We start from the raw sequence: 72,089 nt of genomic DNA, 5'->3' as shown, positions 1-72,089 counted from the left end.
CAAAAATAATTATCTTTGTCATCTATCAATGATACATTGAGGATATACTTCCTTTTAATAACCATCAACCTAATCAAAAATTAATTATCTTTTTCATGTGTGAGTGGAATATTTAGGGTATAGTCCCTTTTAAGCAATGTGCCAATCAATAGTCAATGCCCCATTCATTATCTTTTGGGGAAGCCAGTACGTATATGTGCCTTTTAAAAAATGGAGTGGCAACATGTGAGTTTATTAAATCTATAAAATGTAATACATTCATGCTAATTAAAATTTAAACTAGCCTAATATTCCATATTTGTAGTGAACTTGGTTGTACAATATCTAAAACATAATCATAATGTGGTGGAAGAATTGATTTTTTTTCCTCCAATTGAGATAATTCAATAGTTTTCTATTGAGAAATGGAGAGTAGTACACGATCATATCTATTAACTTAGTCCATGGATTCAAAATCATCTAATTCATGTTTGTTACATGGGCCACATAATAAAGAAAATTTTCTTGTCCATATTTCAATTATTGTATTGTTTAAGGTTCAAATAAACTCAAATCAATGAGTGTCACATATTATTTTACATTCATATGTATGTGATAAATGTACATCATTTGCTTCCTAGAAATATATCTATACATGTACCTTTTTTGTAAATACTTATTCCCTTCTTGTTCCTTCTATTATTACTGAAGAACACCATTCAACAATAAAAATTGCATTTCAAATCAGTAATTTATTGTAAATCATATTTATTTTTTGCATAATACAGTTTTGATGAACGCACCAAGTTTTGATGGAAGCATAATATTTGTTACAATTACTTTAGCCAATTCCACTATTCTATGTTGTTACAATTACTTTAGCCCAATTCTTAACTTCAATTAGAAATCAATTTAATCTTCTAGTAATCAATAGAAATTGTAGATAGAATAGTAAATGCAATGAACAATAAGAGACAATAAGAAGCAATGACAAGAGACACAAGAATTGATCAAAGACCAGGGAAAAACCCCATAGGGGGAAAACCATTTCAATTTTTTTTCTTATTAGATTGTCATCAAATCTTCAGTGGAGGGAGTACAATAATCTAATTCATCATTGAGTCAAAGTCAATCCTTTGACTATCCAACAAATTTAACCAACCAATACCAAATAATGAGCCAATAGCCAAATCTATTCCAAGTCAAAATTGGTCAAAGTCAAAGTATGCAAATATATCCAGGTGAACATCAATGAAATGTGCCCTAACCAGTCCAAGTCAACGGTCAAACCAATTCTCTAAGATCTCAGTAAATAGTCAACAAAGATCTTCAGTACTAGCCAAAAAGATGCTAAAATAATCCCAATCCAAGTGGTCAAACCTAGTTAATGGAGAGAGAGTCTATGTAGTCAAAGCCTATAGTCAATCATGTGGTCAGCGCAGGTGAAAGTGCCCAAAATGCCTTGGTTCTTCTGCCAAACAATGTGTCCTAGCAAAACTAAATTTCTCCCAAAATATCGAAGTCAAAACATGCCCAAAATATCAAGGTCAATGTTGGTCAAAGTCTCTAAAATAGAAAGTCAATGTAGAAATTTCAAAGTTGCCTCAAAGATCCTCGCACGTATGAAGTCAACTTGCAATCTTTAGAGCTATATGAAACAATGATAAAAGGAGAGAGAAGATATGTTGAGTTGATGTGATGCCAAATTAGGTGTTCCTTAACTTGTATTTATATTCGTTGGAGGGGTGCCAATTTTGCTTCTAAGTTGACTTGGACAATTGTGCCATTATGTGTTTTTGCATCAAAAATATAATTTTCCTTAACCAAATTGAGTGCTTCTACGCACAATTTTGGGTTTCTTTGAATGAGGAATTTTATCCAATGAAGGGAATTTATCCTTGAGCTTCCAAATTAACACTCCCTATCAGCTAGGCAGAAACTTCCGACTATAAAATATGTTTCATCATCATCAAGTCAAATGAAGTCTCTGCTCATATGTGTTAGAAAATCAGAAAGGAAGAAATATTTTCTTATGTTGATAATTACTTGTGATATAATTATGTTCTTATTAACTTTTTTTTGTTCTTCCTTTATATTATTCTCATCAAGAAATTGTCAAAATAAAAACATGAATATCATGGACAATGAAAATAGGCACTCAGTTAGGGCTAAAACCCCTATATAGAGGAAAACCCAGTAAAAAACTTTTCCTTTTGTAGATTCAAAATAAGATAAACCAAGACCTTAGACCCAAAGACCTTCCTCCTCCTCCAAGTCAACCATGAAACTATTCTTCAAATCTTCAAAGATCAATTGCAACAATATTGCATCAACACTACTTCAATATTTCATAAATATTGCATCAAGGAAAGATTTTTGACCCTACCACAAAATTTTTTTAGACCTACTTGCACTTCTGAAATTTTCGGCTTGCTTGCACTTTTTGGTCTACTTGCACTTTTTGGCCTACCTACATTTTTCTGTTTGCCTACACTTCTCGTTTTGCCTGCACTTCTCGGTCAACCTGCACCTCTTGGTATTCCTGCACTTCTCAACTTTCCTACATTTTTAGGTTTGCCTGCACTTCTTGACTTGCCCACACTTCTTGGTCAACCTGCACTTCTCGTTCCATTGCACCTAATGCATGTCCCATCTAAGAAAGATTCTTGACAATATGTCCATTCCTCTAGCCTTTTACACAAAATTCTATGAATAAAGTTTCTAGATGATGTTGAAGTTCAGTTATAAACCTATTTAAGCTAGCAATTATGTAAAATTAAGTCAAAATTTCAATTGTTTTGAGAGAGATTGAATTGGTGATTGATAACTATTTCGAGGATTTTCGACGTGAGCCTATAATATGAATGAATGATATCACAAGCAAATTAATTGTCTTTGTCACTTTGTGCATTCAATTTAAATTGTGGGCTTGTAGCATCAAATAGATCAATGTATATAATCTATCATGGATCTAGAATGGAAATCTAGGAAAATATTTCATTGTTTCTTCAAAATCAAAACCTTCATGAAGATATTTTGAACCATTAATTGTAGAAGACAAGTTTGAATTTCAAATCAATTCTTGTAACAAATTACAATTCAATTATTTCAATCGCATGCTTGTATTGTTGCTCCTCTTAAATCAATTATATCATAGACAAGAGACAAATCAAACATAAATCTTAATAATTATCTAAAGGTGTGCATCCATAAGAATCTCTCAATCTACCTCAAATCACGAATTCCAAAATACAATCACATGGAATTAACACAATGCTATAGATAATCATTATGTCCTTGAAGGGAATTGAGCTGCAAACCTTATAGTCACTAGCTATAAAATAAAAAGGTAGGTTTGAATGCTCTCTTAGTTTTACTCTCTATTTAATCAATATTGCCTCTATGAATACTATACATATAATAATTTTATGGTGTTGGTATAATTATTGAGCCTATGAAAATGGATTAATTGTTGATTGTCAAAGTTTGTTGAGAGGATGTATGCTAAAATTGGTAGCAAGGTCATAATGTTGAACTGAAGTTGAGTACAATCATACTACACTTACAAATTTGGAATTTTTTTTTATTGAGAAATATTCCCTGCACCATTCATATAAAAAACAATAAAATCACCTTATATAAGAAGGATATTGGATGATTTTGAAGGTTATTGTTGGATTTGTGCAAGTTTCTAAGTGTATTGAAAAAGGATAATTTGTTATAGATATTCCCCTATCACTATTGATATTTATTTATAAATATTAAAGCTTCTAGATTTCAGACAAAGCATAAAGCAAAAATACCATGATGACAATTTTGGTATTGGAGGGTGAGTAAATTCTCTTGAAAAGGATATACATTTGTATGTTGAACAAGTAGCAGTAATACATATAGATGAATTGGTGGCAAGGAGAAGCCCTCTAGCTATTGAAGTTTGAATAGTGAAAAGTGAGGAGCAGATATAGACTTAGAGAAAAGGTCCATGGAGAATAAGGACTACGAGATACCAAGAGGCTCAATTTAGAGGGAAACCTAGGTGAAGTATTTAGCAAGATAACAAAGACTCACTAAGGAAGAGGAGGAACATTAGGTCATAACATGGAACTAAAGTAAGAGAAAAATGTGAGCACATTGAAGCTCAAAGAAGATGGACAATGAAATGAAGGGCTTAATAAAGGAAAAATGCCAAAGAAAGATGGAAGTAGACGTCAAGAGTAATGACTTGGGCATAGAGGAAGAGATAGTTGATTTAAAGGAGAAGTTGAGTATTATGATGGAGTTGCTACAAAAATAAGAAGAAGAAGAAGAAGAAATAGAGTTATAGTTGGAGGTTAAAAAAGAAAAGTTAAATGGCTTTTAGTGCTATTGATTACATGGAGATTGAGATATAGATTAAATGTCTAGATAAAATTAGAAAAGAGACTTGAATGTGGGAAAAGGTATGGAAAGTATTCCTTAAATCATCTTTGAACATAAGAAAGTACCACCATTTGATGAATAATAGGTGGATAAAAGTCTAATGGAAAATTTAGTTCAACATAAAGGAGAGATGCCAACTATAGAGGTATTAAAAGAGATAAATGAGTCTCAAGTTTTTCAAACTAATTGATAGTATAAGTGTGCGTTTGCAAGTTTTAGAGAATATGAAGATGAACAAGTACAAGGAGTTGAAAAAGAGTAGGAAACATAATTTTCTTATGAATACAAAGGTAAGGAAAACGAATCTTACATATCTCAAATATCATGGAAGAGGTCATATTAAAGGAAATTTCAAGACTGTAGAAGTCGTAACATAAGGCAATAAGAACGGTAGCCTTTTAGCAATTCCAATGGTTGTAAAAAGCAATTTGCAAGATGAAATGAATTATATTTTAGATCAAATAAGTACCTTATTTGTGAAAGTATCTTCAACAAATAAGGGTTCAAATTTTGGAGTAGAAAATTCAAATAAGGCCATGAAATGTAAGCAATGGTATGATCCTCGTAAACAAGACAACAAAGAGAATTAGTATAAAACTCATTGGAGATGATGGAAATTTCACTTATGAAAATTTAAGTGAAAGAATGAAATAAGAAGCCAATAACAAGTTACAAGCTATACATGGAAGGAAAGTTACAGAGAAAGACAAAGAAAATGTGAAGTTCTCGAAATTAAGGTATCATATAACAAGGTTTCCACAAGATGATGATATGGTGATACTTCCAAAGGATATATTTCATCTTGAAGGATTTTTGAAAGTCCATAAGAGAGAATATTTGTTCAAGAATGAAGAAAATTTGAAATGCACAAATGGACCTTTAGAATGGACTATGTAGCAATGTTTTTTCTTTTTTAGTATATTATGACAATGGTGACTATATAAGTATATGAAGTGTAAGTCTCCTTTATGACCAAATTTTTGCGATGATGTAGTACATTATTGGCCTTAGGAAAACCATCTTTTTTTGTTTTAATTATATTTGATCATGTTTGGCCCAATAAACATGTTTCTTAAGGCATTTTGTTAAAAAAAAATTAACTTTCAAAAATTTGTGAAATAAATGCATTATAATATGAATTTAGAGGAAATAGCATATCTCATAAATCATCAACCGTTTTGATACTTATAGGAAATCTAGGAAAATTCTGAGATATAGGTCTTGAAGATCAAGATCCCATGATGGAAGAATACCCATCCATTTGCCTAAAATTGATTCTAGAGTGCTCGTTAAATGTGTGGTCAGTGTGCTCACTTCAACCAAGAAAACACAACATGATTTAGGATTTTTTGCCTAGATCTGAGTTGTAAATAAGGTTGATTTGATCTAAATTTGTCCTTAAAATAATCCACAACCGACAAAAAGAAAGTTTTTTGTAGTTTGTTATGTTTTTTCTTACAAAAGCAAGCAACCAATATTTGAAAAACATTGATTTTAGAGTTTGTGATTAGAATACTAGGATAAACATTTTTGCAGATCAAACTTCAATGTTTTGAAGATTTCTTTTACTTAATATATGTTGTTGTTATGAGTTTCAACTTCTAGTAGATAAACTAGTATGCTTGTTGAGGTGTGGAGGCCCCCCACAAACCACAACCTATGCATTGCTTTCCATCGGTTGTACATTCATTTGGTATATGTTGGTATGACTTGTGTATTTATGTTCTTTTATGTTGTTTCATGTATATACTCTTTCTCTTGTATATTTTTTAATTTATTTTTCATATTAGTTGTAAGAATTCACTAGTACATTCATTTCCATATTGTTGTTCATAATTTGTTTATATGGTTTTTTACATTCGATAATTTAAATTATGTTTTATGAGATTTCTTTATAATATAATCATTGTTACTTGGGAGAATTATCTAATTGAAAATGTTGAGCAAAGCACCGGGAATTTCACCCACCACTCTTCTCGATGGAAAAGGCTCCAACCCTTTTGAAAATTTTTCACCTAGCATTATATTACTTAGCAGCATAGTTCATTTGCTTTTAGTCATTTATTATTTTCTTAAAGTAGATGAATAATTTGGGTACATACTAGTTAAGAAGATAAGTAGAAGATTATGAGTAACCACCCGTTTTCATTCCCACAAATTGAGAAGGCAATGATGCATTCTCTGTTGAAGAATGTAGCTATGGTTTGTCTTCATAATACTTAATGTATTTATAGTACTATGTAAAAATATGAAAGAAAATTAAATTTTAAATTAGAAGAAAGAAAAATTAAAAGAAAAGAAATCAACAAAACCACCTAAAATTAATATCCTTGAAAATAGTTCATACTCATGTAAATAACATATTTACCATTAGTTATATCCCACCATAATTTAAGCAAGTATTTGTATAAAATACGAAATAGGAACAAGATGTAAATAGATATACTTACCAGGAATTATTTCCCACCATTATTTACGTGATCTTCAACACTTCAACAAATATGAGTAAAAATGTAACTGTGTAGACTTACTAGAATTTAACTTACAAATAGGCGTGATTTAATTTAAGAGACGTGTATTGGGTATAAAAAGCACTTGAACTTTTTCATTTTACATACACACATCGCTCACATATCTCTCTCTCCCACATTGTGGTATCTACTTTTTTTTCATGGTTATTAGTTGAATTTTAGAAGTGGGATTGCTTGATGAAGATAAAATAACTATACTATATATTCACAAGTAATTACGATAGTTTAGATATACATGGTAACAAATATTTGGTAAAGGGAAAAACACAGAGACTACTCCTTGAAAAATCCTACCTTGAGATCACTTTGAAGAAACCCTAGATCTATATTCAAGTTACATCCATTGCCTCTACTATGAAATCAGAGAACAAGTTAGAGGGGGGCACTAATTTTAGGGCTTGGAAGACAAGAATTGACTTAATTCTTGCAAAAGAAGATCTTTTGGAAATTGTACAAGGCAAAGTGACTGAACCTACAAATGAAGTTGGAAAGAAGAAGTACAAGAAATATGACATCACCACCATGAGAATTATTGTGGACTCCATCAAGGACCATATTATTCCATACATCTCAAAGCTTGACACTTCAAAGAAGATGTATGATTCCCTAAATAAGTTATATATTGTCAACAATATTAGCCAAGTCATGAGCTTGATAAATGAGCTTCATGATATAAGAATGACAAATAATGATACAATGTATTCATAATTTGTGAGGGTTTATTAACTAAGAGATAAAATACAAGCTATTGATCAAATTGTCTCTGATAAAGAACTTGTGACTTAAACACTTAATGGACTACAATGTTCATGGGATTTATTTGTAATAGGTATAAGTAGCATAAATAAAGCTCCAAATCTGGAAGAATTATGGGAAACTTGTGCTCAAGAAGAATCAAGACTTCTATCTACAGAAAGAAATCCAAAAGAAGAATAAGATTCTCAAGCCTACATAGCTCATTTCATTAAAGTTGGAGGAAGAAAGAAGTTCGATTTTCAGAAGAAGAAAAATGGTTTGGATAGTAGACCTAGTCCTTAAAGGAAGAAAGATATGTCTCAATTTCAATTGTTTTGTTGCAACAAATTTGGTCACTTGTGAGGCTCCATCCTAGGGTCCTCTAACAACACTAAATTTCTCTAATTTTAAATACAATAAAATGGGAAATAACTTATTTCTAACTAAACATTTAATTGATAATAATTTACCATTAAAATTTATAACCCACAATTAAATAAGTAAGCATTTCATTTCAAGCACTTACATGAGTAATTTATAAACAGAGGAATACCTATTCCAATAGCTTAGTTGAGATGCCCCTGAGCTCCTGACCCTACTGGGATGCTCCTCTTGACTACCGACTGGATTTACCTCCCAGCCAACTAGGAAGTATTTCCTAGCCCAAGAAACCTCCATAGGTTCCCTAGCCCTTCGAGCCCAAGTCCAACCAGATGTAGTGTGTCCAAGTTAAACAATACTTTCCTTCTCTCCCTTCTCTTTTCTCCACCTTCCTCTCAAAACAAATCCTCCAAAACCACAACCAAACCAAAACCAAAACCAAGACCAAGGATCCCCCCCTTCCTCTCATCATCCTTCCCCTTTTATGCCTCCTTCTCTTCTCCACCTCAACCACCTGTCATTAATGTCATAACTACCCCCTCATCCTTACATTTGACTTTTCTTACCATATATTCTCCCAAGTAAATTTGAGAGGACATTTTGGGGATGAGATATGAATATATAATTTGGTAATTAATTGGAGAGGACCATATCTTCTCCCAAGTAAATTTGAGAGGACATTTTGGGGATGAGAGATGAATATATAATTTGGTAATTAATTGGAGAGGACCATATCTTCTCCCAAGTAAATTTGAAAGGACATTTTGGGGATGAGATATGAATATATAATTTGGTAATTAATTGGAAAGGACCATATCTTCTCCCAAGTAAATTTGAGAGGACATTTTGGGGATGAGATATGAATATATAATTTGGTAATTAATTGGAGATGACCATATCTTCTCCCAAGTAAATTTGAGAGGACATTTTGGGGATATGGATATTTAAATTGGAATAAATGGAAGGAGACTTTATCCTATCAAAATTTATTTTGAGGAGGTAAGTTAGGAATTGAATAATAATAAAATTTATATCAGTAATAAATTTACAATTTCACCAATGTAGGTATGTACCAATATTTCTTCATAATTATAAGTCAATATTTTTATGTAATTTAAACATTAGTAAAATTTGCATGATAAGATTAAGTAGGGCACATACACTCCTCCTTCATAAAACTTCGCCCTGATGTTAGAGTGACAAAAATACAAGGCGTTTGAAGCAGTTTGACAATAAGGCATAACAAAATAGAGAGAGTTATTTGATAAGTCAGATAATGACATCACGTCCCATCAAGAGTCTCCAACTGATCTATATCCTCCTATCCTTCCTGGCCTACTTCCATTCCCACCCTATCCATCCTCTGTTGCTACATACTGTGGCATCGGCTATACCAATCTAACCACTAATAAAACCAATATGGCGGAAGCGTCGACTATATCAACCTAACTTCCCCAACAAGAAACTGGAAATCGTCATCACATGTATAAGGGAGCATGTCCACCACTTCCCTCGCACGATTTCAGGTTTGGAGGTTACACGGTGGGAAATACCTTAAACCCTCCTTACAACTAGGGTCAACACACTACAGCGTTGGTTGGATACTTGTCATCGAATAATCTAGTCAGGTAGTCTTATCACCTGTCATTCACATTTTACCCATGTCATAAGAGTGCATATACAGTAGATACAAAATGTAATAGATCAATGTACATTATACCTTTCCTCATGAGATGTCTCAACCTTCCCCCAATGGAAGAGTAGATCTTGGCTATCATATAGTTCTTTCCAATCTACGAGTTAGCTCTCATTATGCATTTATATAACAGAAATATATATATAGATAAGTGATCTTAAACATCATGTTATTAAGTCTAGTATCCACGTGTCAATATTGCAGTTCATACTGGAAATAAATCATAATTTCACTAAGTCATTCATTAAATAAATCATATCCACTTGAGCCATACATGAAACAACAATAATTATGATAAGCCATGCACTAGATAATTCATTGCCAAGTAAGTCATACATTAGGTCATACATCAAACATTTCCATCATCAATATAATATATCTAATGATTTATATAAGTAGTTTCACATGTCCAACTAAATGCATCAAAATTACATAGCGTTCATAAATAAATAACATGGAACTGTAAAATAGAGCCTCGACATAGGTAGCTATCTAAGTCAAAATGGGCATCACAGATGCTCGAAAAGTGAGGGGTAGTCACAACGTATAGTCTCTGCATCCTCCTAGGTAGCAGATCCTAGGCTATACTTGTCCCACTGGACCTTAACTTGGTCCACCATGTGACATCTGAGTTGTCAAACCCTACGGTCCAATATGCGTAATGGTTCAACCACTACAGTTCCCATGTCTGAGACCTGCAATTCCCTCCAATCCAGTTTGTGAGATTCATAAGAAACATAATGTCGTAAAATAGATACATGAAAGAGTTTTATGCAAATGGGGTGGCAGTACAAGACGATAGGCAACTGGTCCAATATTCTCCTTGATCCTAAAAGGTCCTACGAACCGAGGTGAAAACTTCGTCCCTTTCCCAAACCAAATGGTTCTTTTGTTAGGTCAGATACGAATAAAAAATTGGTCTCCTACTTCATAACTACGATCAATCCTATGTGAATCAGCATAACTCTTCTATCTATCTTGTGCTTCCTTTAACCTTTGTAGAATTTGTTTTACTCGTTCTTCCATTTCTTGAACTAATTTTGGCCCAACTATTACTCAGTCCTCCAAATTTTCCCAACTCAACAATGTCCTACATGGCCTTCCATATAGACCTTGATAAGGAGGCATCCAGATTGAACTATGGTAACTATTATTATAGGCCAACTCTACCAATGGTAAGTACCTTTCCCACTGAGTCTAATTATCCATGACGTACATTGGAAGCATGTCCTCCATAACTTGATTTACTCTTTTAGTTTTCCCATCTGTTTATGGATGATATGCAGTGCTCAGATTCAATTGAGTCCCTAGTGCTGACTGCAAACTTGTCCAAAACCTAGATGTAAATTGAGAGTCTCTATCCGAAATGATCTTTGTGGGTAACCCATGTAGTCGGATAACTTCACTTATAAAAACTCGTGCCACATTAGTAACATAGTAAGTGTTTCTTATTGGAATGAAATGGGCACTTTTGGTCAATTTATCAACTATAAAAAATATAGCATTGTGCCTCTGTGATGTGAGTGGAAAACCCCTAACAAAATCCATAGAAATTACCTCCCATTTACACATAGGGATTTCATGGGTTGTAGGAGTCCTGCTGGATGGCGATGATCAACCTTCACTCATTGACATTCAAGACATTTGGTGACAAACTGGACTATGTCGTGGTTCATGCCTGCCCAAAAGAAGAGTTTCTTCGTGTTTGCACACCTCTTCTTCACTCTAGGATGTGCACAATAGAGTGCTCTATGTGACTCTTCGAGGATGGTCCTCCTTATACCTCCTTCCTTACGTATGTACATTCTCCCTTGAAATCTCAATAGTCCATCTGGTTCAGGGACATATCCCTCAAACTTTGGTTCTATCTTCTTCCCACTCTGGAGTGCTGAGATAACCTTTAGATACCAACTATATTCAAAGAGTTTCTCCAACACACATTCCCTCAAATTTACCTTTAAGGCCACTAGGGAGAAGGTTCATGGCCTCCTACTTAGTGCATCGGCAACCACATTCTCATTTCCCTTAATGTATGAGATCTTAAAGTCATACTCACTCATGAATTCACTCCACCACCTTTGTCTAGAATTCAAATCCTTTGAATGAAGAGGTGCTTTGGCTTGATGATATGTTCTTAACTCAAATCTTCACCCAATGAGGTAGTGTCTCCACAGTTTCAAAGCTAACATCACTGCTGCTAACTCTAAGTCATGGGTAGCATAAAACTCTTCATGTTTCCTCAATTTTCTAGATGCGTAAGCTATTACTCTGCCTTCTTGCATCAATACGGCTCCCAATCCTTGCTTCAAAGAATCGGTGTAGACATTGAAGTCTTTCTCCATGTCTGGGACTCGAAGGATCAATGCACTAGTTAGTAGCCTCTTTAGTTTTGTGAATGCAGTGTCACATTCATTTGCCCATTCATACTTGACCCCCTTTTGCTATAATGTGGTGATGGGTTTTGCAATCCTTGAAAACCCTTCCACAAACTTGTGATAATACCCTATTAGCCACATAAAAAAACGCACCTCATGAGCATTTTTCAGTACTGGCCAATCCTTTATGGCCTTTACCTTTTCCGAGTCAACTGAAATCCCTTCTCTTGAAATGATGTGTCCAAGGTAATGAAATTTCTTCTGAAAGAAGGAACATTTTGACAATTTTCCATACAATTGATTTTCCCTTAAGCAAGTCAATACAACTCTTAGGTGCTTTTCATGGTCCTTTTAATTCTTGGAATACACAAGAATGTCATCCAAAAACACTTGCACAAATTGGTCCAAATACTTCTTGAAGACACCATTCATGAGGCTAATGAATACTGTTGGTGCATTGGTCAAACCACACTTGGTGCACCCCAAGGTGAAATACTAGATCTGATAAATCCCAAGTCTAAGAGCTCTTTTAACTACATCTGCAACTCACAAAGTTCTAGAGTTGTCATCCTGTAGGGTGTCTTAGATATTGGTTCTGCACTAGGTTTTAGGTTGATTATGAAATCAATCTCCCTTACAGGAGGTAATCCAGGGAATTCCTCAGGAAAAATATCCTTGAATTTTGACAAAATTGGGTGTTGATCTAGGGAGGGTCCTTTCTGGTCACTTATAGCCTCGACCATAAATAGCTTGCAACCTTGTCAGAGACAATGTTTTACCTTCATCATAGATATGAATCATAGCGACACCCCTCTCTTGATTCCAAAAATCTCAATTGGCCTACCTTAATCATCTAAACAAATCACCTTTTTCTTGAAACAATCTACTAAAGCTCGAAAAGCTTCTAGCCAGTCCATTCCAATAATTACATAATATGTCCCCAATGTTGTGACGTATGCCTTCAACTTAGTCATACACACCCCAAGGTTTAGCTGACATTGGTTAACACTAGGTCCTACTGCTTGTTTTATCCCAAAATCCATCTCAAATTGCTTAAAGTCATCGTGCTCATAAGTTGTCAACCCACATTTTTATAATGCAACTAGTGAATTGAAACAATCTGTAGCACCTAAATCAAACAAACTTTTAACTTTTACTTTGTTTATCATACCTGAGGTTTCTACCACGACAGACTGGTGTTCAACTTGTTGGTTATCAACTACTGCATAGATTCGATGGTGGCTACTTGCTCCTCCCATTGGTGCTTTTCCTTCTCTACGGTTATTACCAGTTTGTAACTCAGGATAGTCACATTGGTAATGAGTTCCCCGCATCCCCAACAAGTGATGCATGGTAGACCTTGAACCGAATGTTGTGGATTTCTTTGGAAAGAGTTCCTTCCCTTGGGACCCCTGCCCGTACTTGTTGCTCCTTGCGTTTGACCTTGATTCGCACGCACCCTTGAAGCTACACTAGTAACCATTGAAATCCCCACTGTCAGTGCTCTAGGTACAACCCTATTTCCATATGGCGTTGGCCTCAAACTTCCTCCCTTAGCGAAGGTATGAGGGGCCTTCCCCATAAACCTTGGTTGTTGTGGAAAAATAGTTTTGTTTCCCCCTTTTAATTCTAAGTGTTCTTCAACATAACTAGCATGTTCCACATCTTCTACAACTGAGGATGGTTTCCACATCCACACCATTTCCCTAATATTAGGGTTCAATCCATAAATGAAACGATTCGCTTGGCGTTGGTCCATACCCATGTAGGAGACATACTTGACCAATTCCATGAATCTAATATTATATTCTTCTACCATACGATTTCCCTGTACCAAGGCATGGAAGGCTCCTACCTGTTGTTCTTCATAATATGCTGGTAGGTACTTTTTCCTGAATCTCTCCTCAAATAACTCCCAAGTAACTGTGTACGGAGTGAGGTGTAGTTGATGCTCTAAGTTACCCCACCAATTCAGAGTACTATCTTTGAGTTGGAATATTGTTATTTTAGCTTTTGAATTGGAATTATAATCCCTTAGTGTGAAGCACCTTCTCATTCCTTCTAACCAGGCTTCTGCACGTTCGTTGGCACGACCTCTAGCAAACTCTGGGAGCTTAATATTTTGGAGCTCCCTAGTAATGTCCTCGCTTGGAGGTCCTCTATCAGAGTCTCTTGATCCCTCGAGATTTCCTAACCCTGATGGAGGGTGCCCAACTTCCACTTCAATTACTTGGCACCCTTACTTCAATTGTTTGGTGCCCTTTTAAGGTCTCATTAATTTCTTCTAAGGAATGCGAGATGAGAGTCAACTCCGATGAAGGTAATGGGTTATTTGTAGGAGGTCCTTGTGATAACTCTCCTTGACCTTGATTTATTCGCGTCCTCACCATTTGAATTGTTCAATATCTGTATGATACGTAAGAATTATTAGCACAACTTAGGGCCTGATCAATTCTTACTTGGCTCACACATGTTTTGCATAATGACAGGTGCAAGTTTTCCTTTTGTTATGCTTGTAAACGACTATGTCTAATATTGAGAAGATAGTTGTGGGTCTACTAAATCCTCCCCCATTGCTATCTAAGCAAGTGCTACCATGCACTACTAGTCACCCTCAAATATCTTTAGATATCCCTAAACAATCATCCTAAATCCATCTTATATATTTTGTGCATTCACATTAACTTACCATTTTTAATCATATTATTATAACTAGGTGCCCTTTTGAAATTCCGTCAACAACATTAGATTAGTTTTCAAAGTGGATGCCTAGCTGTCTCAATCAACTCAATATTGACATTATTGTTAGATGTATACTATCCAATTGATGTATATAGAATGGCTAGTGCTACATGCTTTAAGATAATAATATTGTATATTGTAAGTGATTCTAACATACCAATCTATTGTTGTTCACATTTGACAATTTTAATGTATTAAAATCTACTAAGAGAAAAGAGAAATATGTTTTGTGCAATGAAATGGACTCCATATTATATGCGTATATTTTAGAGTATGAATGAGACAAATTACCAAATTCCTCTAGATACAAAGAGGAAAACATTAGCATCCCAAAATCAAACTCCATTACCATGTCAATGACATTGCATTCTGTACTGCTTATCCTCAACTCTAACTAATTGAAACTAATAAAATGTATAATTTATAATGAACCTAACGCTTGGAGGAAGCCATGGGCGTATTTCATGAACGAGGACTCCTATTGGATCCAAATGCATATGACAAGGTTCTAAAGAGATGCATTTTATTGAATAATTTATCAAGCAATGATGTGTACATACTCTAATATCTTTTGTATTCAAGTCTGTAACTGACAACCCATATTCTTAACTATTACGCCTAGAAAAGCTAAAATCAAAATAATTTTGAGTTTAAATATTATAGATTATAAATTATAAAAACTTAGACATATATATTTTTATGAATTATATATTAAAATAATTATATAAATGAAATCCCTTATCCCAAAATAAAAAAGTTTCTAACACCAATTTAACACATCCCTCACATTGTAATGGTTATATGGATGATATCCCTTGTCCCAAATTTAAGGGGTCTCACATGGCTTTAGCAGACCTCTCATTTTGTATAATAATTATGCCTTTCCTTTATTAAAAATCACAATTTCTATTTCTTTTTTAAAAAGCTGACACTTTTTAAATGTTAACTTTTCTTTTACAAAAATTACAAAAATATTAATATGTGCAAAATTGGGATTTTTTTTTTAAGAATAAAACTAGATATATAGTGTATGTGTCATTATGGTAAAATGTGTCTACCCATTCAATTTGAAAAAGAAAACACGGGAAAAGACAGAATGGGAATCCGTCTTTGGAAGCAACACTACGCAATGGGTATTTTAATAATGATGGTTGTTGGGTTTGTTAACATATTGAGATGGTTCCAGGAAGTCGACCTCATTTGCTTGAGGGTATGGGTATTGAATGGTAGAGGTCCCTGGAGACTATAAATTGCCAAAAATCAGATGGGAACGGTTCGTCTACTTTCAGGATTTGACTAATCTTTTCGATTTTTTTCTACTATTCGTTTGAATCCATGGGAACTCGATTGCTAATTTCAGTTGGAAGGCCCTGTTGCAGATTCAGAATGAAGTTTCCCGAATGATGTGCCAATTTTTTTTTCTTGATCGGTTCTAGCCTATTATATTATATACCAGCTGCATTGAAAAAGATAACTTGGCCGTGGAGACCTGACAAAAGTAGCTCCATTTCTCAGCTCTGATCTGGGGATTCGGTTGAATTCAGTGTATAAGAAAAGATGAAGCGAGTTTTTGGAGTCAAGAAGGACAAGGATCCTCCTCCATCCGTTCAAGATGCTACTGAAAGGATCAATAAAAGAGGTGACACAATTGATGAAAAGGTTAAGAAACTTGACATTGAGCTTGCTAGATATAAAGAATAGATAAAGAAGACTAGGCCAGGTCCTGCTCAAGAGGCTATCAAAGCTTGGGCTATGAGGATACCCAAGAAAAAGAGGATGTATGAGGGACAGAGGGAAATGATTTACAATCAAACATTCAATCTTGATCAGGTTTCCTTTGCCACAAAGGGCATCAAGGATGCTCTGAATATGATGGCAGCCTTGAAATCTTCCAACAAGGAACTGAAAGGATCACTTAAGACAATGAAGATTGAAGACATTGATAATATTCCATATTATCCTTCCAGACATTCCAGGAGGCACGGATGCATTTGAGCTTGCTGCAAATTTTGCTATGGTGTCAAACTGGAGCTTACACCCATCAATGTAACCCCACTTCGCTGTGCTACAAAATATTTGGAAATGACAGAAGACTTTGACGAGGGCAATCTGATACTGAAAACTGAGGGGTTCCTCAACCATGTGGTGCTTAGAAGTTGGAAGGATTTTGTCCAGACTCTACAAAGCTGTGAGTGTTTAATGCCACTGGCCGAAGAACTTAATATGGTGAAGAAATGTGTTGATTCAATTGCTATGAAGGCTTGCATGGATTCCAGTCTCTTTGGTTGGCCAATGACTGAGGGAATGGGGATGCAAGGGATGCAGAATACTAGAGGAGGTGTTATTTGGAATGGAATTAATGCAAGACAAGACAAAGAGGGGCACTATTAGATTGGTGGTACGAAGATGTTGCTGAGCTGAGCTTACCCTTCTACAAAAGAGTAATATCCGCAATGGAAGCTAAAGGAATTAGGCAAGAGAGAAGGCATCTATACTCAATGAAACTGAGCAGAGTGATGCAAAAGGTTCTGAAGTTATTGGTAACAGTGACCTGAAAGACAAGGACAAAACTCCTAGCAAGGTATTAGTTCCAATCTCAGTCACAAAAAATAGTAGGTTAAAGAGACATACAAAAACACAGATGGCAACCAAGAACTGGGAGCTGGTGGTGCACAAAGTGATATGACGGATAGTGAGATTAGAGTAGACCCTTATCATGATGTTATTGCATCTGATGTTTTGAAGTAGGATGCTACATCTGAAGATCACCAACCCTTAGATACAAACTATGATACAGATTTTCTCCCAAAGGGGCATGGTCACAAGTCGTAGGGAATTTTAAGTATGGAGGATCATAGTGAATCAAAGTCCATCTTCGAGCTAAAAGAGGTCCTCTCATGGATACAAAGGAAGGGATCGAAAGTATAAAGGTGAAAGATATTTCAAAAGATGGTTCTTTTGTTAGGTCCCTATAATACTAGTGGTTACCCCATTACTATTGTAGTTGTATCCCTTATTAATATTGTTGTGCCCCTATTGCCCCCATATTTTTATTACTGTGCCCGATAGAATCCCTCTATTGTTATTTTTGTGCCTTTATATTATTATTGTTAGGTCAGCTGGGTATATTGTGACTCCTTAGACTCCTATATATAGAAAAGAGATTTTGTCATTTGAACCATCAAAGAATCATTCATTTTTGTAATGTAAATGAGGTTGCCCCCTCGAAGAGGTTGAATTATAAGGCATTGATCTATCTTTTCTATCTTTTTGTGAGCTGGTTTCATAACATTTGGTATCAGAGCTTTGTATTCTAGTGTTTCGCTGCTCCAAATAGGTCATCGTGGCATTTTCGCTATAAATTTTTTTATGCGATGTTTCAGAAGCAAAAAAAACCCATTTGAGAGGAAATCGCACTAAACCTTGGGTCCGAATTGTAGAGCTTTTCGCACTATATTTGCGGAGATATGATCTGAGGAAGTTGGTCTTTTTGCAGACTCCTGAATTACATTCCAAACAGGTGACCTGGGGAAAATCGTCATAACTTTCTCTCTGAGCATCAGATTGAAGTTTCGTAAGAAGTTACAGAAAGAGGACAGACTGTAGTTTCTTGTATATATTTTTTCAGAGCTAAAGATTGAAATAGGGACACGTGGCATGTCGTACAAATTCGCTCTACTGAACTAGTCCATAATCAGGTCATTGTGGGAGATTTGGCATAACACTTCCTTGGAGAATCCAATTTGGATTAGATTGGTGGCATTGGAAGGAGGACACAAAGGGTTACTTCAGGTCGCAATTTCAGAATTAGATGATCCAAAATTACAGAGATACATCAGAGGCAATATCGAGCTCCTACAAAGTGAAAAAAGGTGTGTAGATTTTTTTAAATTTTTGCTTAAGCTTGGTTTGAAAAATTATTTTGAAGGAATTCAAAGGGCATAGTAAAGAATTATTATCGGTAAATGATGCCCCAAGGAAAGAAAATGAAAACACATAGTAAGCAACCTGAAATCTCTAGCATGACTCATGAAGAAGAGGAAGAAATGCTACATGATATATCAAATTTACAAGACCAAGTGCAACAAATGTCACTCTCACAAAAGCTAATAGAAGCTAAGATAAATGGCGTGGAATCTAAGATAAAGGGCATGGAAGCTAAGATGAATGGCATGGAAGCTAAGATGGATGATTTGAAGATAGATTTGAAGATAGATTTGAAGAGAGACATGGCAGATTTGAAGACAGATTTGATAAATTTTCTACAAGAAATACTTACTAATGTTGAAAGGGTAGTAAAGGAAACTCATGATGCAAACAAAAGAAATGTTAATCATGATTTCATAGACTCTAATGTTGGATTGAAGACCCACCAAATTCCAAAAATCGATATGAGGAAGTTTGATGGCAAGGATCCTGCAACATGGATATTACAGATGGAGCAATTTTTCGATCTCAATAATGTGCAAAACACACAAAAGGTACGTATTGCAACTTTATATTTGGAACCAAATCAGTTTGTATGGTATCAATGGCTTTTCTCTCGTAAAAAAATTATCACTTGGGCAATTTTTACGGAAGAATTGACATCACATTATGAGGATACAAAAAGCAACACTTTTTTTAGCCAATTGATAAGTCTCAAACAAAAGGGTTCAATAATGGAGCACATTGAGGAGTTCCAAAAATTGAACATAAGGGTAAAAAATATTCCAGAGGAGCATAGGATTGATGAGTTCATAGGGACTTTAAAGGATAATATCCAATATGATGTTTGCCTTTAATAACCTGATTCATTAGAGAAGACATTCAGGTTAGCAAGAAAAATGGAAAGCAAAATTATGGCAACCAGGAAGCATACCACTCACAATTATAAAGATGGAAGTGTTATTGCCCCTAGACTTCCACAACCTATAAGGTTGACACCACAACAATTGGAAGAAGAAAGAGCAAAAGGGCTTTGTTACAGTTGTGATAGAAAATACATTAAAGGTCATAAGTGTGCTGAGAAGAAATTATTCTACATAGATTGTGAAGAGGAAGAAGAAAAGGAGCAAGAAAGGTCAAAAGAAGAGGATATACTCCAGAAACAAAGCCTAGATAAAGAAGAAATGAATCCTACCATATCTTGTAATGCATTGGCGGGAATTACCACTCCTCAAACCATCAGGATAGAAGGACAAATCAAGAAGAAAAAGGTAATAGTGTTGATTGATTTAGGAAGTACCCACAATTTTATTCATTGTAAGGTAGCAAAAGAATTGAATTGCTTCCTATATCCAGCACCAGAGTGTCAAGTGATGGTTCCAAATTTAGGAACAATAAATTGCTCTGGAAAGTGCCATAATATCAAGCTATCCATGGGAGAATATGTATTGACTAGCCCAATGCTTTCGATTCCAATGGGAGGTGCTGATGTTGTACTAGGAGTCCAATGGCTACAATCCTTGGGTACAATAGCTTTTAATTTTCAAGAACTTTTCATGAAATTTTCTACAGAAGGAAAGGAAGTTGAATTGAGGGGTATTGCAGGGAAACTGGGAAAGATAATCAGCTCTAACAGTATGACAAAGCTTCTAAAAAAGGAACAAAGAGGTGTAATTGCACAATTATGTTTGCTAGATGTTTCCACATTGAAATCATCTATTTCTCCAGATCTCCAAAAAGTCTTGGACAATCATTCCAAGGTGTTTGAGACTCCCAAAGGTCTCCCACCTATTCGTGATCATGATCATACTATTCATTTGATTCCAGGAAGTGTTTCTCCAAACATCAGGCCATACAGATATCCCTATGCCCAAAAGAGTCAAATTGAACGTATGGTTGCAGAAATGCTAGAGGCTGGTATAATTCAACCTAGTCAAAGTTCTTTCTCTGCTCCAGTAGTATTGGTGCACAAGAAGGATGGATCATGATCATGTGTCCAGATTATAGGGAGCTCAACAAGCTCACTATTAAAGATAAGTTTCCCATTCCTGTCATTGATGAATTACTGGATGAATTGCATGGATCAATTTACTTCACCAAGTTGGATCTTCGTTCAGGATATCATCAAATCAGAATGAAGACTGAAGACATTCCAAAAATAACATTTAGAACTCATGAGGGTCATTATGAATTTTTGGTCATGCCTTTTGGCCTTACCAATGCACCTTCTGCATTTCAAGGTTTGATGAATTCCATTTTCAAACCCTTCCTTAGAAAATTTGTGTTAGTATTTTTTGATGATATACTAATCTACGACAAGTCTTGGAAGGATCATGTTGAACATGTTGACAGGGTGCTACAACTATTGGAGGAGAAACAATTATATGCAAAAAGATCCAAATGTTTCTTTGGAGTACAAGAGGTGGAATATATAGGTCATATTGTATCTCATGAAGGAGTTAAGGTAGACCCTATCAAAATTAAAGCCATTAAGGAATGGAAAATCCCCACATCCATAAAGCATCTGTGAGGATTTCTCCGGTTGATAGGGTATTATCGCAAGTTTGTTAAGAATTATGGGAGAATAGTAGCACCTCTAACAAAATTATTGAAGAAAGATGCATTTTCATGGACTCCAGAAGCAACAAAGGCCTTCGAACATCTTAAAGAGGCAATGTGCCAAGCACCGGTCTTAGCTACACCGGACTTTACAAAAACCTTTATTGTGGAATGTGATGCTTCAGGAAATGGAATTGGTGTTGTTTTAATGCAAGATGAAAGACCCATTGCTTTTGAAAGTCGTCCAATCAAGGGAAAGTTTTTACACAAAGCCATTTATGAGAAGGAAATGTTGGAAATACTACATGCACTTAAGAAATGGCGACCTACCTAATGGGAAGACACTTCAAGGTAAAAACAGATCATGATAGCCTTAAATGGTTTTTAGAACAAAGATTATCCTTTTAAGAGCAACAAAAGTGGGTCACAAAGATGTTGGGTTATGACTTTGAAATCATCTACAAAAAATGGAAGAAAAATGTGGTGGAAAATGCACTCTCAAGAAAGGATGAGGATGTGGAAGCATTGTTGTGCGCCATTTCTATTATCCAACTAGATTGGATAAACGAATCAAGGGAGGAATGGAAGAATGATGAAGAAGTGTGGGAACTTATTCAAAAGTTACAACAAGATTCCAATACATATGATACATTTAGCTGGAAAAATGATTCATTATGGTACAAAGATCGCTTATACCTCTGTAAGAATTCCCAACTCAAACAAAATATTCTTATGGAATTGCACACTTCTCCATTAGGAGGGCACTCAGGATTTTTAAAAACTTACCACAGGGTTAAGAAGGAATTTTTTTTGGATGGCCTTAAATCGGATATTCAAAAGTTTGTGGCAAAATGTTTGGTTTGCAAACAAAATAAAGTTGAAACAATTAAGACCCCGGATCTATTACAACCTTTATCCATTCCAAGCCAATGTTGGGAGGAGGTTTCAATGGATTTTATCACAGGTTTACCCAAGTGTGAGGGAAAGAGTGTCATCATGGTGGTAGTTGACAGACTTACCAAGTATGCACACTTTTGTGCATTATCACATCCATTTAAAGCCAGTACAGTTTCTACTGCATGTATGGAAACAATTCAAAAGCTACATGGAAACCCAAAGATTATTGTAAGTGACAGAGATCCCATTTTCACTGGAAATTTTTGGACAGAATTATTTTCTTGTCTCGGAACTCAGTTAGCTCATAGCTCATCTTATCATCCTCAATCTGATGGGAAAACTTAGATAGTAAACAAATGTTTGGAAGGATATCTTCGTTGCTTTGTATCTGATAAACAGACATAATGGGTCAAATGGTTGCCTCTGGCTGAATGGTGGTATAACACTTCCTTCCATACAACAACAGTAATGACCCCATTTATGGCACTTTATGGATATCAGCCACCATCCATCACATCATATTTATGAGAAAATTATAAGGTTCAAGTAGTGGAACATCACATCGAGCATCAACAACAAGTCCTCCAAGTCTTAAAGGATAACCTCATGTTGGCGCAGAATAGAATGAAACAACACGCAGATCAACATCGCAGCGAAAGAAGTTTTGATGTAGGTTATTGGGTATTCCTACGGCTACAACCATATAAATAAATGTCCCTCAAGCAAGCTAAGAAGGATAATAAATTATCACCAAAGTATTATGGTCCGTACAAGGTGTTGCAAAAGATTGGTACTATGGCATACAAATTGGAGCTTCCTGCAGCTTCTCGAGTGCACCTAGTTTTCCATGTTTCATGTTTAAAGAAGGTTATAGGCGACAAGCTCCTAGTTCAAACAATATTTCCAGAACTTGACGAGGAAGGAAATATTATATTGGAACCGGAAGCAGTCACAGAAACAAGAACTCAACAACTACAAAATCGATCAATTTCGGAGTATCTCATCAAGTGGAAGAACTTATCCACTGAAGATTCCACATGGGAGGATGAGAATTTTATACAGAAGCATCCAGAACTACTCAAGCATTGAGGACAACACTTTTTTGAAGGAGAGGGGCATGTTAGGTCTTTATAATACTAGTGATTACCCCATTACTATTGTAGTTGTATCCCTTATTAATATTGTTGTGCCCCTATTGTCCCCATATTGTTATTACTGTGCCCCATAGAATCCCTCTATTGTTATTTTTGTGGCTTTATATTATTGTTGTTAGGTCGGCTGGGTTATGTTGTGACTCCTTAGACTCCTATATATAGAAAGGAGGTTTTGTGATTTGAATCATCAAAGGATCATTCATTTGTGTAATGTAAAGGAGGTTGTCCGCTCGAAGAGGCTGAATTCTAAGGCGTTGATCTATCTTTTCTATCTTTTTGTGACCTGGTTTCATAACATCTTTGGTTCTCAACTTTATTGAAGCAATTCATGTCGCTGAACAAAGACAAGCTGATTTTTGAGTACAAACAAAAATTGAAGGAAAAATATGAGAAGGAGATTAAGGATGTGAGGGCAAGGGAGCATTGTAGGGGCAGTAATGTACTATGCCAAGAAATTCATTCATGGGTTAACACGATGACAAGGGATAGCAAAACCCCTGCCCTCAAAGTCCCCTCCTTGCGAGGTTGATCAGAGGGAAATTTTGGAACAATAGAGAGCCTCCTTCCTGACTATAGGGCTGGTAATACAATGAAATTTCTCATTGAATTACTATGGACATCGAATATACTGAATGCTTCCAATTCATGCAAGAGAAGTCTTGAGAGGAGAATTAGGTTACAACTTGAACAAGCGACTTGTTATGCTCCTATACCATAGGTGTCATATTTCATGATTGACTGGATGGGCTATGAATATGTTCATACCTTTACTTATTGCAAAGGTTTTCCATATTGTCAAAAAATATAAAAAAAAATTAAAAAATGTAAAGAGGGTATACCCTAAAAGAAAAATCAAAGGGTGAAAAGAATAAGATGGTCAAAAAGGTAAAATAAAATGAACCCAACCAAAAGAAAGACCAAGGAAAGTGTGCAAGTCTAAATGCCACTACTTTTACTCTTATGCAATAAAAAATTGTGTGCAGCTTGTAACTTAATGCCACAATTGATGAACAGTCAAACAACTTAAGCTTGACTAGTTCATATTTTCAATTTTATGTTTTAGAGATAGAGAATAAAATCTGACCAAACTATTTAATCTTGGCAGATAAGTAGATAGGTAGAGTAAATAAAAGGAGCTCAACAGTTTAATCTGAGCCCTTGGATGTAATAAGGTTATATTTAGATAGATATCTACATGTAAAAGAAAATAAAGTGTGATAAAGGTTTGTCAGTTTAAGTGCACCCAAATAAAGAAGAAAAAATGTTAGGTTAAAGTAGGTAGGGTAGGTAGATGATATTGCAGAATTACATGTGATGGATAATGACTCTAAATGTGCTAATTTTTGCTTTCATCACAAGTGCAAGGCAGACATTACACTGAAAGAATTTCAAGTAAGGCAAGGTCAAATAATTAACTCCCCTTCTCATTTTCCCTAATTATTCACTAATTCCCCTTAAGTACTAAGGCATTTGAAAATTAGAGGGGCTCAGAGCATTTCTCTGACTTCTGGAGGGACCAAACCCTCGGCCCAATAATTTAAAAGCCTAAGTACTTAAAACCATCATTCATTCTCTCTCATAAGTCTTTTCCTAAGTAAAATCCTATTTTACTTAGGAAAAATGCACAACATCACATAAAAACCCCTTTTTCCACTTAAGCCTAAGTTAAATACATAATCTTAATGTTTTACTTGGTGCTTTTCATTACATTTTCATATTAACTATTAACCTATTTTAATCTATAAACTCCCGCACAATATTACCCCTTCCCGTATTATTTAAATATATATAAAAATTCCCCAAATTTTATATATTCCACCCCTTTGGTTAATTATAACCATAAATACGTTTAAATATGATTAACTAGTTAACTTGTAACTAGTTAACAACTTAACACCCTCGCTGCATTAATTGGGATTAATTAACCCTCATGGTTAATTAACAACCCTCCCCAACCAATCATATCACCCCCGATACAATTAAACAATTTTTAATTGGGTCGAGCCCGCTTGCATTAAACCCCGCCACATCGCGCCTCCCGTCAGCCATCCGATCGTGCCTCCATCATCCAACAACCATTAACAATATCACGCACCACTTTGTGACTGCGCGTTAGAGCGCGATCACAAAGTGGTTTTCGCACAACGCCCCGCCACGTGTCGCAAAACCTGTGGAATCGCTGGCTCCTGGCTACATATCGCCCGCTCCCAAAAGTGGTGCGATACCATACCGCTTACCGCCCTCCACATACGTCAAAAAATCCTTTCTCGCTTACGTCATCTTCCCGAATAACAAAAAATGCCCGCTAACCTTGACTTTGTTAATAAAACAAATGAATGTCATTTTCATTGTTTTTAACCATATACCAGTGTTCCCATGCAAAGGACGTCGAGGTCAACTGTCGAAGATTTCCAACCGCCACCTTGCTAAGAATCTTGCAGCCGACGCAGCCCAGAACCTATTAAACTACTGCCTACACCTGTTTTTGCACTGTTCACTTCCCAAATACAGGTATTTATCCAATTTCCACCAAAACCCTGCAAGTTTTAATTTTACACTGTAAATTCCACAAAGAAAGCCCAAATTCATTGCAAATTCAGTCGTTGTTTTCATTATATGAGTTCCCAGACCCTCTGTTTTCCCGTTGTTATTGAAAATCACTATTTTCCATCTGAATACACAAGAACCAGACATGGAAACCCCTGTGGCTCTGACTGTTGCACCCATGAATGCCCCTCATAAAGATTTAGACTATCTGCCTCTTGCAGATAAAGACTTTCAGATAAAAGACTTGTCCACTGATAAAAATCACCTTAATGTCTTTTGCCAAGCCAGAGACAACTACCTAAAAGGCTCAAACATCCTGGGACTGTGGGAATCCAACCTTCCTAGGTATTTTCTACCTTTAGTCCATGTCTTCCCTGATATAATCCACCAATGCCAAGCCAATAATGACCCTAACCGCAGAGCTGTTATGTCCCCAAGTCAAACAGTCCTCTTCTCCATAACAGCTGCATCCATTAATGAAATGTTGCAATTTTCCCCTAGTCAAGCTCTCACTCCCCTTTCTATAGGATATTTACTTGAGAAATCCACTCAATTGTCTCAGTCAGAACTGAAATGCATCTGTCAAACTTTCATGTCACTAAAGCATCAGCCTGATGGCCCACCTCCTTATCTACAAGCTTTCTTCATAGACATGGGAGAACGTATTGTTGATATGATATCTTTAATCATGAGATTCAACACTAGTGAGTATGTTGATGACATAACCTTAGTATTGTTGTCAATTTTTACTCCTGGGCAGCCCACTGTTGTCAAGTATGATTATGCCTCCTATATTGTCAATAAGATTCATGACCAATTTCCGAGACTGGACAATGAAGGAGTCTTCAAATACACCACTTTCATCTATCATCTTATGTTGTATTATCAGTCAAAGAACTTCCCTTTCCCTGTCAGGAAACTTGACACTAAAGGCAATCCAAGGTCTGTTATCTTTTGGAGTCCCATCTTCCATGCATCCTTTGAATCCCCTTACTCATACAATGAGTTCATTGATCAATTTGTTCATCCAGCAACCACCTTATTGACAGGGATTTCCCCTCCTAGGATCAGTGGTGACATCAAGAGAATCCTACAGCTCTCCAAGCAATACAAAATAGGTGATTGGTATCTATACAAGGACCATACAGAAATTAGGATATATGGATGTGAGCTCTGCCCTTTCAAGTTACCAAAATACATTCCAATGAGACTGTTTGCATTGGAATATTTCAGACAAATGATACATACAGACATGCTTAATTTTTACAAAGCCACAAAGAAAGCTCAACTCAAAATCAAAAATCAGTTAGTCCCTTTTGTCTGCAATGATAGGGAAGCATGGAGAGAAGCAGAGAAAATTCTAGAAGATCATCTTAAATTGCAAAAAAGTTTTGGTTGGAGGCCATATGACCCTAATAGCTTTATATGTGATAGGAGAATGAAAAACAGGTTGTCACCGTACATTCAGCATAGGATTCCAGAGATTGAACAATTTGCAAACATGGATGAGTGGAGGGAAGGGACCCTGTTATGAAACCAGCTCAAGAAAAGATAGAAAAGATAGATCAACGCCTTAGAATTCAACCTCTTCGAGGGGGCAACCTCCTTTACATTACATAAATGAACAATTCTTTGATGATTCAAATGAAAAAACCTCCTTTCTATATATAGGAGTCTAAGGAGTCACAATATAACCCAGCTGACCTAACAATAATAATATAAAGCCACAAAAATAACAATAGAGGGATTCTATGAGGCACAATAATAACAATATGGGGATAGTAGGGGCACAACAATATTAATAATGGGTACAACTACAATAGTAATGGGGTAATCACTAGTATTATAGGGACCCAACATGCCCCTCTCATTCAAAAAAGTGTTGTCCTCAACTCTTGAGTAGTTTTGGACGCTTCTATATAAAATTATCATCCTCCCATGTGGAATCTTCAGCAAATAAGTTCTTCGACTTGATAAGATACTCTGAAATTGATCGATTTTGTAGCTGTCGATTTCTTGTTTCTGTAACTACTTCTGGTTCCAATATAATTTTTCCTTCCTCGTCTAGTTCTGTCAATATTGTTTGAAGTGGGAGCTTTAGACATGAAACATGGAAAATTGGGTGCAATCGAGAAGCTGCAGGAAGCTCCAATTTGTATGCCATAGTCCCAATCTTTTGCAACACCCTGTACAGACCATAATACTTTGGTGATAATTTATTATCCTTCTTAGCTTTCTTGAGGGACATTTGCTTATATGGTTGTAGCCGTAGGAATACCTAATCACCTACATCAAAACTTCTTTCGCTGCGATGTTGATATGCCTGTTGTTTCATTCTATTCTATGCCATTTGACCCATTGTGTCTGTTTATCAGATACAAAGCAACGAAGATATCCTTCCAAACATTTTTTTACTATCTCAGTTTGCCCATCAGATTGAGGATGATAAGATGAGTTATGAGCTAACTGAATACCAAGACAAGAAAATAATTCTGTCCAAAAATTTCCAGTGAAAATGGGATCTCTGTCACTTACAATAATCTTTGGGTTTCCATGTAGCTTTTGAATTGTTTCCATAAATGCAGTAGAAACTGTACTGGATTTAAATGGATGTGATAATGCACAGAAGTGTGCATACTTGGTAAGTCTGTCAACTACCACCATGATGACACTCTTTCCCTCAGACTTGTGTAAACCTGCGATAAAATCCATTGAAACCTCCTCCCAATGTTGGCTTGGAATGGATAAAGGTTGTAATAGACCTGGTGTCTTAATTGTTTCAACTTTACTTTGTTGGCAAACCAAACATTCCGCCACAAACTTTTGAATATCTGGTTTAAGGCCATCCCAAAAAAATTCCTTCTTAACCCTGTGGTAAGTTTTTAAAAATCCCGAGTTCCCTCCTAAGGGAGAAGTGTGCAATTCCATAAGAATCTTTTGTTTTAGCTGGGAATTATTACAGAGGTATAAGCGATCTTTGTACCATAACGAATCATTTTTCCAGCTAAATCTATCCAACATACTGGAATCTTGTTGTAACTTTCGAATAAGTGCCCACACTTCTTCGTCATTCTTCCATTCCTCCCTTGCTTCGTTTATCCAATCTGGTTGGATAATAGAAATGGCACACAACAATGCTTCCACATTCTCATCCTTTCTTGAGAGTGCATCTGCCACCACATTTTTCTTCCCTTTTTTGTAGATGATTTCAAAGTCATAACCCAACATCTTTGTGACCCACTTTTGTTGCTCTTCAAAGGATAATGTTTGTTCTAAAAAGTATTTAAGGCTATCATGATCTGTTTTTACCTTGAAGTGTCTTCCCATTAGGTAGGGTCGTCATTTCTTAAGTGCATGGAGTATTGCCAACATTTTCTTCTCATAAATAGCTTTGTGTAAAAACTTTCCCTTGATTGGATGAATTTCAAAAGAAATGGGTCTTTCATCTTGCATTAAAACAACACCAATTCCATTTCCTGAAGCATCACATTCCACAATAAAGGTTTTTGTGAAGTCCGATGTAGTGAAGACAGGTACTTGGCACATTGCCTCTTTAAGATGTTCGAAGGCCTTTGTTGCTTCTGGAGTCCATGAAAGTGCATCTTTCTTCAATAGTGTTGTTAGAGGTGCTGCTATTCTCCCATAATTCTTAACAAACTTGCGATAATACCCTGTCAACCTGAGAAATCCTCGTAGATGCTTTATGGATGTGGGGATTTTCCATTCCTTAATGGCTTTAATTTTGCTAGGGTCTACCTTAACTCCTTCATGAGATACAATATGACCCAGATATTCCACCTCTTGTACTCCAAAGAAACATTTGGATCTTTCTGCATATAATTGTTTCTCCTCCAATAGTTGTAGCACCCTATCAACATGTTCATCATGATCCTTCCAAAACTTGTTGTAGATTAGTATATCATCAAAAAATACTAACACAAATTTTCTAAGGAATGGTTTGAAAATTGAATTCATCAAACCTTGAAATGTTGAGGGTGCATTGGTAAGGCCAAAAGGTATGACCAAAAATTCATAATGACCCTCATGAGTTCTAAATGCTATTTTTGGAATGCCTTCAATATTAATTCTGATTTGATGATATCCTGAACGAAGATCCAGCTTGGTGAAGTAAATTGATCCATGCAATTCATCCAGTAATTCATCAATGATAGGAATGGGAAACTTGTCTTTAATAGTGAGCTTGTTGAGCTCCCTATAATCCAGACACATGCGCCATAATCCATCCTTCTTGTGCACCAATACTACTGGAGCAGAGAAAGAACTTTGACTCGGTTGAATTATACCAGCCTCTAGCATTTCTGCAACCATACGTTCAATTTCACTCTTTTGGGCATAGGGATATCTGTACGACCTGATGTTTGGAGGAACACTTCCTGGAATCAGATGAATAGCATGATCATGATCATGAATAGGTGGGAGACCTTTGGGAGTCTCAAATACCTTGGAATGATTGTCCAAGACTTTTTGGAGATCTGGAGAAATAGATGATTCCAATGTGGAAACATCTAGCGAACATAATTGTGCAATTACACCTTTTCGTTCCTTTTTTAGAAGCTTTGTCATACCCTTAGAGTTGATTATCTTTCCCGGTTTCCCTGCAATACCCCTTAATTCAACTTCCTTTCCTTCGACAGAAATTTCATGAAAAGTTCTTGAAAATTAAAAGCTATTGTACCCAAGGATTGTAGCCATTGGACTACTAATACGACATCAACACCTCCCATTGGAATGGAAAGCATTGGGCTAGTCAATACATGTTCTCCCATGGATAGCTTGATATTATGGCACTTTCCAAAGCAATTTATTGTTCCTCCATTTGCAACCATCGTTTGACACTTTGGTGCTAGATATAAGAAGCAATTCAATTCTTTTGCTACCTTACAATGAAAAAAATTGTGGGTACTTCCTGAATCAATCAACACTATTACCTTTTTCTTCTTGATTTGTCCTTCTATCTTGATGGTTTGAGGGGTGGTAATTCCCGCCAATGCATTACAAGATATGGTTGGATTCATTTGTTCTTCATCTAGGCTTTGTTCCTGGAGTATATCCTCATATTTTGACCTTTCTTGCTCCTTTTCTTCTTCCTCTTCACAATCTATGTAGAATAATTTCTTCTCAGCACACTTATGACCTTTGGTGTATTTGCTATCACAACTGTAACAAAGCCCTTTTTCTCTTTTTTCTTCCAATTGTTGTGGTGTCAACCTTATAGGTTGTGGAAGACTAGCGGCAACAACACTGCCGTCTTTATATTTGTGAGTGGTATGCTTCCTGGTTGCCATAATTTTGCTTTCCATTTTTCTTGCTAACCTGAATGCCTTCTCTAATGAATCAGGTTCCCAAAGGCGAAGATCATGTTGGATATTATCCTTTAAATACCTTATGAACACATCAATCCTATGCTCCTCTGGAATATTTTTTACCCTTATGTTCAATTTTTGAAACTACTCAATGTGCTCCATTATTGAACCATTTTGTTTGAGACGTATCAATTGGCTAAAAAAAGTGCTGCTTTTTGTATCCTCATAATGTGCTATCAATTCTTCCGTAAAAATTGCCCAAGTGATAAATTGTTTACGAGAGCAAAGCCATTGATACCATAAAAACTGATTTGGTTCCAAATATAAAGTTGCAATACGTACATTTTGTGTGTTTTGCACATTATTGAGATCGAAAAATTGCTCCATCTGTAATATCCATGTTGCGGGATCCTTGCCATCAAACTTCCTCATATCGATTTTTGGAATATGGTGGGTCTTCGATCCAACATTAGAGTCTATGAAATCAAGATTAACATTTCTTTTGTTCTCATCATGAGTTTCCTTTACTACCCTTTCACCATTAGTAAGCATTTCTTGTAGAAACTTTGTTAAATATGTCTTCAAATCTGTCTTCAAATCTTCCATGCCTGTCTTCGAATCTTCCATGTTTGTCTTCAAATCTATCTTCAAATCATCCATCTTAGCTTCTATGACTTTATTTAAACATTCCATATTAGCTTCTATGCACCATCCATCTTAGCTTCTACATCTTTCTTTAAACCATCCATTGTAGATTTTGTTCCTTTTTGTGCAAGGGACAATTGTTTCACTTGGTATTGTAATTTTGATATATCATGTTGCATTTCTTCCTCTTCTTCATGATTCATGCTAGAGATTTCATGTTCCTTACTAGGTGTTTTCATTTTCTTTCCTCGGGGCATCAGTTACCGATAATAATGCTCTACTATGCCCTTTGAATTCCTTCAAAATAAATTTCAAACCAATCTTAAGCAAAAATTTAAAAGAATCTACACACCTTTTTTCACTTTGTAGGAGCTCGATATTGCCTTTGATGTATCTCTGTACATTCAAGTCATCCAGTTCTGAAAGTGTGACCTGCAATAGCCTTCTGTGTCCTCTTTCCAATGCCACCAGTCTGATCCAAATTGGATTCTCCAAGGAAGAGTTATGCGAAATCTCCCACAATGACCTAATTATAGACAAGTTCAGTAGAGCGAAATTGTACGACGTGCCACGAGTCTCTGTTTCGACCCTTGGCTCTAAAAAATATGTACAAGAAACTAAAGTCCATCCTATTTCTATACCTTCTTATGAAATTTCAATCTGATGCTCAGAGAGAAAGATATGACGATTTTCCCTAGGTCACCTGTTTGGAATGTAATTCAGGAGTCTGCAAAAGACCAACTTCCTCAGATCATATCTCCGCAAATATAGCATGAAAAGCTTTTAAATTCGGACCCAAGCTTCAGTGTGATGTCTTCTCAAATGGGTTTGTTTTTTAGCTTCTGAAACATCACAAAAAAAAAGTTATAGCGAAAAATTCCACGATGACATGTTTGGAGTAGCGAAACCCTAGAATCCAAAGCTCCGATACCAAATGTTATGAAACCAGCTCAAGAAAAGATAGAAAAGATAGATCAACGCCTTAGAATTCAGCCTCTCCGAGGGGGCAACCTCTTTTATATTACATAAATGAACAGGTCTTGGATGATTCAAATGACGAAACCTCCTTTCTATATATAGGAGTCTAAGGAGTCATAATATAACCCAGCCAACCTAACAATAATAATATAAAGCCACAAAAATAACAATAGAGGGATTCTATGGGGCACAATAATAACAATATGGGGACAATAGGGGCACAACAATATTAATAAGGGGTACAACTACAATAGTAATGGGGTAATCACTAGTATTATAGGGACCCAACAGACCCTAGTAGAAAATAATAGTGAACAAGTCAATATTGAGAATGTTATGAGAGATCTTGAGAAAACACTTGACTTGAATTCTTTTGGGTAGGTACCATTTGAGTTATCTCAAAGACCGGGAATTGGTGCCTCCATTGTTGGAACCTCTCAGCAACCTTCACAGAAAACCAGCACACCAGCCACAGGAACATCAAAAGGCAAGGAATTATAGACCAGCATTCAAACCACAAAACAGTCACAATGTCTACGTAGCCTGAAATTCCAAAGAACAGGCCCAAATACATACTCATCCCACTCAGGACAATGTGGGAGAACCTCCAGTTTTGCGAACTCCTCTAAATGAGGAAAGAAATAAAAAGAGAGAAAGGGAAACAACTACCCCTGCCAGTGGACCTTCAGGACAACCTGGAACAAAAAGGCAAAAACTAAATCCCCTCTTAGAGGAGGACTTTGCTGAAGAAACTACAAATAGTCAGAGGGAAGAAAGAGTAGCTAGCCAACAAACCTTTCTAGTAGGAGAAACACCCACTAGCTCATAGAGACAAGAGTTAGAAAGACAGCAAAGTGCAGAGGTATCTTCTTTCAAGCCACCAGGGAAAGATGCCTTAGATATCAAGAAAACATTTACAGAAATAAAGGCCAGGAATGATCCATTAAGGCTTCAAGTTTATAATCAATATTTGAAAATGGCCCCCACAAATCAACAGAGATTGATGTCAGCCTATGACATCAAAGAAGGAAAAATGATAATGAGCTATTTCAAACCAAAGGTGCAATAGCCTAAATCAGCAACAGATTATCTCAAAACAAATTTTGAAGTCATGGCAAAGGATATTCATCCTTTGGATCAGATTGAATTGCATAAACAAACTGGAGAAACAATTTATTCAACCTTGACTGGTAATGCAATGATGGCCCAAAGGTTGCAAAATTCCTTGGATAACACAACTGCCCAACTACACTTGGAGAAAGCCTCCTCACGGGCCCAAGATTACAGAATAAAATCTTTAGAAGAAATAATTATTGGATTGGGTCATGATCCCAAAAATGTAAAGGCTACAAAAGCCTTAATCAAAAAGAAAGATGAAGATGTTGCTGCCTTAAGGAAGCAGCTAAAGCTGCCTCCTTCAACGCATCTACAAACTGCTGAGATCATAAAGCAAAAATCTGAAGAAGAGCTTATGGATTTTATCTTAAAACTTAATGAACGACTGAATGAGACTGAGCAAGAACTTGAAAAAGCATTAAAGGACAAGCAGGGAGAGTCGACCTCTCAGCCTCCCAATGTGATGCCAGTAGTCTCAACAGCAGACCCTTCAACCCATGGAGCAGCTCTGGCACCAAATATTCCAGCAGCCACAACAGAGATGGTCACAGGTACAACAACAGGAACACCACAGGATAGTATTGCCAATTTAAGCATAGAGGAACTAATAAAATCAATGGAGGACATGAAACTGCAAGTTTCAGAGCTAAATAAGGTAAAAGAGCAGTATTCCAACTTAGAGCAAAGGTATGATCTCTCAAAAATAAGTGTTTCAAAAAAGACAAGAGAGATTAAAGGGTTAGAAAACAAAATTAAATCATTAGAAAAGGATCTTACTTTTGACAAGCCTCTGGCAAAAATTAAGAAAATTCTTTGGGCCAACATCACTCAATCAATAAATGATGTTTGGCCATCAATCCAAATAATTTTTGAGCAAATTGATTTAGTAAAGGCAACTCGAGAAGAGGTTCAAAAGACAAGGACAGAGTTAGGAAATATGCCTAAGGAAGCCAACAGGCTTATACAATTTTTGAATACCAGGAATAAGTACCAGCTTGAAGAGCTGGGCATTCAAGATAGAACATGAACAATTTTGGAAGTCAAAAGGGTTTTTACTAAAAAGACTCTGATGCAAAAATTAGAAAGAAGGTGCCATGACATGCAGGAAGAAATTAATGCCTTCATGAAAAGATTTGATATTTTGCAGAGTAAAGGGTTGCCTAGTCCTTTAGTTATTAATGATAAACTAATGAGGCATATAGACTATGTGGAGAAATTGGATCAATATGCATGCAACTAGGCAGGTCCATCAACAAGTGCATCAGCATCAAAAGCATTGTCTACAGGCAGAGTTCTCTATGACAGTCTAGAGAACTTATTTTATGTCGAGCATAAGATAAAGAACTTGTTTCCAATTCAGCCTACCTTTTTTAGGTATATCAAAACTGATGAGACCTTGAGAAAACTTCAAAAAACCAGAATGCCAGAAACACAATGGTGGGAAGAAATGTTAGAATTTTGTAAAATTATCCTTGTGTTGAGGGCCCCCAGGTCGGGTCAACAACAAGGGGGATACCCACCCGGTCCGGAACCTGGTTGGCGGCTCCTTGCCCGTTTGGAGTAGCGGGTCCGACTGGGGGTAATGGGACCAGTTTCCCAATGTGATGGGTGTGTGTGTGTGCGTAGAGTCTGATGGTATTAATCTAGGGGGGGGTTCTTCTAAACTAGTCTTAATTCTAACTGCTAAATTAACTCTATGCTAATGTAATCTAATGAAGAAAAATACATCTAATCTACGCTAACCCGGGGTGTTTTTCCTTTGTTATGCGATCTAGAAAGATTTCTAACAGCAGCCAGTAATAAAGATCATTCAATTGATATCAGAATATAAATCGATAAAGATAAACCATTCTGCATAAGAAGTTAGGCAGAGTAGTTGTGAACAGCATATCGCATAATCAGTTTTCTATATGTTAAACATAAATAAATGACCCCACCGTACAGAAGTGCCAAATGGTAATGCAGACATTCATGCAATAACATACAAAGAACTCAGCCACATATCACTTTAGGAATACTAGCAGAATCTAGCCAAGAGATAAAAGTACCATTTATGACTAACTTCACTAATAAACTTCAAGTAACAATGATTTATTTCTACTTGTTCTAACATCTGCTAAGAGTACAGAAGTGCAACATCAGTAACAGATATTAAAATGCAAACATAAATAAATCTCGATCCATCCATTCATCAAAAACCTCCTCTGAGGGTGCAGAAGTGCATGTTCTGAGGATAAGTTTTTTGACAGATTTCCGGACCCTTCTCCAAAAACCATGAGAAGGGTTAAATACTACTAACTAATCAATCTTAATTACTTGAAATTAGGGAATCGGCCTCAAATGACCGCCCTTTTACTAAAAGCAACTTTATTTCTAAACTTAAAATCTAATTTCTGACCGTTTCTGTATATTCTCTTTAGTGCTGTCAACAGTGTAATGCTTTCCTGGGAAGAGTCGGCTGGCCGCCTTCTTGTTTCGCTCGGGAGATAAAAGTGGAAATAGCAGGAGCTGGCACTTCCTTCCGGCAGACCAGAAGATATTTTCGAAAACCTTTCTCTAGCTGGGTGTATTCGCCGCGTGTATACTTAGCGTGTCCCAGTTTCTTCTCGAACTGATTTTGTTGTTTCCGTTTTCAGTTTCGGGTCGTGCGAATGACTGAGTGGGTTAGGAGTCGTGCTGTATGGGCAACTCCCTGGGTCGAGAATTTCTTCCGTTCTTTGTTCCAAGTTTTCCTGAAGCGTCCTCCTTCTCATGCGCTTCTTTCTCTGCTTCACTAAGTCTGAGCTTCAGGATCTTTTCTGGACATGCTACTTTTGTGCGCCTTTGACTCTGAGTCCTGGATAGTCTAATTTCATCAGTGCCGGTTGGCTGATAGCCTGGAATCCGCAGTTCTGCTGCATGCGGCATCCATTTGCGGAAGTATTCTCTCTTTGTTGATTGGCGCTTTCCTCTTTCCCTCAGATGTTTCCTTCATATAAACTTATATCAGTTGCGTGTTTTGCAGACTACGCAAAGGGGAAGTGAAATGAAAAGACTTGACGTGAAAGCATTAATCTCTAATGAATGCATAATTCTGACATTCATCATAACTTGACTCTTCGATAAATGTAACGCAATCATTCCTAGATACTTAAGCATGCGGTCATTAAATTCTTTCAAGGCGCGCGCTTAATGCATGGGTCTATCGTGTGATAAGTCTTTTCAGATCGCAGGTCGCAGATCGCAGATCGCTGCCATCGCAGATCGCAAATCGCAAATATCGCAAGTTCTCGTTTAATGGTTACGTCGTATAGCGTGATGCTTGCGATTTGCGATATCGCATATCGGCGATCGCATTGCTCGAAGGTTTTTCTTTTAAGGGGCGCGTGTGAGGCATGCGATGCGATGAACTTCGCATCACAATTTCGCAGTATTTGTTTTTCGCGCTCGAGTCATGCTTCGGCCTTTCTTCGCGATGCGATTTGAGCCTTAGGGAGAGAAATACGAAAACTTTAGAAAAAATATTTTTTTGGGATTTTCGTTCAGGGTCCCCTCTTTGCTTGACGTTATTGCTAATGTCAAGTGAAGAAGGGGGGGTGTTGGTGACCACAACAATGGCGATTCACTGTGAAGAACCAGTTATCTCTGCTTGTTCTATTGCATTTTCACTTCCAAAACAGAAAAGTTTTCTTATGCCTAAATTTTGTTATGGACAGATAGAGTGTTACCTTTTATCCTGTCAATGATGCTTCGTCACAACTTCTTATTTCATTCCGATTGTTTGTTTCCTCTGGGTTATTTTTTTGTATTCATACCTAGTCATTACTCAGTCTCCTCAAAGACAAAATAAGGTCTTCTCTGCGTACTGGCTTTGTAAAGTATGCTCATTTGTCGTAGGTAGAGCCTCTGCTGCCCGCAAGTGTCCATAGCCTCGACAGGGTTACCATGTTATCCAGCAATGATCCTTTTTCCTGCTTGAGGTTATTTACAACATTCCAGAGAAAAATCCTTTTGACACTTTTTTTTTCTTTTTTGATTTTTTATTCTCTAAAGAACAATGTCTTGGTTTGGTGGCCAAATTATGACACAGTCATTCACTTGATTTACACTTTTGCTGAACAAGCTGGCTCGTGATGAGACCCCTTGTCTTTCGATTGCACAATCTTGAGTCGTTGCCCTGTTTTGGTAGACAGTAGTGGCAAAGTCAGCAAGTTATAATATCTGTGATCATGATAAGCCGGCTCGTGATGAGACCTCTTATTCTTTGAGATATAGTGTTTTCTTGGATTGTCTCTCTGGATGTTGCGATTCTCCTTAGCAGGGAGGAAGTCATTGTTTTTCCTTAAGAAAGCTCTGGACGACAATAATAGAGTTTTAAGAACAGCAGTTTTGCAGAGAATACCTATTTTGCTATCGATGATACCTTTCATAGCATTGGCATAAAACAATTTTTTGCCAAAAGTTACTCTCATCCCAGGCTTCTTTGTGAAGTTTGAAACTAACATCATATTCAGGTTAAAGTTAACTCTATTTGTCAATAATAAAAGTCAGATTTTTCGAAAAGTTTTGCTATTTATACAAGTGAAATCAAAATCTGATATAGAAATGGTATGTTTCTTCATGAATACTATTTATGATTGTTCACAACCAGCCCTATCTGTGAAAAATGAAAACTAACATGAAAATTTAAAACTATCTTACAAAAACAGAAGGATGACCTTCTATGGGAAATACATTTTGAGGATTTGTCTGTTTACAGGCAGAGAATCTCTCCTGCCTGTCAAGTCCTGCAACATAAAAGTCGACGGGCCTATGACTTCTACGATTTGAAAAGGACCAAGCCATAGCTTCTGGAATTTCGTATGTTTGCCCTTTTCTTCGTGAGCCTTATCCCACTTCAAAACTAAATCACCCATCTGGAAGTTTTTTCTGGTCTTTATGTTCGAGTCAAAAGAGGATTTTATTAGCGCTTGGTGGTGAGCATGGGTTTTCTTGGCCTGTTCTCGTCGTTCTTCTAACTTGATTACCTCCATTTGCCTTAGTTGTAAGGGAGAAGTAGGTACTTCATCAATGTATTGTACTAAGGACAAAGAGGGAATGAGTAAGTGAGTAGGAAGAACTGCTTCTCTCCCGTAAACCAAATTAAAGGGAGAAGTCCCGATAGAGGCTTTCTTGGTAATTCTGTCTGCCCATAAGGCGTTTACCAGCGCTTTGTGCCAATTCTTTTGGTTTTGGTCAACTGTCTTTTTGATAATCCTGATCAGGTTCTTGTTCGTTGATTCAGCCAACCCATTACCTTGCAGATAGTAGTTGGCAAAATACTTCAGTTTGAACCCTCTTTTGAGTGCGAACTCAGTCATGGTATTTCCAGAAAAATATGAAGCGTTATCAAATATTAAGGCCGTTGGCAATCCAAACCTAGTAATGATAAACTGATCTATGAATTCAACAATGTTTTCAGAATTAGCTGTCTTGAGAGGAACCGCCTCTACCCATTTAGTAAAATAGTCGGTTGCAGTGAGGATATACCTATGCTGTTTAGAGGAGTGAGGAACGATCTCACCTATTATGTCCAGGCCCCATTAGCTGAACGGCTGTTCGATGTTAACCGGCTGCAGTGGCATGGATGACTTCTTTTGTTTTCCTGCAGCAGTTTGGCAGACTTGGCATTTTCTCACGTGATTGTACGAGTCATTGAACAGCGTGGGCCAGTAGTATCCTGCACGTAAGATTTTGTGTGCGGTGGTTTCTCCAGCATAGTGTCCACCTGCTGGTCCATCGTGGAGTTCCTGCAAAACCTTTTCGGCTTCAGTTTTCTCAAGACATCTAAGAAGCACAGAATCATAGTTTCTTTTAAATAAGACATCATTTACGAGCTGGTATTGTTTAGCTTTTAACCTCAGGGCTCTCTTTTTGATGTGATCCAGGTGAAATGGAGCATATCCGTTCTTTAGGAAATAAATGATGTCAGCATAAAATTATTCTGCGTCGTTTAGGCTTACCTCATACGCGTGTACCTCTTCAGGCGATTCTTCGGGGATTTGCGATGCTCCAGCTAACATCTTGCAGAAGCCTTGGCCTCTTACGATGTGTGCCGGCTTGATTTCCAGGTCGTATTCTTGCAAGGCGGTGATCCAATTCGCTCTCTTTTCGCCCACATCTTTCTGAATCAGGAGGTTTCTTACCACCGGGAATGGTACTATGACCTTGGTATGGGCCTTTAGCAAGAAGGGTCTGAAATATTTGACTGCTTTAAAGACGGCATATGCTTGTTTCTCTACGTCCGAATATTTCAGCTCAGCACCTTGTAAGTTTGAGCTAAAGAATGCGATTGGGGCTTCTGCCTTTTCTTTGTTTGCCTGGGTCAAGATCGCAGCATAAGAATGTTCTGAGGCGAACGTGTATAAGACAAATGTTTCTGAAAAATTTGGGGTTGCTAGGGATGGAGCGTCGATGATGGCTTGTTTGATTAAGTTAAACGCTTCGTGCTCGTCTAGACCCCATTTAAAGTTTGAATTCTTTTTTATCATTTTTTGTAAAGGAGAAATAATACGTGAAAAATCTGGGACAAATCTTTTCACAAAATTGATCTGTCCTAGGAAAGATTGCATGGTATTTTTGTTATGGGGCATGGATACCTCGGAAATTTCTTTGATTCTGGTGGGTTCGATGTGAATGCCCGATTTGGACACTATGAACCCTAGCAATTTTCCTTCACTCAACGCGAAAAAAGATTTCTTCGGGTTAAGCGAGATTCCATACCTTAAACACCTTTGAAAGATTTGCTTCAAATCTTTGAGATGGTCGCTTCGTTTTTTGGAGTACACAGTTATATCATCCAGGTAAATCACTACTGATTTATTGACTAGCCCTTTGAACGCAATATCCATAGCTCTTTGAAAAGTAGCGCCGGCGTTGATCAGACCGAACGGCATTTTTCGATACGCGTAGGTACCCCATTTAGTTCGGAAGGTGGTTTTTAGCTGATCGTCTGGGTGTACCAGTACTTGATTATATCCTGAAAATCCATCCAGGAAAGACATCAATTCTGAGCCTGCTACAGCCTGTAATATTTGCTCCATAGGTGGGAGGGGAAAATTGTCCTTCTGACAGGCTTTGTTGAGATTCCGGAAGTCGATGCAGATCCTAATATCTCCATTTTTCTTCCTAACAGGTACCATATTGGATACCCATTTGGAATGTCTGACCGGGAAGATTATTCTGGCTCTCAACAACTTATTCAGCTCAGTTTTTATCTGATTTTCCAGGTTGGGGTGGATTTTTCTGAGCTTCTGTTGGACGGGTTTCTCGTTGTCGATCATAGGGATAGTGTGCTGAATGATAGAAGTGTTATAAGTTTTCAGCTCATCGTAGTTCCAGGCAAAGACGTTCTTGTACTGTCGTAGAAGACGGATGTATGCTGATTTTTCTTCAGGAGCTAGGCCTTGGCCTAGATTGACGTTTTGGGGTTTCTCATCGGTTCCTAAGTTCACTGATTCGTAGTTCAGAGTTGAACTGTAAAGTTTGGCGTTAGCTGACCTTTTGAACCGACTTTTTAAGTCATACAAATCTTCTAGTTTGACCACTGATTTGGGTATAGCGTTATCAGTGCCATTTTGTTGTATTTGGTGGTCATGACAGTCCTCGTCGATTATCTGGTTTGAGTAGGATCCTTCAGAGGTAAGGAAACTTACGATGTCTGGGTCGTCGTTGAATACTCTCCAGTTGGTGATGTTGTCAGGGATAGATGGTTTAAAAATTAATTCTATCGAAAACCTATCTGGACTAAAGTCTTCGGAGGGAATGAGTCTGGAGGCTACGTTTGCTAGCAGGTCTGCGCTTGCATTGTGAAGTCTTGGGATTGATGAAATATTGAATGCTGTAAAATGCGCAGTGAGATCTTGCACTAAAGATTGGTAGTGCTTTAAATGACTAGACAGGCAGTGTATGGTGTTACGTACCTGTTTGACGACGATCTCAGAATCTCCAAAGACTTGAAGATATTTGACGTTGGAGCCGATTGCTTTGTATAGGCCTTGCACCAAGGCTTCATATTCCGCTGTGTTGTTCGTGCAATCGAACTCCAGTCTGCATGTGTGCATGGTCTTATTTCCGTTTGGGCTAATCAAGACGCATCCTGCTTCCGCTCCCTCGTTGGACTTAGAGCCATCAAAATATAATTTCCAAAATAAAGAAGTATTTACAGGGTTATCTAAGAAACTAACACATTTTGAATCATCAGTCTGGGAAAAGTTTTCTACTTGGGACACGACTGAATTTTCTAAATATGGTGATACGTGAGCATTGAAATTTCCAAGGAAAGAGTCTACCGAATAGTTGCCTATGATGCTGCTGTTGTATGCTATGGCTTCGTTCTCTCCCTCCAGATCCGTCACTATGTACTTTTGGTGCAGTTCTCGTTCAACCTTTATTTGATTTGGCTTCCCGTTGAAGGGTAACCACATGTGCGACCAGTCAGTTGAAAAATATCCGTGGAGCTTCTCGGACCAATCCCTGCTAAGAATTAGACCATAAAATTCAGGGATGTCAGCAACTAGAATATCGATGACCTGGCATACCTTGGGGTTGGACGATAGTCTTATGTTCACTTGATTAAGTTCGCCTATCACTTCGACTTGTGATCGATCAAGTTGAACTATGCGCACTGCGGATTTTTGCGGTTGAACATTAAGTTTGGCACATATTGACTTGGGTAGAATATTGGTGGAAGCACCAGAATCAACCAAGCAGTTATGCACGTTTCTGTTAAAGATCTCGTAAGTGAGGAGGAAAGGGGGAGTGTGAGATCTAGACCTCCCTCCAATCAAAGCGATGTCATTTGGATCGATTTTATTGATCGCGTTGATTGGGGGTCTTCCTATATTATGGGAAGCTATAGCTGTAGGTAGAGGCGCAGTAGGTACGGCGTGTAACTCTTTCATCATGATCTTCTGTTGGTGTTTCAATTTGCTCAGCTCGTACAGGGTGATATTAGCCCTAGTCTTCTTCATGTCGTCGATGATGTTATACTCCATTTCATCCGACACTATTAGTGTCTTTGATGGAGGCGATTGCTCTGATTGGACTGGGCTAAATGAGGTCGCTTTAGGGGTTGTCTTCTTTGTCGCGACCTTTTCTTTTGCTAGAGGGCTTGCGCCCTTCTGTTTTGGGGTAGTCTGGGGAGGATCAAGTTGATTTCTGCTTCTTGTGCTCACCGGAAGCGCTTCTTGATCTTCCTCTTGTGGGAGGATGAAATCCCACATTCCTTGCAGTTCCACCACTTCTTCATCGTCGGTATGCGTTTCAATGGTGTTCTCTTCTTCTTCTTCTTCAGATTCCACGTTAGAGACCACGCTGGGTGGCTTCGTCTCCATAGGAGGATTTCTCTTAAAACTCTTAAAAGGCTTTCTTGGGGACGATTCTGCTACTTGTTTGCTGATATCAATCATCTCATTTGACATGACCTTCAATACCTTTTGTAATCCTTCCATGTCGAAAGGATCCTTCGTTTGCTTCTTCTTGGTTTCTTCTTTGAAAGAGATTTTCTTAGATTTACGCTCTTCGATTGTAGATCTCTTTTCTAGGGCTACTACGCGTCTTTCGACTGCCAATGCCTCAGCCAAGTTTTCGACTAAGGTTGTCTTGCTTGCCCTATCTACGAAGATGGCCAAGTTTGAAGGTAAGGCCGTGATGTACCATTCGCATCTTACTTCCTCGCTGGGTTGGGAAGCAGCGGGGATTTTATTGAGGATCTTGTTGAACCGTAAGTTAAAATCTTTAATGGGTTCCCGAGCCTCAGCTTTAAGATTGGACAGATCGTTGATCAGTGTCGCTGTCGATCTATCATCGCCGAATTTGGTGAGAAATTGATTTTGAAAAATATCCCAGCTGGTGATAGAACCGGAGGGTAGCGAAAAGTACCATGACCCGGCCGTCCCTTGCATTGTATAGGGGAAGAGTCGGACCACGGCGTCTTCGTTGGTAACTCCGTTGAGATTAACAGAAAGCATGAAATTATTGATATGTTCTTCAGCTAGCATTCCAGTTTCTGGATTGAACTTTGGTAACCACTTCTCGGGATGGGCAGGTATTGGACTCAGGGGTGGAGGCATTAAAACCGCCCCAGGGTTGTTCCATGGAGATTGTGCCATCGTTGAGTTGTTGGTTAATAAAAGTGTAGAAGATGATCTTTGAGGTTGAGAAGATAGAGATATTATGATCTTTGACGATTGTGGAGGAAGGGTTGCGGAAGATGGATGAGTGATTTGAGGTGGAGATGTGGGTGGTTGACTTCGCGGAGAGGGAGTTGAAATGGATGAGGTGGATGAAAGAGTCTCTCTGTCAGACTCTTGAAGTGCTTTTCTTGCTCTTTTCCTAGTGGGGAGAGGGATTTCAGTTGGCTGAATGCCAAACTTTTCACTCTTCAATCGGGTCACGGGATGAGCAGGGTTGTATTGCGAAGTCAAGCTGCCTTTAGATTTATCATATTTCTGGTTAAAAATAGAGAATCCCTGGAGTTTACGGATCAAGGTTTGAACTTCATGGGGATCGACAATAAGTTGTTCTGATGTATTTGGATGTATAGCAGCGGTGGATGTCCGAGCCACTTCCAGTTCCGAGTTTAGTCGTATTGGGGAAGTCGGGGAAGTTGGTGAGGGTGATTTGCTCTTAGATTGGTATTTGGATTTTGAATTATGTGCCATTCATAGTTGGCCCTCCTTCTAGCGCCAGAAATGTTGAGGGCCCCGAGGTCGGGTCAACAACAAGGGGGATACCCACCCGGTCCGGAACCTGGTTGGCGGCTCCTTACCCGTTTGGAGTAGCGGGTCCGACTGGGGGTAATGGGACCAGTTTCCCAATGTGATGGGTGTGTGTGTGTGCGTAGAGTCTGATGGTATTAATCTAGGGGGGGGGTTCTTCTAAACTAGTCTTAATTCTAACTGCTAAGTTAACTCTATGCTAATGTAATCTAATGAAGAAAAATACATCTAATCTACACTAACCCGGGGTGTTTTTCCTTTGTTATGCGATCTAGAAAGATTTCTAACAGCAGCCGGTAATAAAGATCATTCAATTGATATCAGAATATAAATCGATAAAGATAAACCATTCTGCATAAGAAGTTAGGCAGAGTAGTTGTGAACAGCGTATCACATAATCAGTTTTCTATATGTTAAACATAAATAAATGACCCCACCGTACAGAAGTGCCAAATGGTAATGCAGACATTCATGCAATAACATACAAAGAACTCAGCCACATATCACTTTAGGAATACTATCAGAATCTAGCCAAGAGATAAAAGTACCATTTATGACTAACTTCACTAATAAACTTCAAGTAACAATGATTTATTTCTACTTGTTCTAACATCTGCTAAGAGTACAAAAGTGCAACATCAGTAACAGATATTAAAATGCAAACATAAATAAATCTCAATCCATCCATTCATCAAAAACCTCCTCTGAGGGTGCAGAAGTGCATGTTCTGAGGATAAGTTTTTTGACAGATTTCCGGACCCTTCTCCAAAAACCATGAGAAGGGTTAAATACTACTAACTAATCAATCTTAATTACATGAAATTAGGGAATCGGCCTCAAATGACCGCCCTTTTACTAAAAGCAACTTTATTTCTAAACTTAAAATCTAATTTCTGACCGTTTCTGTATATTCTCTTTAGTGTTGTCAACAGTGTAATGCTTTCCTGGGAAGAGTCGGCTGGCCGCCTTCTTGTTTCACTCGGGAGATAAAAGTGGAAATAGCAGGAGCTGGCACTTCCTTCCGGCAGACCAGAAGATATTTTCGAAAACCTTTCTCTAGCTGGGTGTATTCGCCGCGTGTATACTTAGCGTGTCCCAGTTTCTTCTCGAACTGATTTTGCTGTTGCCGTTTTCGGTTTCTGGTCGTGTGAATGACTGAGTGGGTTAGGAGTCGTGCTGTATGGGCAACTCCCTGGGTCGAGAATTTCTTCCGTTCTTTGTTCCAGGTTTTCCTGAAGCGTCCTCCTTCTCATGCGCTTCTTTCTCTGCTTCACTAAGTCTGAGCTTCAGGATCTTTTCTGAACATGCTGCTTTTGTGCGCCTTTGACTCTGAGTCCTGGATAGTCTAATTTCATCAGTGCCGGTTGGCTGATAGCCTGGAATCCGCGGTTCTGCTGCATGCGGCATCCATTTGCGGAAGCATTCTCTCTTTGCTGATTGGCGCTTTCCTCTTTCCCTCAGATGTTTCCTGCATATAAACTTATATCAGTTGCGTGTCTTGCAGTCTACGCAAAGGGGAAGTGAAATGAAAAGACTTGACGTGAAAGCATTAATCTCTAATGAATGCATAATTCTGACATTCATCATAACTTGACTCTTCGATAAATGTAACGCAATCATTCCTAGATACTTAAGCATGCGGTCATTAAATTCTTTCAAGGCGCGCGCTTAATGCATGGGTCTATCGTGTGATAAGTCTTTTCAGATCGCAGGTCGCAGATCGCAGATCGCTGCCATCGCAGATCGAAAATCGCAAATATCGCAAGTTCTCGTTTAATGGTTACGTCGTATAGCGTGATGCTTGCGATTTGCGATATCGCATATCGGCGATCGCATTGCTCGAAGGTTTTTCTTTTAAGGGGTGCGTGTGAGGCATGCGATGCGATGAACTTCGCATCACAATTTCGCAGTATTTGTTTTTCGCGCTCGAGTCATGCTTCGGCCTTTCTTCGCGATGCGATTTGAGCCTTAGGGAGAGAAATACGAAAACTTTAGAAAAAAAAAATATTTGGGATTTTCGTTCAGGGTCCCCTCTTTGCTTGACGTTATTGCTAATGTCAAGTGAAGAAGGGGGGGTGTTGGTGACCACAACACCTTGGTAAAAGGTAAATTTTGGTTATTTAGCACAATAAGTAATGGTAAAGAGGATAAACAGAGGTCAAACAGGTCGAAGAGTATTAGAGCAGGTAAAGAGTATCAGTAAAAATAGGGCAGCCAGCACAGAATTACCAAAGAAGACAACAACACGCCAAATAATAGGGCCTATCTCTAGCACACTCACAAGAATAGGAACAACACAACATTAGTTTGCCTTTTCTCCTATCTACGAGACCATCTGTCTCTATTTTCCTTGTAACTTATTCATAATCATCCTAAAATATATCTCACTTTGTTATGATATATTTTGTAAATTTTTTTGTATAAATACTCCCTCAATTGGAGTATTGAGGGTGGATTCTTAGACATTGTTGTAATACTGATTATTTTGGAATAAAGTGTTGTTGGACAAAATTTTGTATGGCTAGCTGGATGAAGAATTGATGCAAAGGACTTTTCACAGGATTCTTGAGTCAGACACCGGATCAATAAGTCTTCTATATCTCATGTTTTAAAGTTTTCTTGTTTATTATATCATCTGTGTTTCATATCTGAATGATAAACGAAAAAGAATAATTCAGAAAGTGCTTGAGTGAAATCTGCTTTCAATTGTTTTTGTTCTTAATGTTTTCCTCTAAACTAGCATAAACAGTGAATTCTTAATTTCTCTTGTTTCCTAGTTTATTTACTTTGATTATTTAGTAATGAATTCTTAATTTCTCTTTATTAGTAATCATCCAAGTTCCCTCTCTTAAAATATAATAAAGGATTTTTAATTTCCCTTCATCCATTTTGAGTCCATTCCATCTTTTTAAGTCTTTATTTCTTCCCTATTTAACTATCTTGCCCTGTGAAACCATCCCGTGTTAAGAAACCAAATCCAGTTAAGCCATCTTCTTTGACTCCATTAGCCCAATGGCCTAAACCACTCAGTTTGTTACACAGTAATTTGTCACTGTCTTCACTCCAGTCTTCCTACTGTGTCATGTGTCCAAGTCATACATGCTCATGTTAGACAAATGCTCTCTGATGTTGCCAAATGACCCACTTTTCCAAAGGTTTCTGCATCATCGCGTCTGTTGGCCAAATAAACGTGCTGAAGGGTGCTCCAAAACATTCAGAAGCGCTGCCATCACGGAAGTACACGTGATTTCCGCGATGGTCAGACTTTATGTGCCAGCGCAACTGTCGCTTGTAATATTCCACAATGACCTGACTAGCTATGTTATTCAATAGCGATGTCAGCGCGGAAGGCCAGTTATGTGCCCGCGATGATCCATATTAGGTGAATTTGTTCCAACAGTCGGCCTTCCAGATGACTCCAAACCTGGTTGTTGGCCTAGTTTGTGTCGCCCTCCTTTCTATGGTGTATATTGTAATTACGACAGTTTCATATACACTTGATCCCGAAAAGTCGTCTTTAAGCTCTTTTCTGACTTGAAAAAATGAAAAGATAGCTAGGTTTTCCTCTTAGCTCGTTAAAAGAAACAAGAGGTGGTCGCCTTTAAGCTCTTTTTCGACCATTTAAGCACAAAAAGATCATCGGGCTTTTGCCGTTTCAGGCTCGCTATTAGTTGCGAAACGACGTGCTTCCAACCGCTTTTCTACTTTTTCAGGTCGAAGTCACTAGTTACGAAAAGTACTCCTCAATTGTAATGGTCGGGTGGTTCTTTCGAGTATCATTTTATACTTTTTCGGGCTCGAGAGACACAACTCTATGAAAAAGGACCCCCCCTGGAGTTTTCTTTTCCATGTCTTTTTCAAACTCTCTAAACATGAAAAAGACTCCGAGTTTTACCTATGTCGGACTCGTTAAACCCTGACGACATTGGACTCGTCACCATGATGAGACTCGAGCTTCTCCTTCCTAGGGCTCGTTAAACTATTACTAGGTTGGACTCAACAACAAGTTTATCATTGATTATCTATGGCAGCTAGTCACTCTTGAACATCGACACTTTTTCTTCTTGTCGGGTTGGGACATCCATACATTGTCATTTGGCCTTCCGCGGGTTTGGGTTATCATTCTAGCCTCATTCCATTCGATTCATGCCGTCTCCATCGAGCCTCTGATCCCTTGGTTCTTGAATGCTGCCACCCCCCTCTGGAGTCGTGTCGCCAACATGTTCAAGAGTATAATCCTTCTGCAGTTTACACCCTCGTCTTCTCCTCCGATACTCTATTTCACCATTTGCCAATTGTTCCTTATCTCGTGTGATTGATGGGGGAAACATTATGGCCCTCTTGCGACGGGTCATCTCCTATCGACATCAGCTCATTATCCAAGAGATTGATCTAGAGATCCCCTTCGGTACCTTAGAGCTTGCATGCCTCAATGGCAAGTTCTTCGCACCTGACGTTCGACTTTCATCATTGGTTGTCGATTGGATGATTCCACAAGTGTTCGACTTCAGCTCCTTTTTCACGCTTCGTGGATTGTACTGGAAAGTACCTTGAGAGCCATTGGCATTATTGGTGGCTTCTCTCACGCTTGTTAATGGTTTTCATCATTAACCGGTAATCAAGCGATGTTCTATCATGCTCGACCTCAGCACGTCTATTTGCATGTTAGAATTTGTACTATAATCGATGGGTTCAAGACCCCGAACTCAGATTACACATGTTCGGGCTGCGTGGATTAGTTTTATGATTACATGACTTATTGATGGATGGCTGCGACCATACCTTTATCATCATCATGGTCTCATTAGCTGGATGGATGCATCCATACCACAGACCTATTTCGTATGTTGTTCGGATGGCTGCGCCCATGCCTAGACTACATGTACTTCATTATCAGAGATATTAGTTGTACTTGCATACAAGTTCTTCCAGATGGTGTTCTAGTTTAGTCATTTCATAAAGCATTTCACCCCTCCCTCTCTCTCGGGCTTCATACTTTAGGGGGCATTTGTTACACAGTAATTTGTCACTGTCTTCACTCCAATCTTCCTACTGTGTCATGTGTCTAATTCATACATGCTCATGTTAGACAAATGCTCTCTGATGTTGCCAAATGACCCACTTTTCCAAAGGTTTCTGCCTCATCACATTTGGCCAAATAAACGTGCTGAAGGGCGCTCCAAAATAGTCCAGAAGCGCTGCCATCGCGGAAGTACACGTGATTCCCGCTATTGTCGGATTTTATGTGCCAGCGCAACTGTCGCTTGTAATATTCCATGATGACTTGACTAGTTACGTTATTCAATAGCGATGTCAGCGCGGAAGGCTAGTTATGTGCCTGCGATGATCCAGATTGGGCGAATTTGTTCCAACTGTTGGCCTTCCAGATGACTCCAGACCTAGTTGTTGGCCTAGTTTATGTCACCCTCCTTTCTTTGGCGTGGCTGTTCCATCATTTGTGCTACCTTCCTTGGAGATAAGCTCACTCTCCCACCTTTCATGGAGACTCCTTCTCCTATTTAAACTCTCACCATTGCCATGTGTTGCTAGTTTTTTGGAGTTCTTAGTCTTCGGAGTGTTGTTAGTGCTTGTGAGTTTGCTACATAGCTGGTGTGAGTGTGACAAGTGTGGGATTATTGATAGCTTGAGGAAGGTTGTGAAGTGTCCTTAATCTTGTGTAAAACTTGTGAGTGAGAGAGACTTGTATGTTGGGATATCCATCTTCAAAGAGTGAATGCTTTAGGAACATGCTGGCTGGATCCCTTCTAAGAAGGCTTGTGATGTCAAGACTTTGGTTGTAAGCTTACTCTTATTTCATTATTAATGCAATCAATGATATTTTCCTATGTCTTGTATGCAATGTACTTGATAGCTCATGACTTCTTGACTTTGTGAGTAAATAGATCATTGCTGTTTTGGTTACGTGCTTTGTTGTATTTCCTTTGCATTGTTTCAGGTTGATCACTCATTAGGAAGTGGAAGCTGGAGCAGTGCAACAGAACTCCATCGACCATCGGTTGAGGTAGGCCTCCAACTATGACTGTTTAAGGAAAGTTATTGTTGATCTGTCCTTGTTTGTGACTAGACCCACTCTAGGGCTAGAGGGGTTGCCTCTATCAGTAGAGGGAACACTTTCCTGCATCACATAGTTCTACCCCTCTGCTATTGAATTTCACCACCCAAACTCAATCAAAACCCCTAAAATTTCATAACTAGCCTAATATCTTTCAAAACAAAGCTAAAAATTAAAGAGAGAGCCCTCTCTGGATACAGATTAGCTAGATTCTGTATCTAAAAGTTGGTTTGTGGTTACCTCAGACCCCTTTCCTCTTCCCAACAACTTCAAGGAAAATCTGAGTGATAACATAGTGGCGACTCCGCTGGGGAACGAATAATTTGTTTGTTACTATTGTTTACTTTATAAACTACAGACGGAGCCTGAAGTTAGCCAGGTAGCCTTTGAACTACTCTTGCTTTGCAATTTCACAAGTAAATGAATGCTGCTTCAGTCTATCTCCGGTCTAGTTTATGGATTGAACATTTGGTTTCAAACACTCGACCAGTTCCTCTTGTCAAATAAGTCTTTAAGAAAGTTCAAATCCCATATCTAAAACCTCTTAAAGAAATTGTTGAAGTTGTGTTGTTAATCCCATTTAGAGAAAAACCAAAAATACACCTAGAAACCTGGCTTTAAAAAGGACTCGTTACACCAGAGCTAATCCTGATCCAAATCCACCACCTGTATTTGAAAATCCTAATCTGATCCCCAGAATTCTTAGGAGACAGGAAAGCCGAGAAAGTTATGCTAGTTCTCGGCCCATTTACAGATTAAGATCCTGCATTGTAAAGTGGATCTACGTTGAGGACGAACCCTTTGATAAGTAATTTGAGACCTCTTTATTTATAACCTTTTCTGACTCTGAGATGGTCCGCCTGGTTCAAGACCCAATATTTATTGAAGATTTACAACTTGAAGTTGTTACTTCACATCTTGATAGACATTTGCAGAACTCCATACAATCTAATCTTACCTTTGAAGGAACATCCAACCTTTTTGTGATCACTACTGCCTCTCCAAGTCCATCACCATTTCCTCAAACATCTCCACCTCAAATCTCTCATTCTATCCCTCCATCCACCACTCCAACACCCATTGTTATCCCAACCCCAGCTGTTGTTTCATCACTACCTACTACAATGGCAAATAGATATACCCCCTTGGTATTACCAGCCAATCCAGGGGCTATGCACCAAGACTATCAAAGTAAAATCACTCCATTCGATGGTTCTGGTACTTACACTGCACAAAAACATACCAAAAAAATGACTGATGAATTTGAAATATATGAAATAGATGCAGATGATGTAAGAATGAGAATTTTTGTTCAAAGTTTGACTGGAGAAATTAGGACCTGGTTTAGAGCCCTTCCTGCAAACAATATCAATAACCTAGAAGCTCTTTATAGAACATTCTTGAACAGATGGGAAAAGAAGAAAGATCCTCTCCAAATCTTATCAGAATATGAAAACCTAAAGAGAGGAACACAAGAAATTGTGCAAGACTACTGCACTAGGTTCAATACTGTTTAAAATGCTAACCCTCAAAACCTCAGACCTCCCCCAGATTTAGCTTTAATCAAGTTCCCTGGTGGATTTGATTCTGACATGGCATACCAACTTAGGGAAAGAGCTCCTCAAACTTTAGAAGATATGCAAAGTATAGCTGTCAATGTTGAAGCCAACCTGATATCTAAACGAGCGAAGGCCAGAAGTGAAAGGAGGATACCATTGAAAGAAGAATCCTCAGCCTTTGAATAGAAACTGGATGCTATTATTAAAGGGATGGATAGGCTAGGAGATAGAGTGGAAACAATTGAAACGAAATCCCCTTGGGATGGTCAGCCAACCAATACTGGAAGAAATCCAAATTTCAGAAAGAATCAAAACCAGAACACTGGAAACATTGGTCCTGACCAGAACATTAGGCCCCCATTCCAGGAAAATTATGTTGAAGCCTCAACTTTTGATGAACCAATAGAAGATACTCAAATAAACTTGATGGGACTCAATAATTAACAAGAATTTTTCTTGACCCAAGAGGATCAAGAAGCTCATATTCTTAAACAATTCCAAACTCAGTCAGGTGAATCATTTGACTTCAGGGAGGGATATGATACAACCATTTATGAAGTCCACAAGCAATATAATCTAAGGAGAAGAAGAATTGATGTCCCTGAAACCAACAAACAGAAAGCTACAAAACAACCCAACAAAGGTAAGACCAATACCACCCCTGTACATATTCTTTCTAGATCAGATCCTAATCCTACTAATCCAATTATTGAAGATGTATCCAATAATCAACCTAATAACAGACAACTCTCCACTTCTCTTCCTCCCAAAGGAAATGTGGAAGAACCTCCAGAAGATGATTTGGAAACAACTTCAGCTCATAACCCCACCCCTGAAAAAGAGAAAAACACAAAAAATAAAGAAGATAAAGAGAATCCAACTGCCTGAAATACTAGAAATCAGACTGAAAAACCTTTTAATTTGGAGACTGAAGTAGGCAAATTAAAGATAGCTGTCACATTGTCTGAGTTAGCTAAACATGATGTCTACCGAAGCCAACTCAATAAATCACTCAAAATCACTGGAAGTGAAGACTCAGTAAATGTTTTTGATGACCAACCTAAATTAATCTTTGGCCCTGAAGTGAATGGAAAACCCATAGACAGGGGAATTCCTCCTTTTTATGTAAGTTTAAACATACATGACAAAATACTTCATAATTCCATGTTTGATTCTGGGGCATCTCACAAACTAATGCCCAAGTCTATAATGGAAAAATTAGACCTAGACATCACCAGGCCATACAAGACCTCTTTTCTTTTGATTCTAGTCAGGTCAGATGTTTAGGATTAATAAAAGACTTGTGTGTTTCACTGGTTCAATACCCTGCAAAGATAATCTTAATGGACATAGTAGTAGCAGATATTCCACCAAAGTATGGCATGTTATTGTCCAGGTATTGGGGTGCAAATCTTCAAGGATGTCTTCAATTGGACATGTCATATGCTACTATTTTAGTGTTCGGCCAACCTAAGAAATTATACAGAGAAACTTTAATGAAATATGTGGTAAGTAGTTAGGAGAAACCCCAAAATTTCCCCATCTACTCACTACACTCTGATATGAATTCTTTCATTCTTTACAATGTTGAAATTGATCCTTCCAATGAATTAGAAGTTTTAGCAATAGAACCAAAAGAAATTATAAAAGAAAAGTCTAGTGTTCAAATCCAGGAAATTTCTGAGAACAATGAAACATCAGATACCCAAGAGAAACTAGAAGAAAGTAAAAAACTAGATCTCACTATTAAACAAATTCCTGATACTAATTACGAACAAGAAATTCTTTGGCACTTAGAATTTGATGGTTCAGTCAACAAATTAGGGGTAGGAGTAGGAGTTTGGGTGTACAATCTTGAAAATGACCATGCTGAAGGCCATGCTTACAGATTAGACTTTAAGTGCACCAATAACATGGTAGAGTATGAAGTTCTCTTGCTACGTCTTAAACTTGTCAAAATATTAGGGGCAATTAGAGTATCTGCCATAGGAGATTCTGATTTAATCATTCAACAGATCAAAGGGAAATATCTAACAAATGACCCCAGATTAAGATACTACAGAGGAAAAGTTATTGAGATTCTCAATACTTTTCTGGAAACTCAACTTGTTAAAATCCCAAGAAAACACAATTTTCAAGCCCATAGTCTGGCAATGTTTTCCAGCACCTACAAATTACCATTCGAACCTAATCATCAGTTCACAGCTGAGATTAGACACAGACCAGCCATACTTGACAATTTAAAGAACTGGCAAGTGTTTGATAGTGATGAGCAGATTAATAATTTCTTGACTTTAGATGAAGAATTTTCTAACAGTCATATAGATATAGATACAGTTATTGAATTTGATCAAACAAATGAGGTAGAAACAAGCATTTCAGAAGAAAGTACAATTCAAATGCTTCATCCACAAAGTTTACCAACAAAGAAATGCAGGACCTTAAACAAATGGATATTGATGAGATTATTGAAGGGGAATCTGAAGTCATTAGTTTAAAAGATAATCATTTGCCTAAAGGATTAACTCCTCTAGAAGACCTCTTTGATTCTAATGACATTCCAAAGAAACCTAAGATGGAACCACTAAAAGCAGATATTGAAGAATATAACTTGGGGACTAAATAAAATTTGAAAATGATAAGGTTATCTAAATCTTTGCCCCCTAACCAAAAACTAAAATATGTTGAACTAATGAGAGAATTCCAAGATGTCTTTGCCTGGAGCTATGAGGATTTGAAATCATATGACACCTCTATAATTCAGCATACAATTCCATTGAAAGAAAATAAGAAACCATTCAAACAAAAACTCAGAAGAATTAACCCTGTACTACTACCATTAATTGAAAAAGAAATCAAACGTATGTATGAAGCAGGGATAATTGCTCCTATTAGGTTTTCAGAGTGGGTGTCTAATCCAGTACCTACAAGGAAGAAAACTGGAGAGATTAGATTATGTGTTGATTTAAGAAATGTAAATAAGGTTTCTTTAAAGGATAGTTACCCTTTACCTAAGATGGATCATATATTACAAAGGGTGGTAGGTGCTTCTAGGATTTCACTTTTAGATGGGTTCTCAAGGTATAACCAGATTCTGGTTCATCCTAATGACCAGGAAAAAATTGCTTTTACAACACCATGGGGCACATTCATGTATATCAAAATTCCATTTCGACTTAAAAATGCAGGGGCAACCTTCCAAAGAGCAATGGACATAGCATTTGCAAAAGAAATTCATGATTTTATGGTTATATATCTGGATGACTTAATTGTTTTTTCTAAATCAGATCAGCAGCATTTGGATCATCTCAGACAAGTATTCTTAAAATGCAGAAATATGGTATCTCTTTGAATCCAAAGAAGTCCTTGTTTGGTCTAGAGGAAGGTAAACTCTTGGGCCATATCATTTCCAAAGATGGCATTAGAATTGATCCTGCTAGAATAGAAGCTATTCTGCAGATACCTCACCCAAGAAATATCAAAGAACTTCAAGCTTTCTTAGGAAAGATAAATTTTTTGAGAAGATTCATATCTAACTTAGTTGAACTAATTAGATTGCTTAATGATATGTTAAAAAATGATTCAAGCATTAAATGGACAGTAGAAGCCAAACAAGCATTTGAAGAAATTAAAATGGCTTTAACTAGAACACCGGTCCTTACTAGTCCACAATTTGATAGAGACTTCATAATATTTTCATTTGCATCAGAACACACTATAGCAGCTGTTTTATTACAAAAGGATGATCAAGGATGTGAGAAACCCATAGCCTTTTTTAGTAAATCACTTAGGGATGCATCATTAAAATACAAAATCATGGAGAAACAAGCTTTTGCACTTGTAAAAGCCATTAAAGACTTCAGAGTCTATATATTGTACTCCCATGTGATAGCCTATGTACCAAATGCTGTTGTCAAAGACATCTTAACCCAAGATGGAATTGAGGGCAAAAGAGGTAAATGGATTGCTACCATATTAGAGTATGATATTGAAATAAAACCTACAAAGCTAATAAAAGGACAGGGGTTGGCCAAGCTCATGATTGAAACAAATTGTCAAGCCCTAGACATTAATGAACTGGATAACGAACAGGAGATGGCGACTCCACAAATCAGCCAGGCCTTCTTAGATTCACCTTGGTATGCTGATGTAATTTATATACTATTAAACCTGCAAGCTCCTCCAGGGTTATCCAGAACAAAGAAAAGGTTTTTAAAGATGAAAGCTTCAAAGTTTTGTATTTTAGATAATGCTCTTTTTTGGAAAAATCATGAAGGAATTCTATTGAATTGTTTATTAAAAGAAGAAGCTAACAAGGCTCTCCAAGAATTTCATGTAGGAGAGTGTGGTGGACACCTTTACTAGAAATGAATTGCAAACAAGATCCTAAGGGTTGGATTTTATTGGCCAACCTTGTTCACTGATGTAAAGAAATTTGTCACTGCTTGCCATAAATGTCAAATTTTTGAAGGCAAGAGAAAATTGTTACCTTTACCCCTGAGACCAATTTCCACTGAAAAACCCTTCCAACAATGGGGCCTCAACTTCATTGGAGAAATCCATCCTCCCTCTTCTGGCCAACACAAATGGATTCTCACTACCACAGACTATTTCACCAAATGGATAGAAGTCATTCCTTCTAGACAAGCCAATGACACAATAATCATATGATTCTTAGAAACCAACATATTGTCTAGATTTGGTTGTCCTGATAAAATCATAACTGACAATGTTGCTGCCTTCAAATCCAAGAAGATCATAAGTTTCCGTAACAAGTACCATATCACCTTAGGCCATTGCACAGTCTATTACCCTTAAGGTAATGGTCTGGCTGAGTCCTCCAACAAGAGCCTTATTAATATTATTAAAAAATTATTGGAGGAGAACAAGAAAAAATGGCACAAGAAACTAACAAATGCTCTATGGGCAGACAGACTCACCACCAAAAAATCTATTGGAATTAGTCCTTATGAGTTAGTCTATGGCATGGAGGTTGTATTCCCTTCATCGATAGGAGTTCCTGTAATGAAATTACTTCAAGAAGCTCAAGTGGAGCCTAGTGATATTCAAAGGAGGATAAACCAGACCATCAATTTGCAGCAGACTAGAGAGGAAGTGTATCAAAGATCCCAAGTGTTACAGGAGAAGCTTAAGAAGATATTTGACAAAAGAACCAAGGCAGATGATTTCTACCTTGGAGACAAAGTGCTAAGATGGGATAACAGGAGAGAGGATAAGGGAAAACATGGAAAGTTTGACTTCCTATGGAAAGGACTTTATATTATTTATGCCTTACAAGGAAACAATACATATTATCTGAAAAACTTGGATGGCACAGAAACAGAAGAAGGGCCAGTTAATTGTCGGATGTTGAAACATTACTTTGATCCTACCTATTAATGTATCCTAATTTTTTAACATGTACATATTATATCCTTTGTAATGTCACAGTTTTGGATTGGATAGTAACTTGTTGGAGTTGAAGCTCGAAGAGAAGGCCCTAAGCTTCAGAAGTATTACTGTCATACATACAATAAAGCAACAAGTAGAAGAAGACCTTAGAGTTCAGTCAAAATCATTCAGAGGCCATTTGACCTGTTATTCTTGACTTTCCACCAGGAAAAGCCATCCCCAAGTGGAGCCAGTGTTATGCTCCTATACCAATAGGTGTCATATTTCATGATTGACTGGATGGGCTATGAATATGTTCATACCTTTACTTGTTGCAAAGGTTTTCCATATTGTCAAAAAATCAAAAAAATTTAAAAAATGTAAAGAGGGTATACCCTAAAAGAAAAATCAAAGGGTGAAAAGAATAAGATGGTCAAAAAAGTAAAAGAAAATGAACCCCACCAAAAGAAAGACCAAGGAAAGTGTGCAAGTCTAAATGCCACTACTTTTACTCTTATGCAATAAACAATTGTGTGCAGCTTGTAACTTAATGCCACAATTGCTGAACAGTCAAACAACTTAAGCTTGACTAGTTCATATTTTCAATTTTATGTTTTAGAGATAGAGAATAAAATCTGACCAAACTATTTAATCTTGGCAGATCAGTAGATAGGTAGAGTAAATAAAAGGATCTCAACAGTTTAATCTGAGCCCTTGGATGTAATAAGGTTAAATTTAGATAGATATCTACATGTAAAAGAAAAGAAAGTGTGATAAGGGTTTTCCAGTTTAAGTGCACCCAAATAAAGAAGAAAAAATATTAGGTTAAAGTAGGTAGGGTAGGTAGATGATATTGCAGAATTACATGTGATGTATAATGACTCTAAATGTGCTAATTTTTACTTTCATCACAAGTGCAAGGCAGACATTACACTGAAAGCATTTCAAGCAAGGCAAGGTCAAATAATTAACTCCCCTTCTCATTTTCCCTAATTATTCACTAATTCCCCTTAAGTACTAAGGCATTTGAAAATTAGAGGAGCTTAGAGTATTTCTTTGACTTCTGGAGGGACCGGACCCTCGGCCCAATAATTTAAAAGCCTAAGTACTTAAAACCATCATTCATTCTCTCTCATAAGTCTTTCCCTAAGTAAAATCCTATTTTACTTAGGAAAGATACACAATATCACATAGAAACCCCTTTTTCCACTTAAGCCTAAGTTAAATACATAATCCTAATGTTTTACTTGGCGCTTTTCATTACATTGTCATATTAACTATTAGCCTATTTTAATCTATAAACTCCCGCACAATATTACCCCTTCCCGTATTATTTAAATATATATAAAAATTCCCCAAATTGTATATATTCCACCCATTTCGTTAATTATAACCATAAATATGTTTAAATAGGATTAACTAGTTAACTCGTAACTAGTTAACAACCTAACACCCCCACTTTATTAATTGGGATTAATTAACCCTCACGGTTAATTAAGAACCCTCCCCAACCAATCATATCACCCCCGATACAATTAAACAATTTTTAATTGGGTCGGGCCCGCTCGCATTAAACCCCGCCACATCGCGCCTCCTGTCAGTCATCCGATCACGCCTCCATCATCCAACGGCCATTAACAATATCGCACACCACTTTGTGACCTCGCATTAGCGCGCGAACACAAAGTGTTTTTCACACAGCGCCCCGCCACATGTAGTAAAACCTGTGGAATCACTGGCTCCTGGCTACATACCACCCACTCCCAAAAGCGGTGCGATACCATACCGCTTACCACCCTCCGCATACGAAAAAACAACCTTTCTCGCTTGTGTCATCCGCCAGAATAACAAAAAACCCCCCCCAACCTTGACTTTGTTAATAAAACAAATGAATGTCATTTTCATTGTTTTTAACCGTATACCAGTGTTCCCATGCAAAGAACGTCGAGGTCAACTGACGAAGATTTCCATTCACCACCTTGCTAAGAATCTTGCAGCCGACACAACCCAGAACCTGTTAAGCTACTACCTGCACCTGTTTTTGCACTGTTCACTTCCCAAATACAAGTATTTATCCAATTTCCACCAAAACCCTGCAAGTTTTAGTTTTACACTGTAAATTCCACAAAGAAAGCCCAAATTCATTGCAAATTCAATATTCATTTTCATTATATAAGTTCCCAGACCCTCTGTTTGCCCATTGTTATTGAAAATCACTATTTTCCATCTTAATACACAAGAACCAGATGTGGAAACCCCTGTGGCTCTGACTGTTGCACCCATGAATGCCCCTCATAAAGATTTAGACTATCTACCTCTTGCGGATAAAGACTTTCAAATAAAAGACTTGTCCATTGATAGAAATCACCTTAAGGTCTTTTGCCAAGCCAGAGATAACTACCTAAGAGGCTCAGACATCCTGGGACTATGGGAATCCAACCTTCCCAGGTATTTTCTCCCTTCAGTCCATGTTTTCCCTGATATAATCCACCAATGCCAAGCCAATTATGACCCTAATCGCAGAGTTGTTATGTCCCCAAGTCAAATAGTCCTCTTCCCCATAATAGCTGCATCCATTAATGAAATGTTGCAATTTTCCCCTGGTCAAGCTCTCACTCCCCTTTCTATGGGATATTTACTTGAGAAATCCACTCAATTGTCTCAGTCAAAACTGAAATGCATCTATAAAACTTTCATGTCACCAAAGCATCAGCCTGATGGACCACCTCCTTATCTGCAAGCTTTCTTCATAGACATGGGATAACTTATTGTTGATATGATATCTTTAATCATGGGATTCAACACTAGTGAGTATGTTGATGACATAACCTTAGTATTGTTGTCAATTTTTACTCCTGGACAGCCCCCTGCTATCAAGTATGATTATGCCTCCTATATTGCCAATAAGATTCATGACCAATTCCTGAGACTGGACAATGAAGGAGTCTTCAAATACACCACTTTCATCTATCATCTTATGTTGTATTATCAGTCAGAGAACTTCCCTTTCCCTGTCAGGAAACTTGACACTAAAGGCAATCCAAGGTCTGTTATCTTTTGGAGTCCCATCTTCCATGCATCCTTTGAATCCCCTTACTCATATAATGAGTTCATTGATCAATTTTTTCATCCAGCAACCACCTTATTGACAGGGGTTTCCCCTCCTAGGATCAGTGGTGACATCAAGAGAATCCTACAGCTCTCCAAGCAATACAGAATAGGTGATTGGTATCTATAAAAGGACCATACAGAAATTAGGATATATGGATGTGAGCTCTGCCCTTTCAAGTTACCAAAATACATTCAAGTGAGACTGTTTGAATTGGAATATTTCAGACAAATGATACATACAAACATGGTTAATTTTTACAAAGCCACAAAGAAAGCTCAACTCAGAATCAAAAATCAGTTAGGCCCTTTTGTCTGCAATGATAGGGAAGCACAGAGAGAAGTAGAGAAAATTCTAGAAGATCATCTTAAGTTGCACAAAAGTTTTGGTTGGAGGCCATATGACCTAATAGCTTTATCTGTGATAGGAGAATGAAAAACAGGTTGTCACTGTACATTCACCATAGGATTCCAGATATTGAACAAATTGCAAACATGGATGAGTGGAGGGAAGGGACCCTAGTAGAAAATAATAGTGAACATGTCAACATTGAGAATGTTATGAGAGATCTTGAGAAAACACTTGACTTGGATTCTTTTGGGCAGGTACCATTTGAGTTATCTCAAATATCAGGAATTGGTGCCTCCATTGTTGGAACCTCTTGGCAACCTTCATAGGAAACCAGCACATCAGCCACAAGAACATCAAAAGGCAAGGAATTATAGACCAGCATTCAAACCATATAACGGTCTACAATGTCTAAGTAGCCTGAAACTTCCAAAGAACAGGCCCAAATACATACTCCTCACAATGTGGGAGAACCTCCAGTTTTGCAAACTCCTCTAAATGAGGAAAGAAATAAAAAGAGAGAAAGCGAAACAACTACCCCTGCCAGTGGACCTTTAGGACAACCTGGAACAAAAAGGCAAAGACTAAATCACCTCTCAGAGGGGGAATTTGCTGAAGAAACTACAGATAGTCAAAGGGAAGAAAGAGTAGATAGCCAACAAACTTTTTCGGTAGGAGAAACACCCACTAGCTCACAGAGACAGGAGTTAGAAAGACAGTAAAAGTGCAGAGATATTTTCTTTCATGCCACCAGGGAAAGATGCCTCAGATATTAAGAAAACATTTACAGAAATAAAGGCCAGGAATGATCCATTGAGGCTTCAAGTTTATAATCAATATTTGAAAATGGCCCCCACAAATCAATAGAGATTGATGTCAGCCTATGACATCAAAGAAGGCAAAATGATAATGAGCTATTTCAAACCAAAGGTGCAACAGCCTAAATCAACAACAGATTATCTCAGAACAAATTTTGAAGTCATGGCAAAGGATATTCATCCTTTGGATCAGATTGAATTGCATAAACAAACTGGAGAAATGATTTATTCAACCTTGACTGGTAAGGCAATGATGGCCCAAAGGTTGCAAAATTCCTTGGATAACACAACTGCCCAACTACACTTGGAGAAAGCCTCCTCCCAGGCCAAAGATAACAGAATAAAATCTTTAGAAGAAATAATTATTGGATTGGGTCATGATCCCAAAGATGTAAAGGCTACAGAAGCCTTAATCAAAAAGAAAGATGAAGATATTGCTGCCTTAAGGAAGCAGCTAAAGCTGCCTCCTTCAAGGCATCCACAGACTGCTGAGATCATAAAGAAAAAATATGAAGAAGAGCTGATGGATTTGCTCTTAAAACTTAATGAACGACTGAATGAGACTGAGCAAGAACTTGAAAAAGCATTAAAGGACAAGCAGGGAGAGTCGACCTCTCAGCCTCCTAATGTGATGCCAGTAGTCTCAACAGCAGACCCTTCAACCCATGGAGTAGCTCCGGCACCAAACATTCCAGTAGCCACAGCAGAGATGGTCACAGGTACAACAACAACAGGAACATCAAGAACACCATAGGATAGTACTGCCAATTTAAGCACAAAGGAACTAATAAAATCAATGGAGGACATGAAACTGCAAGTTTCAGAGCTAAATAAGGTAAAAGAGCAGTATGCCAACTTAGAGAAAAGGTATGATCTCTCAAAAATAAGTGTTGCAGAAAAGACAAGAGAGATTAAAGGGTTAGAAAACAAAGTGAAATCATTAGAAAAGGATCTTACTTTTGACAAGCCTCTGGCAGAAATTAAGAAAATTCTTTGGGCCAACATCACTCAGTCAATAAATGATGTTTGGCCATCAATCCAAATAATTTTTGAGAAAATTGATTTAGTAAAGGTAGCTCGAGAAGAGGTTCAAAAGACAAGGACAGAGTTAGGAAATATGCCTGAGGAAGCCAACAGGCTTATATAGTTTTTGAATACCAGGAATAAGTACCAGCTTGAAGAGTTGGGCATTCAAGATAGAACAGGAACAATTTTGGAAGTCAAAAGGGTTTTTACTAAAAGGACTCTGATGCAAAATTTAGAAAGAAGGTGCCATGACATGCAGGAAGAAATTAATGCCTTCATGAAAAGATTTGATATTTTGCAGAGTAAAGGGTTGCCTAGTCCTTTAGTTATTAATGATAAACTAATGAGGCATATAGACTATGTGGAGAAATTGGATCAATATGTAGGCAACTAGGTAGGTCCATCAACAAGTGCATCAGCATCAAAAGCATTGTCTACAGGCGGAGTTCTCTATGACTGTCTAGAGAACTTATTTTATGTCGAGCATAAGATAAATCACTTGTTTCCATTTCAGCCTACCTTTTTCAAGTACACTGAAACTGATGAGACCCTGAGAAAACTTCAAAAAACCAGAATGCCAGAAACACAATGGTGGGAAGAAATGTTAGAAATTTTGTAAAATTATCCTTGGTAAAAGGTAAATTTTGGTTATTTACCACAGTAAGTAATGGTAAAGAGGATAAATAGAGGTCAAACAAGTCGAAGAGTATCAGAGCAAGTAAAGAGTATCAGTAAAAACAGGGCAGCCAACACATAATTACCAAAGAAGACAGTAGCAAGCCAAATCATAGGCCTATCTCTAGCACACTCACAAGAATAAGAACATCACAACATTAGTTTGCCTTTTCTCCTATCTACGGACCATCTGTCTCTATTTTCCTTGTAACTTATTCATAATAATCCTAGAATATATCTCACTTTGTTATGAGATATTTTGTAATTTTTTTGTATAAATACTCCCTCAATTGGAGTATTGAGGGTGGATTCTTAGACATTGTTGTAATACTGATTATTTTGGAATAAAGTGTTGTTAGAAAAAAAAATTTATGGCTAGCTGGATGAAGAATTGATGCAAAGGACTTTTCACAGGATTATTGAGTCAGACATCGGATCAATAAGTCTTCTATATCTCATGTTTTAAAGTTTTCTTGTTTACTATATCATCTATGTTTCATAAATAAACGATAAACGAAAAAGAATAATTCAGAAAGTGCTTGAGTTCAATCTTATTTCAATCGTTTTTGTTCTTAATGTTTTCCTCTAAACTGGCATAAACAGTGAATTCTTAATTGCTCTTATTTCCTAGTTTATTCACTTTGATTATTTAGTAAAGATTAGTAATCATCCAAGTTCCCTCTCTTAAAATATAATGAAGGATTCTTAATTGCGCTTCATCCATTTTGAGTCCATTCCATCTTTTTAAGTCTTTATTTTTTCCCTGTTTAACTATCTTGCCCTATGAAACCATCCCTTGTTAAGAAACCAAATCCAGTTAAGCCATCTTCTTTGACTCCATTAGCCCAATGGCCTAAACTACTCAATTCTACCCCTCTGCTATTGAATTACACCACCCAAACTCAATCAAAACCCCTAAACTTTCATAACTAGCCTAATATCTTTCAAAACAAAGCTAAAACTTAAAGAGAGAGCCCTCTTTGGATACAGATTGGCTAGATTCTGTATCTAAAAGTTGGTTTGTGGATACCTCTGACCCCTTTCCTCTTCTCAACAACTTCAAGGAAAATCTGAGTGATAACATGACTTTAGATGATCTCCTCATACTGAGCTACTCTTACACTATTGAGACTCTTTATGATATTGACTGTGTTCAGAGGATTTTACAACACTTTTTAGCCGGTCAACAAGGTGCTGAGTCCACCCTTTTTAATCGACATGGTATTTATTGCATGGCCGGCTACGAATTTTATCTCTCGAAAATTGCATGATTGGCTAGGAATTTTATCTCTGCAAACAACAGGAGTTGTAAGAGGGAGCTACTTTTACAAGGCCAGAACTATTTTCCTACCACCTTTGGGTTTTCATTTACATATGGAGATGTACATATTGCAATTTTCTGATTAAGAAATTGAGTGTACAGAATGTTTGTCAAAAGTTTAGTTTTTTTTTGAATACTATTACTTTTACTATTATCTTGCACAAGCAGATGAAGGGTCTAATGTTAAAGTATTGGTTTTATATGCCTTAGCACCTTACGTACTGAAGCTATGTTAATGAATGTGAACTATGTATAAATAGCACATCAAAGTGACACAACAGAAGCTTGGTGGGAATATAACCCACATATTTTGTAGGGTCAACTTTCTCTGATACCATGTGTGAGGCTCCATCCTAGGGTCCTCTAACAACACTAAATTTCTATACTTTTAAATACAATAAAATGGGAAATAACTTATTTCTAACTAAACATTTAATTGATAATAATTTACCATTAAAATTTATAACCCACAATTAAATAAGTAAGCATTTTATTTCAAGCACTTACATGACTAATCTATAAACAAAGGAATACCTATTCCAATAGCTTAGTTGAGATGCCCCTGAGCTCTTGAACCTGTTGGGATGATACTATTGACTATCGACTGGATTTACTTCCCAGCCAACTAGGAAGTATTTCCTAGCCCAAGAAACCTCCATGGGTTCCCTAGCCCTCCGAGCCCAAGTCCAACCAGATGTAGCGTGTCCGAGTTAAACAATACTCTCCTTCTCTCCCTTCTCTTTTCTCCACCTTCCTCTCAAAATAAATCCTCCAAAACCAAAACCAAGACCAAGTATCCCCTCCTTCCTCTCATCATCCTTCCCCTTTTATGCCTCCTTCTCTTCTCCACCTCAACCACCTATCATTAATGTCATAACTACCCCCTCATCCTTACATTTGACTTTTCTTACCATATCTTCTCCCATTTAAATTTGAGAGGACATTTTTGGGATGATATATGAATATATAATTTGGTAATTAATTGGAGAGGATCATATCTTCTCCCAAGTAAATTTGAGAGGACATTTTGGGGATGGGAGATGAACATATAATTTGGTAATTAATTGGAGAGGACCATATATTCTCCCAAGTAAATTTGACAAGACATTTTGGGGATATGGATATTTAAATTGGAATAAATGGAAGGAGACCATATCCTATCAAAATTTAATTTTGAGGAGGTAAGTTGGGAATTGAATAAAATTTATATCAGTAATAAATTTACAGTTTCACCAATATAGGTATGTACCAATATTTCTTGATATATATAAGTCGATATTTTCAGGTAATTTAAACACTAGTAAAATTTGCATGATAAGATTAAGTAGGTCATTACATCACTGTAAATTCCAATGTCCTGAAAGGTTCAATGATAGATATAAGAGAGGAAATCAACATTCTACTACGACAAAATTTGATGAGCAGTGTAATAGATACAAAGATGAAGGAGATAAAGATCACTTTTACTATTCTGCACTTGCAGGTGTTAGAGTCGGTCTGGTTAGCCCTCCGTCAGAGATCAAAACTCTTTGAGCATTTCAATTTTAGGTGTCCCACTCCATTCACTCAGCTGCATTTCGCTAGGGGCATGCCATGATCTGATGGAGAAAGTCATGTTAATCATTTCCCCTCATGTCCGGCTCCTGCTGGCTCAGGTCTTGTGCCAATAATCACCAAAGTCCATGACAGTCAAGGTCTGGTCCTTTACAGGACAAAAGTCATTTTCTATGTTTGGGTCTAGGAATTCATCAATTTGGTCTTTGAAACATGTCTAGAAAAGCCATGCAGGCCAGAGGGAGGCCCTTACACAGCTATGGTTCAGAGAGCTTCATCGTCACGTGGATAGACTTCGACTCTTCTTCAAAACTCTGTTTTGAAGAAAAGTCAAACAAGGTCATTTATGACAAAATTTTCCAAAAAAATCACCAGTTGACTTTTTAGATGTAGTTATGGTTTCCGTGGCCAAATGCCTCTGTCATATAGTCCCTGCAAAGATGTGCCGAAAATTTCATAATTTGAGCCAAAATGTCAAAGGGAAATTGAAAATAAGTGTGTTCTAAAGTCAATGAAAAAGTGCAAAACACAACATTAGAAAAATGGGTTTTCAAAGAAGCAAAAATTAAACCCATCTCTTCCAAGGCTATATATACATGTTTTTACCCAAATCAAAGGAATTGTGCTACTACAAGACTTGGAGAAGACATTGCAAAGGCGTGAGTGTGAGATTGGAGCGTTTGAAGTGAGTGGGAGCAGGTTTTAGAGGGTGCGGCGCACATACCCAGGAGCGCGGCACACACGTAGCCAGTCCACAGTTGAAGGTTTACATAGGCACGGTGCATACAAAGTGAGTGGCGCACTGGGAATTGTGTGCGGCGCACATAGACCAGGGGCCGAGAAATGTTGCCAAAACACCCCAAATTTTGGTGAAGGCTATCAAATAGAGAGGTAAGCCTTACGACCTCACCTGTTCATCAAATTTTATCAAGGATATGGTGTTTGTGGAGATGTTTGAATGTCACCAAAAAGCATAAGGTCAACCATAAGAAAATCACCAAGAAAACGATGGTTGGGGTTATCAAAATGTGTTGTTAGTGCCAAGGTTTCACTCCCCTCACCTTTTTCCCCTCACCTATCATTTGTTTTCCCATCTCCCCTTGATCATTTTTCCAAAAACCCCACCCTAAATCACTACCAAACCCTCTCCCTATTCCTCCACTATTTGGTTAACTCAAAATCACCATAAGACCAGCTTATTGTGCAAGCGAGGTTGTGAAAGAAATGTGCATGGTCGAAGAGTTGAAGAATCAAACGATTAGGAGTGACTTAGAGTGATTTCAGGGCGCGTGGCGCATACACCAAGGAGCGCGGCGTACTCATTGGGCACAACGCACACAGAGCCCGTCCACTGTGTAAATCTACCACTGGCGTGGTGCACTGGGCATTGTGCACGACGCACAGAGATATAAAGCCCAGAAAACAATTAATTTGCCTAAATATTTTTGGATGCTCATCAAATTTGAAAGGTAGGAAACCTACCTCCACTCTAGCATCAAACTTGAAAGGGATAGCATGGTTTTAGGAGTATAAATCAAATGCAAAATTTTTTATAAAGCAAACAAAAGAGAACACAAAGAAATCATGATCCTAGGGTTTATGCTACAGTGATAGTGCTGCCAAGGTGTTTCAAACCCTACCCCATCAACACTATACCCAATACTACTCCCAAATCCCTGAAAAATCTCTCCCTTTAACCCCTATTCCCATTTCATCATTCCCCTCCTAATACTCCCTGTTTTATTGTCCCCTTGGTGGCATATTTTCAGAGCAACTACCAGCTTCATTGGAATTAAAGGGCAGCATAAAACTCAGGGTACAAACAGCAGTAATGGCATCCGAAGTTTCATCAAAATATGAGGAGGAGACCCACAGTGATACAACTTCAGGAGAGAGGGCCCAAAGGAGACATCACCGGAGTGGCAGACATCTTAGAGATGAGCCAAACACCCTCACCGAGTTGCAGGCATGCCCTCTTGCTATGTCTTGTTTCCAGCACTTGGCATGTTTTGAATTTTGTCAGAGGGTGGCAAATGTCAGAGTTCATCATGAGTTGGCCCGTCCTGTTGCGCTTCAGCTACATGGAGGATAGTCTATCTTGGCTGGGGTCACTTTCACATTGACACCCGAAACCATATCAGTGGCAATAGGCATACCAAACATTGGATAGCAGTGGCATAAGAAGAAGAAGGTCGAGAGGCATCATTATGAGCCTTACATCAAGGACAACTGTTTGAGCCACCTCACGAGAGTTTTTCCATTCAGATTTCTGAAAGAGGAGTATGCCCCACTCATGAAATTGATCATGAAGTACTTCAGTTGCGAGGGGAGGTTTTCTCGCCTTTATGCCTATCACATCAGGCTGCTCATGCACTTTACGAGGGTGCGGATGATGAACTTACCATTTTTCATCTGTGGGAACATAGAGAGAATGAGAAATTTCATGCAGCACAAGACCCCTCGACAGTAGCTCAACAGTGTGTATCACTTTGCCCTTATCCGGATTTTGGTAGACCATCAGTTGGGATTGAAGGGTATTGCTTGGAAGGACTTCATCTCCCATGATTTCTTCAGTGCTCCACAGGTGGCTTCAGAGGAAGAGCATGAGGTAGGGGGCCCATCTCATCAGTATGAGTGACATGAAACTGCCACTATGCCAGTATACATCACCTATCAGAAAGGCAGTAGACCCTTATTTGCAGCAGCAAAGCGAGTGTTATCTCCACCTGGGGTGGAAGGGGCCTCGCTTCCGACATCAACATCACAGGAGCAGGGTAAGGGTAAGGAGCTAGTGCAGGAGGAAGGGCCATCAGGTGAGCGAGAGACCGAATTTGTTCTCCTCCAGGATGATGAGACAGATGCAGAACCAACAAATGAGGAGCTTACAGAGATCATCCAGGAGCAGCAGTTAGTGATTGAGTCCTTGTCCCTTGACTTGAGAGGTCCAAGTGGAACATGAAATACCTGGAGCAAAGAAACAAACAGCTTGAAGACCAACAGACGATCATTGAGATGCAAAACATTCGTGAGCATCGCCGAGCTGCTCAAAGAAGAAGGGTTGCGCTCACATCTTTGGAGCAAGCAATCAATGAGGATCGGGAGGCCAACCTTGAGAGGGTCAACATGCATTTGGAAAGGCTGTTGGACAAAGCTGACCAGGACCTTGATCTACTGAGACATATGTCTTTCCGTTACAGGGTGCGAAACATGAGTGTACAGGCCCGGATAAGAAACTTGAAGGCAAAACTGAGGAAAGCAACAAGAAGGGCGAAAAGGGAAAAAGATAAAGATCGGCTTCGAATCTTGGCTGAGGCTTCCTTCTCCCATCATAACACCCCATAGATATCCTCTAGCCCAAATTTCAAAAAATTTGGGGAAATTTTGGTCACTTGGTAATTTTTTGGGTAAAAAATAGGGATTTTCTCCCTGTGCACTGCGCCACAGGCATGACACTAAAATTATAGAGCTCCAAATGAGGAATGGATTGTAGATTTGGATTCAGCATGGAAAATTACGACTACTGGTGTCCAGGCAAGAGATTTTGGCAAGATCTGGGTCTCCTAAAGGTCAAAAAACACTCAAAAATGGCCTCTCTGCCACTTTTTTGACACACAGAAAGCAGTCTTGGGAGAATGAAGATTTGGAGGGAAAAATGAGCACCAAATTTGAAAATTCCAGTTGGGTTAGGAAGTAGACAGGATAGGATTTCCAGCAAGCCCACTTGGGCACATTTTGGACACCTGGAAGTGCCCCAAAACAGGTCCCAAAGTAGCACGACGCACAAAAAAAATGGCGCGACGCACAGAGGAAAAATTGCCAATTTGCTTCCGTTTTGCGAAATTTCGGTTCGCAACTTCTCCAAGTGGGCCCGCTCATCTACACTTCAGCTTTTTGGCACCAAAGGCGAAATTTAAAGAGTTTTTTCTCCAGATTTGCTTCTATCTAAGTGGCAAAGGAAGGCAAACGGTCACCCCAAGCCAAATGTCATGTTTGCAGCGCTGCACCTGTAGCTGATGGTTGGCTCTCCATCTCCATTTTGTAATGATTTGAGTAACTCCCCAACTCTTGGGCGCTCTATCTCTTCCTCACACATTCTATATATTGTATGCAAGTTATTTGCAAAGGGTGGGTTGTCTTGTAACTTCTGGGAGACTGTGGGAAAGAAACTTTGTTTCTTCACTGTGTATTTTTGACAGAGAATTAATGAAAGGCAACGGCTCTGTTTCATGAGATTCTTGTGGTTGTGAGTGTAGCAAATGTGTCTCTTGTGTTTTCATATGTATTTAGTTATGTTTCATAATTCAATTCATGCTCATTTCCAGTGAAATTTTCTAAGTGAGATTAGGTAGAATTCAATTTTATTACTCTGCCTGTGAGAAAATTTCATGTTCGGTGTTATTCTTCTGTTGAAAAGGATTCATGTCACTATGCCCTTTTCACTTTTTTCAGCAATCTATTCATGCCGTGGTACCTCAAACTAAATTGTTACATTTTCCGCCTACCTTGACTCATGGAACAATCTGTGCCTTTGTATTAAATTCTATGTTCTTTGCTGAGCGCCGGTCCCATAACATCCCAGAAGCTCGGTCATTCATGAAAATTGTTTCTAGAATCCCTATTCACTTACTAGCCTAAGGTAAATATTGCATTGTAAGTCATCTTAGACCGTTTTCGATTATCTATTCACTGAGCGTGACTCGGAGAGAGCCCTCTCCTGTTTTGGTAGGGCTAGCTACCAGACTGAGCATGGTTTGTGGTTACCCTAATTTTTGCCTTCCTTCAGCCTAAGGCAGATTTAGGTGCTAACATAGTGGCGACTCCACTGGGGATAAGTTGAAATCAAATCCCCTTGTTTCATAATAATTCTAAGCTTCCGGATGATGAGCTTAGGATTGGAAAGGCTGAGTAAGTTGGTTGTGTCCTGTGATTTTTCTCAATAGCACGCTGGCTTCGAGACGATATACCAGAGCCAATCCAGACCCGGATCCTCCTCATATTTACGAAAACCCCAATTTGATCCCAAGACTCCTTCATCAAGAAAGCACCATAACTCCTGTGTTCAAATCCCATTCATGTCCCGACATTTTTGAGTATCTTGAAGAGCTTGAGTTTGACGAACGGTTTGAGATATCATTGTTTGAGTCTAAATCCGAAAGGGCTGTTGATTATATTGTCCCCAATCTGTAATTTCTTGTAGACCTCGAAACAAAAAGAGCTAATAGATTAATTGATAATTACATTGCAACACAGCCCCAAACCCCAATTGCAAGCCCCTTGCAAACTGTGCACACTCCTCCAACACCTCCAAGGCCAAATCCACCGAGAATGATGGCTGCCCGTTTTGCACCCCTTGTTCTACCCCAAGTTCTAGATGATATGCCAACGGATTATCAAAGTAAAATCCCATTTTTTGATGGCACTCCTAACAGCATTACTGCTCAACAACATGTAGACAAAATGGCAGACTTCTA

General features: G+C 37.9%; 1 pseudogene; it reads left to right on the top strand.

The window, feature by feature from the left end:
* The first annotated feature begins 16,415 nt into the window (after positions 1-16,415).
* Positions 16,416-65,014, top strand: LOC149253155 (BTB/POZ domain-containing protein At1g30440-like; annotated as a pseudogene).
* The last annotated feature ends 7,075 nt before the right edge of the window (positions 65,015-72,089 follow it).

Source organism: Pinus tabuliformis, chromosome 7 (genome assembly GCF_031772625.1).
Source record: "Pinus tabuliformis cultivar Carrire ecotype Pingquan chromosome 7, CPIR1, whole genome shotgun sequence".
Taxonomy (NCBI): Eukaryota; Viridiplantae; Streptophyta; class Pinopsida; order Pinales; family Pinaceae; genus Pinus; species Pinus tabuliformis.
This window is presented reverse-complemented; position numbering and strand designations above follow the sequence as displayed.